This window comes from Ostrinia furnacalis, unplaced genomic scaffold, assembly GCF_004193835.3.
Source record: "Ostrinia furnacalis isolate ACB-3 unplaced genomic scaffold, ASM419383v2 OfSCF7556, whole genome shotgun sequence".
Taxonomy (NCBI): Eukaryota; Metazoa; Arthropoda; class Insecta; order Lepidoptera; family Crambidae; genus Ostrinia; species Ostrinia furnacalis.
This window is the reverse complement of record NW_021137795.1, coordinates 239,379-311,467: the sequence shown is the minus strand read 5'-3', so window position 1 is coordinate 311,467 and position 72,089 is coordinate 239,379. Positions and strand designations below refer to the sequence as shown.

General features: G+C 37.9%; 5 protein-coding genes across 7 annotated transcripts; 1 reads left to right on the top strand and 4 right to left on the bottom strand.

The window, feature by feature from the left end:
• Positions 1-29,411: 29,411 nt before the first annotated feature.
• On the bottom strand, positions 29,412-32,246 carry LOC114365146 (uncharacterized). 3 transcript variants are annotated; one of them, XM_028321637.1, is made up of 2 exons: positions 30,622-32,246; positions 29,412-30,508 (listed from the first exon to the last, which is right to left on the bottom strand). In XM_028321637.1, the coding sequence occupies exons 1-2, from the start codon at positions 31,202-31,204 to the stop codon at positions 30,225-30,227; spliced, it is 867 nt and encodes a 288-aa protein (XP_028177438.1). In that variant the 5' UTR covers positions 31,205-32,246; the 3' UTR covers positions 29,412-30,224. The 3 variants fall into 3 exon arrangements, with proteins under 3 accessions (XP_028177438.1, XP_028177437.1, XP_028177439.1); XM_028321636.1 differs by having other exon boundaries at positions 29,412-30,590; positions 30,647-32,246; XM_028321638.1 differs by having other exon boundaries at positions 29,412-30,396; positions 30,622-32,244.
• A 2,939-nt stretch (positions 32,247-35,185) lies between these two features.
• Positions 35,186-42,410, bottom strand: LOC114365161 (macrophage mannose receptor 1). The gene is made up of 6 exons (XM_028321657.1): positions 42,304-42,410; positions 38,959-39,078; positions 38,223-38,360; positions 37,223-37,414; positions 36,404-36,658; positions 35,186-35,394 (listed from the first exon to the last, which is right to left on the bottom strand). Exons 1-6 carry the CDS (start codon positions 42,356-42,358, stop codon positions 35,210-35,212), a joined length of 945 nt encoding a protein of 314 aa, XP_028177458.1. The 5' UTR covers positions 42,359-42,410; the 3' UTR covers positions 35,186-35,209.
• A 1,740-nt stretch (positions 42,411-44,150) lies between these two features.
• On the bottom strand, positions 44,151-47,687 carry LOC114365131 (cecropin-like). The gene is made up of 2 exons (XM_028321620.1): positions 47,499-47,687; positions 44,151-44,329 (listed from the first exon to the last, which is right to left on the bottom strand). Exons 1-2 carry the CDS (start codon positions 47,592-47,594, stop codon positions 44,240-44,242), a joined length of 186 nt encoding a protein of 61 aa, XP_028177421.1. The 5' UTR covers positions 47,595-47,687; the 3' UTR covers positions 44,151-44,239.
• Positions 47,688-64,324: 16,637 nt separating this feature from the next.
• On the bottom strand, positions 64,325-66,373 carry LOC114365134 (uncharacterized). Its single transcript, XM_028321624.1, has 2 exons — positions 65,045-66,373; positions 64,325-64,330 (listed from the first exon to the last, which is right to left on the bottom strand). Exons 1-2 carry the CDS (start codon positions 66,371-66,373, stop codon positions 64,325-64,327), a joined length of 1,335 nt encoding a protein of 444 aa, XP_028177425.1.
• A 202-nt stretch (positions 66,374-66,575) lies between these two features.
• On the top strand, positions 66,576-67,372 carry LOC114365130 (cecropin-like). Its single transcript, XM_028321619.1, has 2 exons — positions 66,576-66,765; positions 67,232-67,372. Exons 1-2 carry the CDS (start codon positions 66,670-66,672, stop codon positions 67,328-67,330), a joined length of 195 nt encoding a protein of 64 aa, XP_028177420.1. The 5' UTR covers positions 66,576-66,669; the 3' UTR covers positions 67,331-67,372.
• Positions 67,373-72,089: the final 4,717 nt, after the last annotated feature.

Below are 72,089 nucleotides of genomic sequence, written 5' to 3'. Positions count from 1 at the left end.
CGACTACCATACTCTAGGGGCCTCCACTTAAGCTCGGAGTGGGTGCCCGCTGCGTGCGCTCGCCCAACAATGCATAGTAATGCATGAAAGTCATGCCGCGGGCACCTGCTTGCGCTGTATACATAAACTCATTTTCGCGCGAGAGTTTTGGCGGAGGCCCTTGAGGTAGTGGGAGTAGTCTTGAGGAAAAGCTCCTTCTCCCACGGCCAGTGGCATGCTGGAAGCTTGGTGATTCTAGCACCCGTAGGAAAATATAAAAAAAAGTTTACCAATAATACTGCGGTAGGTGTAGTTTTCGATTTCGTTGTAAAAAAATAATACCACCGAGTAACTTTCACCGGATCAAAGGCCGAGCTGCATATTCATAAAATATAAGAAAAAAATATTTTCATGTTTATTTAACCTGATTTTTATATTTTAAAAGTATTCAAACATTTAGATAATAACGTTAAAACATTTAAAAATAATCGTATGAGAACGTTTTCGACTTCTCCACGGACGAAGTCGCGGGCAAAAGCTATTTGTAAAATAATTAGACTAAATTATTAAAAGTGCCTACCCAAAGTCATTATTCCACGCGGACGAAGTCGCGGGCACAGCTAGTAATATTATAAAGCTGAAGAGTTTGTTTGTTTGTTTGTTTGTTTGTTTGGTTGAACGCGCTAATCTCAGGAACTACTGGACCGATTTGAAAAATTCTTTTTGTGTTGGATAGCCCGTTAGTTCCTGAAGGCTTTAGGCTATTTATCATCACGCTAAGACCAATAGGAGCGGAGCACCAATCAAGAATATTTCAAATCAGTGAATTTTTTCCTTTTGAGAGCTGACGCTGCGTAAACGGTTAAAGTTTCGCAAAAATCATGTATGACAGGATTGTTCCCCTTTAAAAGTTCTTTAAAAAAGTCCGCGGTAGCATATGTCTATCTTTTAAGGTTGGCTCATAGTAACCATTTTTATGCAAAAAAAATCTGTTTTAAAATAATGCATTATTTGCGAAGGTGTTTTTATAAACATGATATTAATCCTTATCCAAATAAATAAATTATTCACCACAAGTATTTAATTTTAAACATTCTTGCCCTTTACACCATTCGATTTCAATAAATATCTTAGGAGATATCGCAGTTTTAAAATCACATCGCAGCAAAATAATGATCAAGTACTACGCGCGCTACTGATGGATCAATGCACAGCCTAAACCGCTGATCGTAAAGACCTGAAACTTGGACGGTGTGTTCTTTGTATGACGTAAGCATCTGATAAGAAAGGATTTTCCAAAATTCTACCCCTAAGGAGGTAAAAAGGAGGGGCAAAGTTTGTATGAAATAACGAGATTCCTTCGTCCAATCTACTTAAAATTTTGCATAAGCATTCTATAACAGAATTAATGGAAGACGTGTTTCGTATTTTAGTGAAATGCACCCCCTAACTATGTTAAAAAGGGGTAGAAAGTTATTTTAGTGGTGATTTGCTTCAAAGTTGATATTAATTACTCATTAGTGCATTTTTTTACAATCATGACGTCATGTTAACGACTACCATACTCTAGGGGCCTCCACTTAACCTCGGAGTGGGTGCCCGCTGCGTGCGCTCGCCCAACAATGCATAGTAATGCATGAAAGTCATGCCGCGGGCACCTGCTTGCGCTGTATACATAAACTCATTTTCGCGCGAGAGTTTTGGCGGAGGCCCTTGAGGTAGTGGGAGTAGTCTTGAGGAAAAGCTCCTTCTCCCACGGCCAGTGGCATGCTGGAAGCTTGGTGATTCTAGCACCCGTAGGAAAATATAAAAAAAGTTTACCAATAATACTGCGGTAGGTGTAGTTTTCGATTTCGTTGTAAAAAAATAATATCACCGAGTAACTTTCACCGGATCAAAGGCCGAGCTGCACTGACCTGATTTTTATATTTTAAAAGTATTTAAACATTTAGATAATAACGTTAAAACATTTCAAAATAATCGTATGAGAACGTTTTCGACTTCTCCACGGACGAAGTCGCGGGCAAAAGCTATTTGTAAAATAATTAGACTAAATTATTAAAAGTGCCTNTTTTAAAAGTATTCAAATATTTAGATAATAACGTTAAAACATTTAAAAATAATCGTATGAGAACGTTTTCGACTTCTCCACGGACGAAGTCGCGGGCAAAAGCTATTTGTAAAATAATTAGACTAAATTATTAAAAGTGCCTACCCAAAGTCATTATTCCACGCGGACGAAGTCACGGGCACAGCTAGTAATAATAATAATAATAGACTGCATCTCACTTAACACCAGGTGCGATTGCGGTCAAATACCTGCCTTGTCTAGCATAAAAAGAAAAAAAAATCATGACCAGTAGACCTAGGATGCGCGCCGCGATAAGCGTTTATCACGCCATTTTATCGATCTTACGCGATAAGCCCATACATTTGTCGTCTTAAATATTCGATAAGATTTTATCACGGCCTGCATCCTAGCCCGGCAGCTCAGCGAAATTGACTTAGAAACCAAAAAAAATTACGTCGAATTATGCTATTAGCTGACCCAGCTAGCGTTAATAAATAATTTTATATCCTACTAGCGGCCGCCCGCGACTTCGTACGCGTGAATCCCGTTTTTCCCGCTAATTCCCGTTCCCGTGGTAATTTCGGAAATTCCTTTCTTAGTGCACCTCTACGGTACCTAAGCTACGTCCCTTCCAAATTTCAAGTGCCTACGTTTAGCCGTTTAGGCTGTGCGTTGATCTGTCAGTCAGTCAGTCAGTTTCTCCTTTTATACATACAGTGTGAGTCACGTTAAAGTGTACATATGAAAATAGATAAAACTAGACCTTTTTTTATCGACAAAAAAGAGGTCAAAAATTTTTTGAGATTTTTTTTTAATTTTTTATAGAATTTTTTTTCTTCCAATTACTTATTGTAAAGAAAACGTAATAACTTTTAAACTAAGCGGTATATCCTGATAAAATAAAAACAGTAATAATGCTAAATAACAGGCGATACTGAAAAAATACATAAAAGACCCAGAAAATGCCAACAAATAATAAAAAATGAGACTTTTTGAAAAAAATCTGCTTAAAAATTCGTATTTTTTTGGTTATTTGATAAATTTCTCAAAAAAATGCCCTTATAACAGGTAGTTTTTATTACTTTGTATTATTCTCTATCATATTATCTTTGTAAAACCAAAAATTGCATGTCTCTATCCCTATCACAACATTTGCTATGATCGTTTGAACAAAGGCCTGCCACAACATTATTCTCCGCTACAGGTAGAGACAATTTTAATTTTTACTAAAATGCTTATTTTACTACGAAATCTTTTGTTTTTATTTGAAATCTAACTTTTCTTTATCAAAATTACAAATCTAGAGCCATTTTCAGTTTCGTTCTTAACGAAGCGTTGAATGGCGCGCCCGGAGAGGCTTAGTTCAAACAATCATTGCAAACGTTGTGATAGGGATAGAGACATGCGATTTTTGGTTTTACGAAGGTAATACGATAGAGAATAATACAAAGTAATAAAAACCACCGGTTATAGGGGCATTTTTTGGAAAAAAATATCAAATAACCAAAAAAACACGAATTTTTAAGCAGATTTTTTTCAAAAAGTATCATTTTTTATTATTTGTTGGCCTTTTTTGTGTATTTTATGTATTTTTTTAGTATCGCCTGTTATTTAGCATTATTACTGTTTTTATTTTATAAGGATATACCGCTTAGTTTAAAAGTTATTACGTTTTCTTTACAATAAGTAATTGGAAGAAAAAAAATTAAAAAAAAATGTCAAAAAAATTTTGACCTCTTTTTTGTCGATAAATATAGTTCTAGTTTCATCTATTTTCATATGTACACTTTAACGTGACTCACACTGTATGTTTAGATTTTCAGACCTACTGAATAAATAACTAAATACAACATTTCATAAGAATCGGTCAAGGCGTTTCGGATGAGTTTTCTTACAAACTCTGTCACACAAGAAAATACATAAAAAGTATCTACTCTACTACAAAAATACTAACTTTAATGACAATGGGTTGATAATTTGACACATTACCCTTGAGAGAAAAATCAACCACCTCTGAGGTTGTGATCCCAAAAACGTCGCTCCGTAAAGTGCTTACGAAATTAAAACTAACCCGAATATTAGCTTTGTCTAGGCCCCTTGAACAGAACTAAAAATTCTCAGTGTGATAAAATTGAAAGCTCTGCTTACGGGACTATTCCTACCTCTCATTCCCACCACTGCAACTCTTGTGTAGCCAGGATCTACAGCTTGACCGCCAATAAAAACCCAAGCAGTGAAGGTCAAGTTGGTCCCGGGGGAAAGTTGAGTGAAAGCCCTGCTTGCGAAAGACTTTTCATTCAAAATGGAACCAAGCGCGTTTGAACTTGATTGTAATAGCCTAAAACCCCAAGTTGACAACTAATCCTGAAAATCTGAGTCCAACAATGACGTCATTCAAAACGTTACACGACAGCCTGAATGCCTGTCAACATTAATAATTTCACACACTAAATGGAGGTTAAAGCCCGGTTTCCACCATGGCGGAGCGAGAAGAGCGAAGAAGTGTTTTGAATAACCAATCAGGGCCACGATAGCGTATATTTGTAATGTATCCAATTCATTCGCGTTTCATCTCTAGTCCACATCTCCTCTCCGCTCCGCTTCTGTGGAAATGGATCGCGCGGAGAAGACAGGAGTGTAAATTGGGTGGACTAATTTTTCTATCGTCGGTCCACCTAGTGGGAGGCCTGCCCACGCTACGTCTTCCAGCTCGTGGTCTTCACTCAAGAACTTTCCTGCCCCAGCGGCCATCAGTTCTTCGAGCTATGTGCCCCGCCCACTGCCACTTGATTTTAGCGATTCTGCGGGCTATGTCAGTCACTCTGGTTCTCCTACAGATCTCCTCATTTCTGATTCGATCACGCAGGGAAACTCCGAGCATAGCACGCTCCATCGCTCTTTGGGTGACCTTGAGCCTTCTTATGAGGCCCATAGTAAGCGATCACGTCTCAGAGCCATACACCATCACTGGCAACACACACTGGTCAAATACTTTTGACTTGAGACACTGCGGTATTTCGGATGTGAGAATTTCGCGAAGCTGGTCTGGTGAAGGTCGCGGGAAGTACCTGGATGCAGGCGGCGCAGGACCTGTCTTTGTGGAAATCCTTGGGGGAGGCCTTTGTCCAGCAGTGGACGTCTTTCGGCTGAAACGAACGAACGAATTTTTTTATAGAATTTGACAGCGTCGGCTGCACGGCGCGGTTTCATAGACAACAGACTGACAGGATTATCACGCTGAAGTGGCAATGGTCAGAGAATATACTTAGTACGCAGAACTGACGGCCGATAGGGCAGCAAGGTTCTGGAGTGGAGGCCACGTACCGGTAAACGCAACGTGGGACGTCCACCCATAAGGTAGACCGACGACCTGATAAAGGTAGCCGGAAGGCGCTGGATGCAGGCCGCTACCAACCGTGCGATGTGAAAGTCATTGGGGGAGACCTATGTTCAGCAGTGAATGTCCTGTGGCTGAAATGATGACGACGAGACTGACAGCTGACAGCTACGCACAGCTCGTCTCGTCTCCGCTCTTCTCCGCTTTATTGTAAATAGACTGCCAGCTTCGCCGCGCATCTCTCGTCTCCGCTCCGCTCCGCTTTAGTGGAAACCAGGCCTAAGACAGGCATTCTACGAAGGGCGGGGGTGTTCTGACATTAGCCGCTGACCCGTTTTAGTTATATTAATTACACGTCAATTCGGTTGAGTGGGTTCCGTTGCTTTCTTAGCGAAATGTGTTTAGGGTTCCTTTGAGTATTATTACTGGGTGTAGACGATGCATAATGTCCTAGTTTTTGCACGCGGCTTTGCCTGAGTGGATTTCGATAAATAAGTCTTCAAAAACAAAAATATCTTTATCTGTTTAGTAGACTAATTAAATTAGTTATTACAAAATTAATCTTCTTAAAAGGAGCCATACGCCCGTATTCACAAACGATGCTTGCTTAAGTGAAGCAGAAAATCGAACGCACAGCGTTGAATAGAACTCTGTGATTGGTTCATGTCACTCTGTGCGTTCACGCGCACTGTGAGACCTCATAGTAATGTTTTATTTGCATTACGAGCGCTGTGAGACAAACACTTGGCAAGTGCTGAGAAGAAGCAACGCTATGACACTTAGGGCCTCTTTCACGATCTTCACTTCCTCTTTCACTTTTCTCCGATTAAATTTCGAGTTAGTTAAATTCCTGATTTAGGTACACAAATAGCAAGAAAGAGTAAGAAGTAAAATTAAATATAGATCGTTTCAAGACCCACTAATTTTTGGTCGAGGGAAGCGCGAGGTGCGGGGAGTTTGATCCGAGCAATCCGAGCGTCATTATTGTAGTGTGATAACACTCAAACATTAGCGGAAGAATGGTGGGGCGCGTCTTCGTGGATGAAACGATCTATATTATTTTCAATTTCATAATATTAAATTGGATAATAAGAATAACTTTTGGAAAAGGTAATATTGATCAAAACCTACGAGGTGTATGTTTGAAATTAGTTCTGAAGTAATGGGACTAGCCCTTAGAACTCGTATGAGTAAACATTAAGTTTGTAACTTTGGTTTCAATAATGCAGAGATGACCGGCTTCCAAACCATATTACTTGTTGAAGGGCGAAATCTATTATTTATTACCAAGTACTCGTATCCCACATTATTACTATACAGGGTGGTGTGATTTAGAAACCAATAACGTTTATTTACCTATTAAAATCTTGTTCAATTTATTCGTTAATATACTCCTACATAGGAGGCTATTTATTTTTGAAGTACTTATTATAATTTAAATTACGATTATTGTAATTCCCATGTTTAAAAAATCCATGATTTTTTTTATCATTGAGGAAAAAATAACATAATAAAGATAACCTTACGACGTTTTGATAAAGGTGATATTAGATTAAGGCAGCAAAACGTGATGCGAGCTTATAAGATTTCGCTTTTTCCTTAAAGTTATTATGTAGGCAGGTACCATTGACATTATAAAGGACAAATTATGATGTTTTTATATATTTTTTTCATTGGCACAGAACTTTAATATTTTGACTTTTGGTCATAGGAATATACAACAAATACTCTGTAACGAGTGCGGTTTTAAGATCAAAATCTAACACAGATCATCTCGACAAGATGAATACCCGTTTAAGTATTGAACGTTTAATTTTCAACCGACTTCAAAAAAAGGAGGAGGTTCTCAATTCGACCCGTATGTTTTTTTTTCTATGTTTGTTACGCGATAACTCCGCCAATTATGAACCGATTTGAACAAATCTTTTTTCGGCGTATAGGTAATACCTAAAGGGTGGTCCCATTTAAATTTAATAATAAAAAAAATAACCCCCAAGGGTGGAAAATTGGGGATGAACTTTTTTATGCGCAATATCTCCGCCGATTATGAACCAATTTGAACGATTATTTTTTTGTTGAATAGGTATTATCAAAAGTTATTAGTTTTTTTTTTTGTGTTCACGCATTTGAAGTCGGTTTTTTTTTTAAAAGTTAATTATTATCTTTGTTTGATTTATTTCCCTTATTCAAGAATATTATTTTTGATAGAAAACTGTGTAGTTTGAAAAAATTTGGTACTATATCTATGTGGTTTTTATGGGTACAGTTTTTTGGTCATTTTAAATTATTGGTGTCACTGTGTTAATTCATAAATGCCACTTGTGGTCGAAACTGAATAAATATTTTTGGTTTTGATTATGATTTTGATTAAAAATGAAAATTATATCATTAGTTGCCTCACCCTGTATAACACTATACGGACCCTCACCGAAAAGCTAACTACAACGGTTATTGCGTGCCCGAAATATCGGTCGGCCATCTTTGATTTAAGATAAGCCGTTATTTTTTAAATTACATTACCGCCTCCTTCATATTTTACAGGCTAAATAGCGACAATTAAATTACTTTAACGCGAAGGTCATTTTCTAACTTTTTTATCGGTCAAAAGAATGGTTAGCTTAGACTTTTTATTATAATGTAGGCCCAATTTCTTAAAATTTATTACGTCTATGAAATTAAAGGTCCAGACACACTTTAGAAACTTACTTCTAAAATAAAGTTGAGCATTTTGAACTGGAGATATTTATGCCATGGTTAAGAGAAATAAAAAAATAACATTTAGATTTTGGAATTACTTTTTTCCTGAGAAAACTCTGCTAAAACTATTTTTAATATAGCTTGCCCTACTACCACTTTGGGACATATTATCCGACTATTTAATCACAAAATAGAAATGGATTCAACAAAGGACAAAGCAAATGACAAAGACCTTCCTAGAGATTTCAACAATTATCAGTCTTATGCTTCCCGGACTTCACTAGATCGTCGGTCCACCAAGAGGAAGGCCTACCCAGACTATGGTATGGTATAGCATCATCATTATCATTTCAATCACAGAACGTCCACTCCCTCAATGATGATGAAAAATAAAAAAAATGAAAAATGTAAAAAAATGAAAAAAAATGAAAAAAAGGACTCTTTCTTGTAAGTGCAATGGCACCTGTGCCAGAAGGAGTCGCTCTCCCTTAACAAATTAACATTAAGTAACATTTTTTTTTCATCATAACCAAAAAGTAACACCTGACCTTTATGATCTAATTTGTGACTACTATGGACTATCGTACGTACTATTATAATCACAGTAAATAAAATAATACGATAACACCCAGAGAAAAAGTCAGCACTTAACTGATTGAAGTCTAAAAAATAGATAAAAAACCAGTTCACTTTTGTTCCGATCTCAATAAACACAAAAACTTAGCCCGCTACATACGAAAGTGAATTTATTTGTTTTGTTCCACTTTCTTGTTTCAGCTATTCAATCAATGTTCAATGAAGAATGTTCTTTACAAAGAACTAAAATTATTATTTATGCGGTTGTCAATTATTTTTTGTTAATTAAACGCATGTTGACAATTATTTTAAACACAGATTATTGTGTGTCTACACTACAGTCCTGTAAACTGGATTGCCGTGTGAAGAGGCCCTAAAACAGGCCTTAATAATCCTTTAGTTATAATTTAAAAGAAACTAGCAAGAAAGACGTATCTATCGTGCCTAAGGGCACTCTCCGCCGATTTAAATCGCGTGCATGTACAGATTATGAAATGCCAAGTTCATTGCCAACAAATACCGGTAGTTACTGGCATACTATACTAGTGTAACACGCGACGTGTGAACCGACAATTTACTTCGAATTAGTCAATATTTCCTGCACAGTATCACGAACAAATTAGCACTAGGGATGTTGAGACAGAGGTTTAATATCGGAACCGAATCGAAAGCGGACTTTTGGTTTGTCAAAACCGGAATCGGGATCGGAGTTGGGGGCAGAAGAAAAATGTGTCAATCGATCGATTGTTCAGTTAACGTGAAAATCATTGTGTCTCACACAGATGTGCTCCACGGGCTCCACCGCATGCATGCGGGAGGATAATGGCACAAGAAAATAAAATTAAACACATTATTACAATTAAACAAATTTATTTTCATACAAACATAGAGCTGAGTTGCCGCATCTTACTTTAACCGTAACTTTAACAATAACCGGTGTATTTGTATGAAGTTTGACAGATTTTTGACGTTTGTCAAAGTTAAAGTAAAACGGTGCAACACAGCCTTAGTTTGGGCCTCGATGGTGCTGGTAAATGGCCAAGGATATGTTTATGTAAAAAAACTCACTGGCCGCCGCCAACGCGCCGCTATGCATCGATTTCCTATATAAATTCCGATTATCTTTTTTTTAAATTTAAATAACTTGAAAAAATCGAACTGCCTAAGGCATATTTAAAAAAAAAAAAAAATCGGAAGTCCCGAACTTTCTGAATCGGATCCGAATCGTAACATCTCTAATTAACACATACGACTTTCTCGCGTGCGCCCGAACTGGTCAGATCAACTTTCTCTCGTCCCAAACTGGAGGTCACACTCCCTTTTTGATTTTGGCGAAGTGGATTACTTTTACTTCTGTGTAGACTTCAATTTTTTAACCGGCTTCAAAAAGGAGGGGTTCTATGTTCAACTGTATACGTTTTTTGACTGACTTAAAAAAAGGAGGAGGTTTTCAATTCGCCCAATTGTGGACCGATTTCCAAAATATTTTTTTTATGCAAAACAAGGCAGGTATTTGACCACAATCGCACCTGACCTGATGTTAAGTGGGATGCAGTCTAGGATGGTACATTATCTGCCCTGTAAGTGTCTATTCATACTCGCTTTGAAAAGGCGATCTTATTTTTTGTTGTTGCAACTTTTAATGAGAAACTATGGGCTAGTAAATAGATAGGTAATAATAAAATTTTCTTACAAAAATCTCTCATGACGATCATTCTTCATGCAAAAGCTAAATTAGATTAAGGTATTAAGCGATTTGACTAAACCTCTTGGGGTATCAGTTGCCTAGATATTGGGAATTTAAGGTAATTCCTATATTGGGATAGGAATTACCTTAAATGTATTCGCGATTTGATTATCTTAGTGCCTTTTTTTTCTGTTATGCGGATTTCGGCACGCATGCGGATTTAAGGTCATAGCAGACTTATCAACTCGGAAAGGGTTCAATACCGCGCCTTTCGCGAGCTGTCATCGCATTTCGCGCGCTGTCAAGGCGCGAGGCGAGACATTTACGTTACGGTGCGGATAAGTGTGCGTTGCAGTATGGAGTTTCATTTAAAAATACTGACCGCCTCGAGTTGATATGGTTACGATCCCTTTCCGGGTTGATAAATGTGCGACGTCCTTTAATCCGCATACGGGCTGTCCGTCCGCATTATATTATTTCATACAAATGTTTTTCTTATTAGGCGGGTTGGCTGGGAATTGCACCCAATATGAAATCTTTGTCCTGCTTGCAACCAGCAGCGTGATTTTATCCATATGATTTTACCATAAAGTTAATATTCCTTTGGAATATTGCAACAACCACGAGCTGTCTAACGAAATCGATTTTAGATGACACTGGATGTCATTTGTGTGTCAGTGTAAGGATTATTTCCCTCTTATGTACAATAAATCAATCACTAAACCAGTCTCCACGTTTTTGAAGCGCTATTATTGAAAACTAGCGGCCGCCCGCGACTTCGTACGCGTGGATCCCGTTTTACCCCCTTCATCTATCTTACGCGGTTTAGATTTTTTCATACAAATGTTTTTTCCCGCTAACTCCCGTTCCCGTGGGAATTTTGCAATATCCTGTTGTAACTAAGCTTTACGTTCACTAAGGTACCTGCATGCCAAATTTCAAGCGTCTAACTTAAGCGGTTTAGATTTTTCATACAAAAGGATTTTCCCGCTAATTCCCGTTCCCGTGGGAATTCCTAAGTATCCTATAACCTGCCCAGGAGTATGAAGAATAATTGTACCAAGTTTCGTTGAAATCCGTCGAGTAGTTTTTGTTTCTATAAGGAACATACAGACAGACAGACAGACAGACAGACGGACAGACAGACAGACAGACAAAAATTTTACTGATTGCATTTTTGGCATCAGTATCGATCACTAATCTCCTCCTGATAGTTATTTTGAAAATATACTTCATGTACAGAATTGACCTCTCTACAGATTTATTATAATTATTGAAAATATCACCCGAATTCACAAACAATGTTTGCTTAAGTGAAGCAGCAAATCGAACGCACAGCGTTGAATAGAGCTCTGTGATTGGTTCGTGTGTCACCCTGTGCGTCCACGCGCACTGTGAGACCTCATAGTGCTGTTTGTGAATACGGGCGTCAGAGTTCAAATTTTCAGCGTGCCAATAAACTTCGGCCTGGTAACAAAGTTGTGTTTGCACGATTGCCAATTTCTTATAATATCTTCAGTGCGATGATCTCCATTTTCTTAAACTGTTTGGAATACTTAGAAAAACATACTTTCTTTGAAGTGTACGAACACAATCTTAAACAATGTTGTTATAGAAGATATTTTTGCAAAAAATATGTAGAGTGAAGTGCTGTTCACTGTATTGACTGGCATAGGTTATAAGTAACAATAAAACATTATGTGAACGACCTGCCACTTTTATAAACTTATCAAAATATCAGTAAATAGCTACTGCAGGCCTGTAATAAAATAAAGCGCCGTGTCACGATTTAATTCGCTATACAGGGTGTAAACAAAAATATTTCAGAAATCTAAATCAATTTACCGGTATTGCCGTTGATCTTTTGTCTTTTCCCGATGATGAAAACTGAACATTTTTATCTCTCTTTTGCATAATTATGTAATGTCCATCGTCCCAAATTGACGCACGCGTTTCTGTACAGTACCGTAGCGTACAATATTGTTGCCATCGTATTTTTTCAAATTGGAATATAGGTAAAATGTTTAGTAACGTAATAACTAAATACAAATCATAATGTGCTATTTCCAAGCTAATAATTCTAAACTGAGATTCATCATCATCGTCATCATTTTAGCCATAGTACGGCCACTGCTGAATAAAGGCCTCCAATGATTTTCATAATAATTGGTTGCATCCAGCGCCTTCCAGGTCGTAGGTTCACATTGGATATGATGCGCTTTCCGGTACGGTAAACTGGGATTAGAATCGTTAAAAATTGAGTGAGTTTAAGCATTTGGTTTTTGTAAGAAATATTATTCATAGTTTATTTAAGTAGTAGACCGAATTCGTGAATGATGTATAACAATATTCCAATATTTTATGTGCGTTCCCTTCGAGAGGCCACTGTGGAAAATNTGTTTTCGCCGAAGAGATTTAAGGTCCCTCCCAACCCGAAGATTTCTATATCTTCTTCCCTGGAGGTAAACGTCAATGTCATCTCTTCTCTAAATATAATGAGACCGCTCGGACACCGAGCCCACAGCGTGGTAGGGGTGGGGTTGCCCGCTCTTTTGTTTTTTAATACTACTACGCTGAATATTGTGTGCGGATTGGGTTGTCGTACAGGGGTACTACATGGTAAAATAATCTCTTCGGCGAAAACAGGATAATTTAGATCGAACTTCACTTGGTAAGTTCGTTTGATCATTCAAATAGTGGCTAATAGGAACGGAGGCGGGTATATCAATCATTCATATCATGTGAACGGATCTCCGCCTCTCAATGCCTCTGAATTTTGGCGCTAGTTTAAGAAAATGGCAATATGAATTTGAAGTAGAGTTTATTAGGTTTTCACTTGAAAGAGTAACGTAAGTAAGCAATATTCTACAGAATAAACACTGCGACTGTCTATGCATGAAAATAATATTACATTTTAGGACTAATAGAAAAAAACCCTAGATTTAAGTTAAGTATGAGACAGAGTAAATGAAAATGAGCTCAGTAGTTTTTTTATCCCACTAAAGGCACAGACATAATATTCGTTTCTACATAAAAATAAACATGCGATAATTTTTGATCGCCGCTAGTTCTAGTAAGTAAGCATTTTTTTAAATTCCTTTTGTGACCAATATGCAGACAGAAAATAGAGGAAAATGCTTAATAATCTTCTCAAATACTAAAACCAGTGGTGCTCTTGTTTTTTATAAATTGTAATTTAGTCATTCTCTCAAGTCCTCAATTTATTAAACAGATACCTACTGTCTTCTTTCCCCATTCACAAATCATGAAAGCCAACCAAAATGAGGTGTAATTTGGCGTTCCTCAAACTGCTCATTCTCATAAGTTTCCAGTAATCATAACAGGAGGCAATGCATAACATCATACTTTTCTTTACGATCTCGTACTATGAGCGATGTAATAAAAGCAAAAGAAAATTGTGTATCTACCCGGCATTCGCTCTGAGGAAAACTGTTTTTCACCAACAGCGATTACGTAGAGAAGAAATGTATCATCTCTTTTATGGAATTACAAAAAAGAGAGTATTGTGGAATCATATTAAATGTATTTTATAGCAATTATGCTGTGTAGCTATTTTCTATATTCAGCCACAATCGAAAGTATGACGTGTACCAATCGATAAGACATCCGATTTGTTGCAAAATAATATAGAACTTTTAACAACTGCTTAAAATGACACAGACCCAATTTACAGAGGCGTCTCCTGTACAATCCAGTACTCGTTATTTTCTTCAATCGAGGTCAGACAAATTTTATAAGCGTAGCTAGCATACATCTAAATACGTAGCAGGTTGGCTCTCATTCGTCATATCTAATGGCTAAACTAAAACGCAAAACGCTGGCCCATGATTCGACCCAATCCCTAAGCCTACGCAAAACAGTGGCTCATGATTGGATCCAATTGTCATCTACGAGTACATTTCACCATCGCCAAACCAAACCCCCGCAAAACGTTGGTTCATGATTCGACTCAAACACAAAATCAACGCATAACGTTGGCCCATGATTGGGCCAATCACCAAACATTGTCATCCTCATTTCACCGTCGCGAAATCATCCCGCGTTACATCGCAATCCGCCATGATCGTCGGTTCAACGACATCAGCCTTTATTAGTGTAATTACCGACCCGTTCGAGCAGTTCGTTCGCTGAACGAATGACGTGGAATGCAAGGAATGCGATGTGGTATACAAACATGCATATTATACTAACTTTTGCTCGTGGCTTTGCCTGAGTGAATATCGGTCTGCCACAGAAATATTTTATGACCGCACGACCCTTCAAAAATCGGGACAAAAACTATCCTATTTTTTCTCCTTAACAAAATATGTACACCTAAAGCCTTTCTAGTGAATTCAAACCTTGATGATTTTGGCTATAGAGATGTTGGACTTGGAAGAAGAACTTAATTTTTCAAGTTACGGGACTATTCCCACCTCTCGTTCCCACCACTGCAACTCCTGTGTAGCCAGGATCTACAGCTTGACCGCCACAAAAACCCAACCAATGAAGGTCAAGTTTGTCCCGGGGAAAAGTTAAACTGTCATTGGACCCGTAACGAAATTAATCAGAAGAACATAGGAGGAGTTCGAAATTAAGGTTCGAATTCCCTCCATTGCAAAGCGGATGACAGGTAACAAACAAAGGTTTAAAACCTTTAAGAAAAAGATTATGCACCACGGACAATAAATTAAATTAAGGGGGCCTATCTTATGAGCAATTAGCAACTACCTGCCAATATTTTTTTTTTAATTTTTCAAGTTAGGGATACATTAGAAAGTGACTTTCAGTTAAGCCATTATTGCATTGAAAAATTCAAGTAGATTATTCTGATGCAGGACAGTACCTTTCCTTGGGAACTGTGTAAGGCGTTCTAATAATTAGACTATCATAACATACACAGAAGATTTGTATACCTACTATCTACAAAGGTTTTCATATTTAGACCAAAAGATTAATAATAACTATCATTATAGAGCCCCATATCACAATAGGCTCTCCAACATGCCACGTTGACCTATAATTGTCGTGTCCACCCTTCCTCACTCCATGTTCCCACAATGGCTGATCGGTCCGATCATTCACTCCTGTCGTGACGGACATAGAGAACGTTTATTATCCTTTTAACTCCTACGTGGAATCAATAAAGTTATCCAATTGACGCCAGAGATTGTAAACACACCCTTATTTAAAAAGTTATTAATATACTTTAACTTTACCCCGGGACAAACTTGACCATCACTGGTAGGGTTTTTATAGGCGGTCAAGCTGTTGATCCTGGCTACACAGGAGTTGCAGCGGTGGGAACGAGAGGTGGGAATAGTCCCGTAATTTAAATCCCTAGTTTAGCCGCTTGCGGCGCCACTGTATTCTCGATTCTGTTTCGACCTTGTGGACAATAAACCGCGATCAAAATTTTAAACTATTTTATTAGTATATTTCCAATAGAGACGATCAAAATTAATGATTAAANGTAGCATTATGGCTATTTCTGCTAAAATTAAAACTTTACCAAAGAAACTTAGTCTTAAGTTCCAATTTGTAGCATTAAAGTAAGATTTGTGCACTGGAGAACTGAGGGCCCATTGTCTAATTGGATTTTCTTTATTTGCAGTAACTATCCAGAGCTCTTATTTTCGTATGTAGCCCTACGATTTACCTCCTAAATATTACCATTCATCAAACTCATCTTATTTGGTCAGATTCAGTAATTTGGCATTTGACATAGTTCATCTGAGGGACCACATTCGGCAGGTTGTAGCGTCCAACTTACAACACCTACAAATTTATCATTCTGGCTACATTTGTTTTAGAGGTCCTGCTAAATCTTTATGTATACGAAACCTTCGTTTTCCACAGTGGCCTCTCGAAGGGAACGCACATAATATTTTTCCCAATTAAGATCCCCAGCCCAGATAAATCGTGTGTTTATGTCAACCTTCACCCTGTATGACAAAAATGGCCGAATCTTAGTGCGTGCGACACTATAATTTATAACAACAATTTATTGCCTATTTTTCGTCTCTACTGATAGCACGATTGTGGGTTTACGACTAAGTAATAACAATATGAAGGTTGCTTTTAATTTGAGATTCTATTGATAAAGCAATAAGGTCTTGGTTTGTTTATGTTTTCGCGACAAATTATAGAAAGTTAAAGATTGGTGTTTCCTGAACTGGAATTATTGTATCACGTCAATTTCAAGTTCTATGTTATTTTTATTGTACATTTTATTACTCCTTTTATTGCCTGAAAATAACAAATAAGTGAAGCGTTTGAGTTTTTTTTTTATTTCTTTATTGACATTAATACGTAATAAAAGTAAATAACTTTAAACATTCGCTAAAAGTTAATCATACCAGGCTACAAGCGCCTCTAAAGATTTAACACACCAATGTTCGTACTGTTAAAAAGTATTGTACATTTGTAATAAATATTGCGTTTGAGTAAAACTTAGACAACAGCTCATTTTTGTTGCAATATCGCGCCTATTACAACTACTTAGCCTAGGCGCAGACTTTTCATCATCATCATCATTTCAGCCACAGGACGTCCACTGCTGAACATAGGCCTCCCCCAATGACTTCCACATCGCACGGTAGGTAGCGGCCTGCATCCAGCGCTTTCCAGCACCGACTTTTAGTTGACCGATAGTTGGGTCGGGCTGTTAATCACTATGGAGATGTATGATAGTGCGCACATTTAACCGATTTAGTATTGGCCGATTCTTTCTTTATAAATTCAACACTGTACGTTCGATTTGCTGCTTCACTTAAGCAAGCTTATCGTTTGTGAATACCCGCGTGTAAGTCAACTGGAGAGTACAGTAGATATAAAAGGCGACTATGGGAAAAATAAACGAACATCAGGCCTCCCTAGCCCGTCTAGCCAGCGTGTGGAGTGTAGGCCAAAACCAAATCTTCTATTTTGTATCGATACAAGCAAAATTGAGAGGGTCGTGATGATCCTGCAGTGACTAATACCCGTATTCACAAACGATGCTTGCTTGAGTGAAGCAGCAAATCGAACGCACAGCATTGAATAGAGCTCTGTGATTGGTTCGTGTGTTACCCTGTGCATCCACGCGCACTGTGAGACCTCATAGTAATGATTGTAAATATGGGCGTAAATGACCTGACGATGATGAAATAACAGGTAATTTGATAAAATATTTAGTAACCACCTCAGACTGAGTGAAAGTGTATTCCAGTAGCATAATAATATGATTTGCAGGTCACGCATCTGTTATTGTCACCCAAGTCCCAAATAGATGGAGAAAAAGTGAAAGCATCTGTCACAGCTAATTTGTACACTAACAACGTAATAAGTTACGATACAGTGAAAACTGTCACTTATCCATTATTGTGGGTAATGATACACTGCGATGAGTAATTTTTGGTTTTATTTTTCGAAATCTGTCGGATTCACGAACTTTTTTGTCTATGATCGTTATTCGATTGAGCTGTCATAATTTGGTGACTGTCAAATGTTTTTGTTCAATTTGGAAGTTATAGCACAGAATAATAATAAGTACCTACTACGCACAGAAGTTTTACTTCGCGAAAGTATTTAAAAAAATGTATGCTCAATGTCATTAACAATATGGTGTAATTTAGGCTGTCTCAAGAGTCAAGCACCATTTTGTTGACAAACGTCAGTGATCGGCACTGCGCCGAAGCTATAGGGCTGACTTCGGTAAAATGAGATGTGACGTGAGGTGCCAAACTGCGGAAAATGGCGGAGGAAATACATGATTTAGCATGATTTATCATGAATAATATTAACTACTTATTTACCTCTCAGTGTCTTGAGGCAAATTAAAAAAGTACATTCTGTGTTTTTATTATTATTTAGGCAGTTAAATACTGCACAGTATTTAGTACACCATTTTCTTTATTTTCTTCCATCATACACAAGAATACGCGTGCGTGAGTCAATGCTCGCTCGTATGTGAGTCCTTTTCGAATAGTATCCTGTAGGTGGGCTATCGTGCGTGTTTTGTTTTCGATGTAAACTCGCGGAGATGAACAGGCCTGGTTATATATCTATGCTTAACTTAGTCAGTACATGAGGTATGGGAGCGACACGGGAGGGAGTTTTTGAAACGTCAACGAGACTTCAGTTTCACCTTTCAGATTTGTATGCTCTGTAACGTCATACACGTAATTTTACATGAAAATGTTTTAGTGTGGTAATATTAAGTAATGTAATTTTTTTTAAAGTAAACATAAGAGAGCAGTGGGCGGGGCACATAGCTCGTAGAGCTGATGGCCGCTGGGGCAGGAAAGTTCTTGAGTGGCGACCACGAGCCGGAAGACGTAGCGTTGGCAGGCCTCCCACTAGGTGGACCGACGATCTGGTAAAGGTCGAGAGAAGAGCCTGGATGCGGGCAGCGCAGGACCGTGCATTGAGGAAAATCTTGGAAAAGGCCTTTGTCCAGCAGTGTACGTCATTTGGCTGAAACAAACAAACCAATGAACGAACGAACACATAGGTAATTTTACATGGAAATGTTTTTAGTGTGGTAATGCATCTCGAAAATTTAAAAATACCTAATCATAATAATATTAATAATTATCGTTTAATAAATTGCATAGATTTTAGAGAACCGTCTACGAAATAAAAAAGCAAAACAGACTCCCGGAGAAATGGTCATGATAGCAAAGGTTAATTGGATCTTTGTAAAACGGAGTAACTTGTACATTTCTCGGACTTAAGACAAGAGTATAAGGTCTAAAATACGATGACTTATTAAGCGCTACCCTACGAAGCTTAAGAAGAATGTAAAACAAGATAACGTGATAAGCCTAATTCACTTTTACAGAGAGAACCTTGTTTTAATCGATTACAGTTCCCTCAGAATCTTCACATGCAAACGAAACTAAGAACAGGATATTACAATTCCAACATTTAATTCTTACTTATTTAAGGCTGAGTTGCACCACCTAACTTAAAAGTTTGGACAGATTTTTTACGTTTGTTAGAGCCAAAGTATGGTGCAACCCAGCCTTAGTTTTAAATTGTCTCTAGACTATATTTTAAAGACATTAGTTATACAGTGTGTCCGGGCATGTAGTGATCAAACTTTAAGGGCGTAATCTATGGACAATTTTATCGATGAAAATACTTCAAATTTGGGGCCTGACCCATTTCTCGAAAAATTACATCGATTTAAGTTTTTAATTTTTAGTTTACACCTCTTCTTTAAAAAACAAGTGAAAGCGTGGGTAGCTTAACATTAATAGGCAAATATTTTATATCATTCGATAGCCAATAAAATTATCTATTAGTAGAAGAAGAAAGCAGACACAAGTTTCATACATTTTATGGGAGTAAGAATGGATTTAATTAGAAAAATACATTACTTTTTTCACTTCTTTTTCAGTTATTTTCCAACACAAGAAAAACCAGGTCGTTAAGGTATGTTTTATTTGAATTGTATTTTTAGTATTTGAGCTATTCTACAAAACGAATGTAAAGTTATTAGTCTACGTCTATCAGTTTCGACGTAATTGTTGAACAAAGATACCCCTTCCCAGCGGTTTCCATAGTAATCGGAATAGGTTGTGGGATTCTTTCAGGCAGTGCATTTTCGCATGTCGCGTGCGCTATGGAAACCGCTGGGAAGGGGTATCTTTGTTCAACAATTACGTCGAAACTAATAGACGTAGACTAATAAATTTACATTCGTTTTGTAGAATAGCTCAAATACTAATAATACAATGCAAATAAAACATACCTTAACGACCTGGTTTTTCTTGTGTTGGAAAATAACTGGAAAAAAAGTGAAAAAAGTCATGTATTTTTCTAATTAAATCCATTCTTACTCCCATAAAATGTATGAAACTTGTGTCTGTTTTCTTCTTCTACTAATAGATAATTTTATTGGCTATCGAATGATATAAAATATTTGCCTATTAATGTTAAGCTACCCACGCTTTCACTTGTTTTTTAAAGAAGAGTTGTAAACTAAAAATTAAAAACTTAAATCCATGTAATTTTTTGAGAAATGGGTCAGACCCCAAATTTGAAGTATTTTCATCGATAAAATTGTCCATAGATTACGCCTTTAAAGTTTGATCACTACATGCCCGGACACACTGTATATCGATAGCTAAAATGGAAATCGTATGTTATCACCACATCAGATTTACGTTTTTGACCAATCTGAAATTTGTTAGGGAAGGCGAAGCTGGACTAAGGCCTCACCCAAGTATTTCTACTGCCCCCATCCAGTAGCTTCCCGCAACCTTCACCAGATCGTCGGTCCACCAAGTGGGAGGCCTGCCCACACTACGTCTTCCAGCTCGTGGTCGCCACTCGAGAGCTTTCTGTCCCAGCGGCCATCAGCTCTGCGAGCTATGTGCCCCGCCCACAAGGTAGGTATTTGACTGCAATTGCACCTGGTGTTGAATGAAATCTTAACCAGATCGTTATAAATAAAAAAAAGAATTAAATAAATAAAAAAATATACGCAGTTGGGTTTTTTTTTCAATAATAATTAAATTTTAATCTTTTTAGTTAAATAACATAAAATTTTGAAGCTATAGCATAAAAAGCTCTTTATTTTGATACCCCACTCGATAGGTTTTGAGAAATTTTTTCAAGACATTATGGCGCCTAAAATCTGCCATTTTGATTTTTTTCAATTTTAATATAACCAGTGTCACTCTCACGATTAAGACGAATCTAACGACAGTTCTCACGCTAAAATCGGTCAAGCCGTTTAGGCTGTAGGCCGTGCCAAAGAAATATACATACATACATACATACACTCGAAAAACATAACCCTCCTTTTGGCGCAGTCGGGTAATAATTAGAATTACGAGATCAAATAATTTATGTTCTTCAAATATAGAGTTTCATCTTCAGCCATCTTTCGAATAATAAAGCTATGTATTACGCCTTCATATAATTTTATGGTTCTACAAACGCCGGCGCACGTGATAGGAATATTACGAGGGGGCCGTAATGGGATTTATTGTAAGTGGTTTGGGGTTGGGATGGACGGATTTGAAGATGGTTCTGGAGTTTAATTAATTATCCACTCCTTTACAATATGGGTTAAATTTGTAAAGGGAAGTTGCTTGGCTTTGGAAGACAGGATTTGTTAATGAAGTAAATTGGCAAAACTGTAACCTCTAACTTTTGTAAGCAGAGTTTCTATTCTAAGCGATAAATGTTCTGATGTAGGTACCTAATATTTTTAGATCACAAATACTGGATCTCTAAATCTCATGTTTAGCTCTATTTAATTTAGAATTCAATGTAACTATGTATGTAATTGGAATGTATGTGAATATATGAATGTATTGTAATTGGAAATGAGGAGATCCGTAGGAGAACCAAAGTAACCGACATAGCTCGCAGAATTGCTAAAATCAAGTGGCAGTGGGCGGGGCACATAGCTCGTAGAGACGATGGCCGTTGGGGCAGGAAAGTTCTCGAGTGGCGACCACGGGCTGGAAAACGTAGCGTGGGCAGGCCTCCTACTAGGTGGACCGACGATCTGGTAAAGGTCGCGGGAAGAGCCTGGATACGGGCAGCGCAGGACCGTTAATTGTGGAAAACCTTGGGGGAGGCCTTTGTCCAGCAGTGGACGTCATTTGGCTGAAACGAATGTATGTAATTAATTACCTACAACGTGACGCAATGAAATTAATTATGAATTTCGTTCGTTCGTTCGTTTCAGCCAAATGACGTCCACTGCTGGACAAAGGCCTCCTCCAAGGTTTTCCACAATGCACGGTCCTGCGCTGCCCGCATCCATATGAATTTACCTACTATATTTTATCATTGGGGGAGGCCTATAATGTTCAGTAGTGGACATCCTAAAATGATGATGGTGATGATGATGTTACCTGCGGGATTCGAACCCACGTCCGCAGAACTGACTTTCGATAAGGAAAATATTACTGCACTTTATATTTGTTTCTCAATTACCTACATAATTTTATACCCCTTGGTTACATAGAGGTGGAAACTATAGGCTTTGACCAACTACATTGTATCTATGCAATTTATATATTTGTAAGCTGTTTGTTTTCTGAATAAAACAAAATGAAATAAAATAAAATAAAATAATTATCTTATCTCTTATCAGATACTATGATAAAGATCACTTTTGCGCTTTTTGATAACATTTCCTAAATTGCTTCCTCCCAAGCCTTAAATACCCGTTTTCACCATTAATCCCTTATTTTTGAGTGACCCCTATGAAAACAAAATTTCTGTAATGTGTTACCATAGGGGTCACTTAAAAATTTGGGATTGATGGTGAAAACGGGCATAAGTTTCTTTAAATTTCTAATCCCCTTTCCTACTTTAAGCTCTTTGCCTTTTTTTTATCCACAACGAGGAAGCTGTTGGCTATCTCACCTGATATTTATGTCGCATAATAATAATTATTTTTTTATGTGACAGGAGGCAAACCAGCAGACGGTACACCTGATGGTAAGTGATTACCGTCGCCCATAGACAACCCAGGGGCGTTACAGGTGCGTTGCCGGCCTTTAAGGTGAAGATACGCTCAATAAAGATATAATTAAAGACCTACCTCATTACATATCCCTAACAAAACTTGTTGATATTAACCGGATTCTTCATGAATAAGTACTCGTACACATCTCATTAACTTTGTCCCTAGCAAGGTTCGAAGTTCGAACCGCAACCGCGGTCGCTGTAGTCAAAGGGAAGCATGTTTTATTCAAAAGGTTTAATTCAGAGAATTTGCCTTCGGAAAGTGAAGTGTTATGTATGAACAGAAGCACATTAAGCTAAACACCTTAAGTGGTAGTAATTAAGAGTGATTTTGTGTTTTTTATATCGGCCGTTTGGTGTAGTGGTTCGAAACGGACTACTATTCCTGAGGTTGCGGGTTCGATTCCCGCACAGTACAAACATTTGTGTGCATGAACATATTTGTTTGTATTGGACTGGGTGTTTTCTATGTATAATATGTATGTACTAGCGGCCACCCGCGACTTCGTACGCGTGGATCCCGTTTTACCCCCTTCATCTATCTTACGCGGTTTAGATTTTTTCAAACAAATGTTTTTTCCCGCTAACTCCCGTTCCCGTGGGAATTTCGGGAATTCCTTGTTGTAACTAAGCTTTAAGTTTACTAAGGTACCTACATGCCAAATTTCAAGCGTCTAACTTAAGCGGTTTAGATTTTTCATACAAAAGGATTTTCCCCGCTAATGACTGTTCCCGTGGGAATTCCTAAGTATACTATAACCTGCCCAGGAGTATGAAGAATAATTGTACCAAGTTTCGTTAAAATCCATCTAGTAGTTTTTGTTTCTATAAGGAACATACAGACAGACAGACAGACAGAATATACTTCTTGATTTGTAAGCCTACTAATTTATGTTCTATACGAATAAAGATAATTATTTTGTTTTTTTTTTTTACTTTTGATTTTCTTCTACCTAGCCTTATCCGGTTACGCGGAGTCTGTTTTTCCCAACTATGCGATGCTATTTGATCTTAGGCAGAACAGACGGTGAAACGCAACTGCAACGAAACTGCAACTTTCTGATGATTCTATGTGCTTACCATGAGTTTACGTTAAGTGAGCTTGCTAGCGAATACGTCAAAAAATTCTATAAGAAGATTTTATTTCTTGAAAGTAGCCGCTAGGGGCGCTGCACAATATGTCATACATTTAAATGTCATTTTTTTACACAGTCGCTAGCGAGCACACCTAACGTAAACTCATGGTAAGCACACTGATGAATGAAACTGAAACTGAAAGTTTCAAACTGGTCGCGTCATGTGTGGTCTCTCAACGAACGCTATGGCACAAACTTAGATGCAACTCAAAAGTAACTAGCAGTTGCAGTTGCGTTTCACCGTCTGTTCTGGGCTTTAAACGTCTTGTTCGTGAAGTAAAAATAAACTAGCTATGAAAATATAGCATTTGGATAAATCTAGACAAATCTACGTCGTGACCGGCTTACAGGCTTATATTTCTCTGCCACTGGTTTCGCTACAAAGTACCTAATTAGGGCGCGCGTTCTTTGCCAAAAATTCAGCTGTTTTTTTAAATTTGGGTCACGTTTTTTAGCATCTGAGCCTTTATAAGTACCTACATTCAGTTGCCTACTAAAATACTATGGTCTTAATTTAGTTGTAATAAGGGCGATATTGCAACGAAAATGTAGAGTAAATGCTGTTGTCTGTATTGGTAACATACCTAATGTTAAAACTATCAAACTTAAACGCCAGTGGTGTGTTGACATGACTCAATAAGGGTTTTTGCGAATGAAAAATCCGCCAGATGACAATACGTAGACGCGAGGTCCAAATGCTGCATGATTGGTTATTATTGACATGACATTGACAGATATGTCAAAATCCACCAATCACGCAGCAGTCAGACCCCACATCCACGTCCCGCCATCTAGCGGATCTTTCATTCTCGAAAACCCTCATTAAAATGGACTAAGATAACTTCAGGTTAGGAATTATTTCTCTTTGAGATAATTATTAGTTTGATTCAACCATTCTGCATCTTGAGAATCGAGCAAAAAAACTGGGGCAAAAATGTTCAACTCCTAACCACAATGCCAAGGTTACATTGCCTGACAGCTTAAAACGACGTTCAAAATAAACATCTTTGTTTTGTCCTGTTTTCAAGAACACCTTTTATATTAGTATCGAGTGTATATCCACGAATCTAACAGCTACAAAACTGCAGACGAAAACCATCCTTTTGCCAACCACAATACGAACGAGGCCACATATCTTGCTGTGAAAACAAATGTGCGGTGCATTCTCGGTCTCTTAACAAATAGTGTTTGGGAAGAACTGGAAATAACCGTGTATAGTCTGTCCCTCACTATTTGTCCCCCACTGGCATCGGACATCGGGAAAAAACGTTAGTCCAACTAAACATTTTTCCAATATTCGTCCCAAAGAGAAGAAAGAGCTGAAAGTGCTCGTGAAGCCAGTTTTTCGATATCTTGTATAGTTTAGAAATAATAGAAAGAAAGATTGAAACATTTATTACGGCACAAAGCTCTCGAGTGGCGACCATGAGCTGGAAGACGTAGCGTGGGCAGGCCTCCTACTAGGTGGACCGACGATCTGGTAAAGGTCGCGGGAAGAGCCTGGATGCGGGCAGCGCAGGACCGTTCATTATGGAAAACCTTGGGAAAGGCCTTTGTCCAGCAGTGGACGTCATTCGGCTGAAACGAACGAACGAACGATTTATCACGCTGAATATCACTTAGTTAAGGACAAGAACTGAAAATAATAGAGTATCGTCTGTCCCTCACTATTTGTCCCCCACTGGCATCGGACATTGGAAAAAAAGTTAGTCCAACTAAACATTTTTCCAATATTCGTCCCAAAGAGAGGAAAGAGGTGAAAGAGCTCGTGGAGCCAGTTTTTCGATATGTTGTATAGTTTAGAAATAATAGAAAGAAACATTTATTACGGCAGAAAGCTCTCGAGTGGCGACCATGAGCTGGAAGACGTAGCGTGGGCAGGCCTCCTACTAGGTGGACCGACGATCTGGTAAAGGTCGCGGGAAGAGCCTGGATGCGGGCAGCGCAGGACCGTTCATTATGGAAAACCTTGGGAAAGGCCTTTGTCCAGCAGTGGACGTCATTCGGCTGAAACGAACGAACGAACGATTTATCACGATGAACATCGCTTAGTTAAGGACAAGAACTGAAAATAATAGAGTATCGTCTGTCCCTCACTATTTGTCCCCCACTGGCATCGGACATGGGGAAAAAAATGTAGTCCAACTAAACATTTTTCCAATATTCGTCCCAAAGAGAGGAAAGAGGTGAAAGAGCTCATGGAGCCAGTTTTTCGATATGTTGTATAGTTTAGAAATAATAGAAAGAAAGATTGAAACATTTATTACGGCAGAAAGCTCTCGAGTGGCGACCACGAGCTGGAAGACGTAGCGTGGGCAGGCCTCTTACTAGCTGGACCGACGATCTGGTAAAGGTTGCGGGAAGAGCCTGGATACGGGCAGCGCAGGACCGTTCATTATGGAAAACCTTGGGAGAGGCCTTTGTCCAGCAGTGGACGTCAATTGGCTGAAACGAACAAGCGAACGATTTATTACAATGAACATCACTTAGTTAAGGACAGAGAACGTATCTCGTTAAATAAATAATGTGTGAGTGAGATCACTTATCATTCCCACCCTGTATAGCTTACCTTACCACTATTTCGGGACAACATTTTTAGGGGCTGGTGCTGAGAAGAAGTGGTGGAAGAAACTTAGCTTTTCTTTTTCAATTAGATACAGAAAATACATTAAACAAGATTAGAGTCATCTAAAATACCTTCATATCGCACCCTTAGAATGAAAGTGACTTAACTCGAAATTCCTGTTACCTGACCTTATAAAGCATGCTCTATATCCCAGTATAGATAAAGTGACAATAATTTGTTAGGAGTGAGTTCACCACAAGAGCATATCGGTTGACGGGGATCGATCAATAGCATTCCTTGAATCTCGAAGTCCAATACCGATCCGTCGGTCTATTGTCGCGAAAATCATATTATTCTTCCTGAATACTAAAGCCAATTCCCGAGTTCCCAATGAGGTTTTATCTTATCAATATACAAAGCGCCTGCTGGATTAATAACAGTATTTCAGTCATTCTTAATCTAGACACGTAGTATCTCGCCAAAATCTAGGCTCTAAGAAAATTATTTGTTATTTTTCCTGAACAGATTCTTCTCTCTGGTCAGTCGCCCTAAAATCTTGTGCCAATAAATATTTAATGCGGTTTTCCGCTTAACGAAACGCTTGTTCAATAATCAACGCTGTTTTGGAAAATAGCACTTCGCTGAAAAACCTTTGCTGTTTTGTAAGAAACCATTTCTATTGGTAGAGTTTTGTAACTTATATTTGGTTCCATGCTCAACACTGTAGTTCAGTAGTTCACCTTCAAAACTACACCTCCAGTAGTTTTGATGACATTTTCCAAAAAAAAAACGAAAAAACTTCAAACACCGTGCTTTTTTCCAATTTTCAAATTAATTTTGTAACACGGCGCGCCCTTTTATTTACTTCGAGCGACAAGCGCCGAGCCTGCCACTACGTCATAGCGAGGACTACGCGCGCGCGCAGCCGGTTTACCCTGCCCCGAGACCCCGCACGCCGCCGCGTACGTCACACGCGCTCACCGGCTGGCTATAAAAGGCGTGCGAGCCGGCCTAGAAGTCAGTTCGTCCGCGACGCTCCGCGCTTCCGTACCACGGAACACGACACGATGCGCCCGCCGGATTGAACTCGCACACACCGCGATGGTAAGGTCTGCTTCCGTAACACGGAACTGACTGGACATCGCGTTGTATCGTCCCATGCACGCTTCCCGTGCCTACTAGATAGTTAATAGAAATAGTAACTGTTGTCTTGTAGTAGCTAAGTTAATTACGCTAATTAGAATTTGCTCATTGTTTACATTCATGCTTAGCTCAAATGCTAAATCCAATCCTGGTTTTATGACTTAGATAATTATTCACGCTTCTTGCTATAAATTTATTAAGTAAATGCTATTGTACTAAATATGGCCCTAATGCATACGCCGATCCTAGTTTTATGCTTTCCACATGCTTTTGTTATGAACTTTATTAATTAGACGTAATTGTTTAGTTTTCAATTAAGTTTAGATCATATGCATAAACCGATCCTTGTTTTGTGTTCTAATTGAATTACTCACGCTTTTGTAATAAAGTTTATCAAGTAAATACAATTGTATCTGAATATGATGAGGTAACGGACCTTTCCCCTGAGCTAACCCTCCTTTTCGAACCCAAGAATCACAGCCCGTCAACTGATGCGTCATGTGAGAAAGAACAATAACATCGCAAAAAACCCAATGGTAAGCCTACTACCAAAAGTTGGTAAGATATTAATCATAAACCTATTGTTCCCCTATGGCAGCCGCGCATGAATCCAAAAGTCACCTCAACCTTCCATGATGAGTTCGGAAGTTGCAAGCGGGCTTAGAGTGGTGCCACTATTAGGGATGAAGGTTAACAACAAAATAACCTTAAATTCAGATACATGTAGCCATGTCCAGCCTAGGTTGGACACAGGGGGAGGGAGGAAACTCTTCGGGACTACTACGAATTTATACACACCAACTAAACATGGTCCTACTTAGATGACTCTCGGGAGAGGTCTGAGAACGCCTGACGATGTTAATTAGGACCAACTGGGTATTATCATAAATAAAGCTTCATCAGTAACTTCCCATGTTTTAGCAGCTTTCGTAAGGGGTTCGACGCATTGTCAGCACCAAGGCACGACGAACCCCATTTGTTGTTTCGAAATCATGGACATACTTCTTTGAAATTGCAGACCCCATTGCTCCTGACCATTGCCTGGGCCTGTACCACTCGTCAGCGCTCCGCCTGTCCCAAAGCGCTGAGACAGCGCTCATGCCCCGTGCCATCTCCGCAGTGCCATGCGTAAGCGTGGTCAACCAGAGGCCGTGCCATGCGTGAGCGTGGTCGGCTGAAGAAGATGACCTCCCGAGCCACCCCGGCGTGCCATGCGCGAGCATGGTCAGCCAGCCTACGGTGATGCTTCAAGCCACCTCCGCCGTGCCATGCGTGAGCGTGGGCGGCCGAAGAAGATGACCTTCCAGCCGTCATCCACACCAGTCCTGGCTCTCTCGTCGGGACGTCTTCGGAGCCAGAGGGGGAGTCTGTAACACGACGCGCCCCTTTGTTTACTTCGAGCGACCAGCGCCGAGCCTGCCACTACGTCACAGCAAGGTCTACGCGCGCGCGCAGCCGGTTTACTGCCCTGCCCCGAGACCCCGCTCGCCGCAACGGGTATACAGGGTGTAAAAAAACCTATCACGAAGACTGAAACTACGCCTTCTGTACACCCAACCAAGTAATATTACAAAATATTATTGGTGGGAAATATTTTTTTATTTTTATGATTAAAAAAAATACAATATTCCGCAGCCCGCAATGTACAGCGCGCCACGCAACGCAATGACCGTGCCTATGTGTGTGTGAGTGTATTGGAGCGTACGCGCTTTCCCGCCACTACCACNGCGCCCTCTACAAACTGGCGTCCCAACGTGTGGGGCCCTCTAATAAACTGGGTCCCATCGAGGCACGAACCTAAACTTATCATTTAAGACCAAAACCGCACAGACAACCTGCTCTCTTAGTCTCACGAGTTAGGTATTAGTCGAGATAGGGTTAGGCTAATTAAGATAGGCTAGACTCGTAACACGAGTACCTACTTTGGCAGATTCGTCATGCGTGGTAGGTACTACCACAGGCCGCCAAAGATTTGGAAGACCCTTCTATTGTCCACGAGTAACAGGAGGAGTCCATCCAAGATATAATTTGAAAAGATGAAGGAGGAATTTGCCCTTCTGCGAAATGTTTTCCTCTATGGCAACCACACTTGAATTTCAAGTCACCTCAACCTTCCATGAGTTCGGAAGTTGCAAGCGGGCTTATAGTGGTGCCGTCAGGGATGAAGGTTAATAGCAGCGAAAAGCTGAAGGAGGAATTTGCCCTTCCGCGAATTGTTTCCCCTATGGTAACCACACCTGGATTTCCAAAGTCACCTCAACCTTCCATGATGAGTTCGGAAGTTGCAAGCGGGCTTACAATGGTACCAGTATTAGGGATGAAGGTTAACAGCACCGAAAAACTCAAACTCTGATACATGTAGCCATGTCATCAGCCCTGTTTGGATACAGGGGGAGGGAAGAAGCTCTTCGGTCACATCAGCCCTGTTTGGATACAGGGGGAGGGAGGAAATTATTCCTTACGGGAGAAGTTTGAGAACGCCTGAGGGTTTTCGTGGCAACTGTACTCAGGGCTCAGCACCAAGGCCCTATATGATGTTTCGAAGTCATGGACTAGCTCTTTGAAATTGCAGACACCAATGTTCCTGACCAGCGCCTGGGCCTGTACCACTCGTCAGCGCTCCGCCTGTTCCAGAGCGCTGAGACAGCGCCCCACCTGCTCCAGAGCGCTGAGACGGCGCCTGTGCCCAGTCCAGCCAGCCTACGGTGGTGCCTCCCGAGCCACCTCCGCCTTGCCATGCGTGAGCGTGGTCGGCTGAAGAAGATGACTTCCCAAGCCACCTCCGCGCAGCCATGCGTGAGCGTGGTCAGCAGAAGAAGATGACTTCCCGAGCCACCTCCGCAGTGCCATGCGTGAGCGTGGCCAGACAGCCTATGGTGGTGTCCCGAGCCACATCCGCCGAGCCATGCGTGAGCGTGGTCGGCTGAAGAAGATGACCTCCCGAGCCACCTCCGCCGAGCCATGCGTGAGCGTGGTCGGCTGAAGAAGATGACCTCCCGAGCCACCTCCGCCGTGCCATGCGTGAGCGTGGTCGGCTGAAGAAGATGACCTCCCGAGCCACCTCCGCCGTGCCATGCGTGAGCGTGGTCGGCTGAAGAAGATGACCTCCCGAGCCACCTCCGCCGTGCCATGCGTGAGCGTGGTCGGCTGAAGAAGATGACCTCCCGAGCCACCTCCGCCGTGCCATGCGTGAGCGTGGTCGGCTGAAGAAGATGACCTCCCGAGCCACCTCCGCCGTGCCATGCGTGAGCGTGGTCGGCTGAAGAAGATGACCTCCCGAGCCACCTCCGCCGTGCCATGCGTGAGCGTGGTCGGCTGAAGAAGATGACCTCCCGAGCCACCTCCGCCGTGCCATGCGTGAGCGTGGTCGGCTGAAGAAGATGACCTCCCGAGCCACCTCCGCCGTGCCATGCGTGAGCGTGGTCGGCTGAAGAAGATGACCTCCCGAGCCACCTCCGCCGTGCCATGCGTGAGCGTGGTCGGCTGAAGAAGATGACTTCCCGAGCCACATCGTGTGATGGAACGCCGTCATCCACACCAGTCCTGGCTTCCTCGTCGGGACGACTTCGGAGCCAGAGGGGGAGTCTGTAACACGGCGCGCCCTTTTATTTACTTCGAGCGACAAGCGCCGAGCCTGCCACTACGTCACAGCGAGGTCTACGCGCGCGCGCAGCCGGTTTACCCTGCCCCGAGACCCCGCACGCCGCCGCGTACGTCACACGCGCTCACCGGCTGGCTATAAAAGGCGTGCGAGCCGGCCTAGAAGTCAGTTCGTCCGCGACGCTCCGCGCTTCCGTACCACGGAACACGATGCGCCCGCCGGATTGAACTCGCACACACCGCGATGGTAAGGTCTGCTTCCGTAACACGGAACTGACTGGACATCGCGTTGTATCGTCCCATGCACGCTTCCCGTGCCTACTAGATAGTTAATAGAAATAGTAACTGTTGTCTTGTAGTAGCTAAGTTAATTACGCTAATTAGAATTTGCTCATTGTTTACATTCATGCTTAGCTCAAATGCTAAATCCAATCCTGGTTTTATGACTTAGATAATTATTCACGCTTCTTGCTATAAATTTATTAAGTAAATGCTATTGTACTAAATATGGCCCTAATGCATACGCCGATCCTAGTTTTATGCTTTGCACATGCTTTTGTTATGAACTTTATTAATTAGACGTAATTGTTTAGTTTTCAATTAAGTTTAGATCATATGCATAAACCGATCCTTGTTTTGTGTTCTAATTGAATTACTCACGCTTTTGTAATAAAGTTTATCAAGTAAATACAATTGTATGGTTTACCATTGGATCCGGCTCAAATGCATATACCGATCCTCATGTTTCGCTTTGAATATTTAATTAGTCAATGCAATTAGTATTGCTTTGTTCATATGTATATGCCGATCCTAACTTTACTGTGATAATTTGTTTGTACCGACTACTATTCCGTGACTTGAGAGGTTGTCTGCTTTGATTGTGTAATTTAGTCATAGGTTGATTAGCAATAAACACGAGATAAAGCCCTATACAATTGGTTTTGGTCATTTCTCTCTGTAGGTTAGGTTCCCCTCTACAAGTCTGGCGTCCCAACGTGGTGCCCCCTTATAAATTGGGCGTCCCAACGCGGCGCCCTCTTACAATTTAATAAATGAATCACATACAACAATAAAATGTCGAATAAAAAGTCTTCCTGTGACTAGATCAACTTTTAGCTTGGTCCACAGTCCAAGTCGCCGGATTGAATTTCAAGCAGGTTTATTCCAGTAGGTAATTGTTACATTTAAAGTGATTTTTCAAATTGTAGGTACTTTTTTACAAAGATGCCATGCATCCCGTCCCGTGTAAATTGGATAATAATACTTAGGCTGAGTTACACCACCAAGCTTTGACCGTAAATATAACGATAACCAGTGACTTTTGTATGGAGTTTGACAGATTTTTGACGTTTGTTACAGTCAAAGTAAGATGGTGCAACCCAGCCTTAGTAAATCTATTCTGTGCAATTTAAGCAGATCGTAAAATGAAAGCAGAATCCGTTGTTTATGATTTATTTTATTAAACGTTTGTTTGCCCATTCATAGCGATATTACAAATGTGACCCGCATGATAATTTGGCATAAATATTTCATATTCTGCTTTATTTCGACGAAAGTAATAGATCAACATATTAATATAAAAAACGTGTCCTTTTTTTAATGACAGATTTTGTGTGTTAGATCAAAATCTCGTATCCTAGAATCCCAGAATAATTATGGAGAGAAAGAATAAATTTTAATAAAGCTTCAGTCAAATTTGTTTGCAACAAGGCTATTCATTTGTTGTTAGACATTGAACTATGTATTTAGTTTATTGGGTACTAGCTTTCCGCCCGCGGCTTCGCCTGCGTGGAATTTTGTCTGTCACAGAAAAACTTTATCGCGCGCGTCCCTGTTTCAAAAACCGGGATAAAAACTATCCTATGTCCTTTCCCGGGACTCAAACTATCTCTATGCCAAATTTCATCAAAATCGGTTTAGTGTTTTAAGCGTGAAAGCGAGACAGACAGACAGACAGAGTTACTTTCGCATTTATAATATTACTATAGATATATTTTTATTGCCTTTGCTATTCTTGTTGGTAACTACATAAAATTGACTAACCTCATAATCTGTATTTGTTCTTTTGTCCTTCTAACGCTAGTTAAAAATGTCTTTGACGCATTGTGACTTTATGTCCTTCAAGATTTGAGATCAAATTGGTGTTTTAGGAACGTCAGCGAGACTTCTAATGTGCTTCAGTGGGTCTAGACAAAGTGCAAATTATAATCGCAAACCAGTCGATAAGTGGTCGAAAAGACCCTTTTTTGTATGGAGTTTTGACGGATTCGATTTTCGATTCGATCAAAAAGTGCGTTTTGTCTAGGGGGGCAGATTTAATTTTCTATGCTAGGTCACGTCATAATATACAGGGTGTCCTAAAACCTTGTAACATCGATAAACCTCACTATAATCTCTCTAATATAAAATTTTGACCAGGTAAAAATATCACGGTTTAGATTTTTAAGTTTTTTTTTGTATTTTAGGAAAATCGTGCCGCTTCCATACCTCAGGCACTGACTGAGTTGAGCGCTAAACCTATAGCTACAGATAAAAAATAGAGACATAATAACTTTGTCAAGGCTTGTTACTGTAAAACATTGAAACAACAAAACACCGTACATCATTTTTAAGCCCCGTCACGCTTTTTTAACCGATTGATGGGAGTTGTATTATGGTTTAGGTAAAATTATGGCCCCCATTATATGGTCCAGTGAAGCGGCTATACCTTATATTCCAAATGATATAGCAAAAACGTGATGACCAGCTCGTCAAGATATACAGGGTGTAAAAAGCCTATCGAATACCTTATATTTTAAGTTTTTAGAACCATACGTGGACAAAACTTTTTATTTACTACTTTATATATTTGACGAATAGTCTATGCAAATAAAAAAAATACTTTGAGTTTAGGATTTCCACAACCCACGGTCCTGCGCTGCCTGCATCCAGGTACTTCTCGCAACTTTCACCATATCGTCAGTTCACCTAGTGGGAGGCCTGGGCACTTGGGCAGATCACGCTACGTCTCCCGCCCGGCCCAGGGTCGCCACTTGAGAACTTTTCTGTCCCATCGACCATCAGCTGTACGAGCTGATGTTATTATATGCTTTTTCTATTTACTAAGATGCAAATCCAGGATTTGGCCACTAAACGGATGTTTTGCGATTGACCAAACGCTCCACGCTGAATCGACGGCCATATTATTTCTGTTAACATTTTTTTAACTCTGTTGGATAAGCGGGATAGATAGTTTCAAGATGTATAGTGCCGTTTTCACACCCTGTATAGATACAGTTGTATATGATGCCTTTCTAATAGTTTTGATTTCTATATTATTTCCGCATGATGATATTGTTAGAGGAGAAAACGATATTCTTCTAAGGACGATTGTTTATTTGGACCCGCAACGAATTTAATCAGAAAAACGTAGGAAGAGTTCGAAGATTTAAGATCGACTTCGGATATTTATGCTGTCGTTCGTACATCGTCTGCTGTTTTTTAAATAACATCTAATAACAATGTATCATTATGACGAAAATCACTTGGCTGGGAGCTGCAAAAAATATTTTTTTAATCGCGTCTACGAACAAAGATTAAAGATTGGGCACGGTTTACAAAATCCGTCTATTTTTGAATAAATTGAATTCGATGTATCGTTTTTAACTTTAATTGAAAACTAAAAACTAAACTAAACTAAATTATGACAAAACAATGCTGTTTGTTCCACGAAAACTATCCACAAATATTTTAGTGTTTGTGTCTAATTTAATTTTGAAAAACAGGTTTTTCCAATAATATTAATGCCATAGAGCTGGGTCGGATGATGGATTTCAAGTAACAAAACGATGCAACCCTATCGAGTTTGGACTCGTTTGTTTTGCCCTGACAATACTGGGGTCTTAGGTAGAAACAAAAGCTAGTGCTTAAAAAGGTTTTATTAATAATAACTTTCAAATCAATGCTCATCATCACACATCAAACTGTCTGGACTCTTCTCGCAGATGAAGGCGTATTGGTTCTCGCACCAGAGGTCGTCAAACATGGCGGATCGGTACACTGCACCGCAAAATTCACCGGTGGTCGCGTTGTTGGGCTCTCCAGGGGAGAACTTGTCGTAGCCTGCTTCCTTCAGGGTTTGACCTGGAAGTTAAGGATTGCGTCAGTCAGTCATCAGGTCATTCAATACCTATTTCGGAAGGCGATCCCCTTCAATTTACCAGAGTATAAGGATTTCGGCTTCACCCCCACGCTTGCCAGAAATGTTGTCAATATGGTACGAATTTGACAAAATCTCAACACCAGTCGATTTAATATCGTCCTAATTTCCCTAGCCTTATATTATTTAAGACAAGTTCACGTGCTTTAAAAAGGCCTAGAATAAGAAATCTTCCATAAATAAGATAGTCACTTAGTCTAATAATGTTCCAAGTACAACAAACATCAGGTTCAATGGATTTTAAATTATCTCCTGAACAGGCATTATCATAAGATTATCTTATTTCCAAATCAATTCAATTACAATTGACGTGTCAAATTCGCCTCTAATTTGGAACTAAGAAGCCTTTGTGCCAAATTCATATGCGGTCGTGACGTTTACCAATTACCGAACTGTTTGTAATTACAGGTTAACTGTCTTTGAAGATGTAATATAGGCACAGATCACATCAAGCTGAATACCGAGGCATCTTATGGAGTAGCAATAAGAGCTATTTTTCAACAAAAGGGAATAGTCTGACTATACGATAGGAGTTTTGAAGATTTGAAGTGGGATGATGAAGAAGGAGTGTGCTCACTAAGAGGTTTGAAATATGAAATCAACCATGCGTTAATGCGACTATTCCCACTTCTCGCTCCCACCGCTGCAATTCTACTGCAGCCAGGATCTACTGCTTGATCGTCAATAAAAACTCAACCATTGAAGGTCAACTTCGTCCCAGGGGAAAGTTACACTACACTGCCATTGAACCCGCAACAAAATTAATCAAAAAAACATAGAAGTTCGAAGTTAAGGTTCGTCTTTCCTTCATTGCAAAGCAGATGACAGGTAACAAAACAAAGGTTTAAGTAACTAATAAGAAAACATTTACACCTTAATTACAACTGTTAAAACAACAGTGGTCTAGGTACACCTTACTTATTTTTTACTTACCTTGAATAGTCCTCCAGTCCCCGTGCTCAGTCCAGTCATGGAAACCCATGAATGCTACATCCTTCCAGAAGCTTCCGAGCATGACACCTCCTGGGTTCTTCGCGAAGAGTTCCCTGATGACGGTGGCCTCAGTATCGGAGTTGATGATGGCGAGATGGCCACCTTCCGCCATACACGTCATATAGGCTCGGGACCATGTGCGTGGTACTCGATGGAACTTGTAGCACTTGTTGGTACGGGAGTCAAGATTGTATTCTGTGTGAAGAGAAATTGATACATTTTAGATTTTAAACTTTCGCGTTCCATTTTTACTAAAATAATAGACATGGGTCTTAACGCGATGCAGCCGTGGTCACAGCATCGCAGCCGAAACGTCAAGCCGTGAGTACATGATGTAACTCATTAATAAACGTCGCGTTAAGACCCGTGTCTTACTATTTTAGATACATTTTAGTGTTAAAAATTTAGTGTTTTGGTATTAAGTTTAACATAGACAGACAGTGAAGTAAATGTTCAAGGGCTTAAAGTTCTGGTACATCTTTTATGATATTAGATGTCTTTAAAAAATCTTCTCTCTTTAAATAATCGTAGATGCCTACATAATGAGTATGTAAGTGTGGGAAATTCAAAAGTTGTTAATCTTGTTTTATTAATGAAATACACTGGGTTTCTTGGTTCCGTTCAAAGTTAAGAATGGCATATACTAGAAAACCTTTTTCGTCATTTATTGAGAAAAAAGATCGGATTTATTTAGTAGCAGATCAAAAAGTTTTTTTTTCAATAGTCCAAGAAATAATTGTTTTTTCAAGAAAAACTTACCAGGATCAATAGTACCACAGGCAGTCATGACCAGTGTGGCTTTCTTCTTATAGCACATGTATGGGAACGTGTCTTTGCATCTTACATCTGCTAATACTCCTTCTGGCAGTTGGATGATGCAGTTTTCCTCATCCTTGAAGTTGTCTGGTTCATCTTTAGCCCAGGAGTGAGGGATTTTGGAGAGAGGGACACCTGTGGATGGAAAATTTAGGTAAAATTTTTCATTCTTCTTTTTGTGTCTACGGCTTTATCAAAACTATGTGACTCGAAACACTTTTGCCATAGTTGCAACCAATTCTTTTCTTGTGCAGGTGGTGGTAAGTTCAGGATTTTTAATTTCCAGCAGTTTTGCATACTTATTAGCAACAAATAATTTTACATAACGGTTGATTATGCAAGTGTTTTAAGGAACTACAATTGGATAAGCGTTGTGCCACAACTCGTATTACATTAAGCGGTAAAAATCATTAATACTTATTATCTTTGTCTGTTACATCCAACCACAAAATTAATTGTATTTTTGCAATATTTATGTATTCATAATTACGAAGTTTTAATGGGCATTGTTGGAAAGTAATCAGTAATGGTGATTAACGGATTTTGTGTTTAGTAATCACTTGATTCATAATTTACGAATATATTTGCGATTTATGAACGAAATGCATGGGCTACACCTACAGGAGCTTCATATAATTTACAATACATTTATTATAATAAAATGAAAACAAATAAAACAAAGCAAATAAAATAATTATAAATGAAAAAGTTCGTTTATCCTGTTCTTTGTTTTTCACAATTCAAATTCAAATTCAATATTGATAAAATGATTAATTTAAATATGAAAGGTGGCTGAGGCCCAATTTCTAAATTGAATTTTTGGATTGAGCGTGCCCGTCTTCTTATCTAGTATTAGCATTACTTTCCTATTAAATGAGTAGAAGGTGAGCACGCACAAGCTGGATTCTCAATTAATAAATGACCTGATGAAAATCTTGTTTACCTTCAATAGAAGCAAAATCTCCCCTCGAGAAGACAGCGTGGATACCCGTGAATATGCCACAGGTGTTGCCATTGTTTTTGGCCAAATTCGCCATTGCGTCTCTTAAAGCTGGTGTTAATGGGGACGCTAGAACAGCTCCTAAAATAAAAAGGATAACATATTAATAGTTTCAATTAAAAAACACTATTTTTCTTCTCGTCTTCTTCTTCGTCGCTACACTCTTGCCAGAGTGGTCGTGGTCGTCACACCAAGTCAGGTGGCAAGCCTCACATCCGTCGCCATTCCTCCCGCACTGCAGCCTTTCTTGTGCACTCGTGGAGTGGACCATTGAGTGCGGTTTTAACCTGTCAGTCCAGCGCATGGGCAACCTGCCGCGCGCTCTTGTGCCCTCAACCTTCCCCTGCACGACAAGTCGTTCAACAGAAGCGACGTCTGCACGTGTAATATGGCCAAAGAAAGTGTGAGTACGACTTTGGACGATGGAAGACGACGTTTCTTCTCGTAGATGTTGTAAAAGACGACTAAGGGTTGGTCCTTAGTTGGTCTATTATGTAACTCATCTGGTCAGCATGGGGAGTGTAGAATGAATCCTCCATTTGTCTCTGGTAAATTAGAGAAGATAGTTCTCCCAATGGATACTAAATGACCTGATGATGATACTTGGAGATCCATAGATATGAAAATCAGCGAAAATTTCTTGAAAAAAATTTTGTCGACAGTGTCCTGACGTTCGTACCTTCCATATGACACCTGAGTCGAGCCTCGTTAAAATTGGAGGGCATCTCGTTGAACTTCAACCATCCTCCAGCTTCTGGTATGTATTTATAGTCACATCTGAACTGACGGCTACTGCCAACTGAAAAATAAAGGTGAAACATTGACAAAGTGTTGTTTACTAAGTTAGCTTTATCTTGTACTAGCTTTCCGCCCGCGGCTTCGCCCGCGTGGAATTTTGTCTGTCACAGAAAGACTTTATCGCGCGCGTCCCTGTTTCAAAAACCGGGATAAAAACTATCCTATGTGGGTGAATATCCCAAACACGTTTTTTACGCGGCGGAGCNTAATTGTACTACTTTCATCTAGCTCATTGTCGCTAGGTTTGCATAGTTTTCCGTTAAATTACCCTGTCACAAATATGTAATGTGTTAGTTCAGTAGCTGGTATAGATCTAGAAATATCTTCATACTTAATCTCCAGTTCGCATGGTCTTTAGCGAATAATTAGTTGCGTAATTCTGAGTATAGGATAGGTATGATACCATCATGAAAACTTGGCTAGCCTGGACCAATATTTTTACTTATGGAAGATAAACCTAACACCAACCTGGGGCAGTTGGTCGCCCTCCCGGGACTAGAGTTGGTTTCTGGGTTTGAGGGTCATGTATGATGTCTTTGTGATGACTCTAGAATAACGGGGCTGTTGGCGGCTAGAGCCAGAAAGTTTTGGATTTGTTCTCTATGGAGGGATTTTGCCGTTATCACCATGCTTAGCAGGCTGGTTGGTAGTTCCAGTATGGTAGTATAATACCCGGAAAGATGCTGCAGCCCACCCTCCAGTATTTTGATTCCTTAGTCGGCTATTACGACTCACGTGGGAAGATTTGATGCTTTTTTAGGGTCACAACACAGGCCTGAATATTGTTTTTAATTATAAACATCTTTACTGGATAATAATACTTAATTGATTACAAATAAATAAGTAATTTGAGACAATCATCCGTAACATTCCGAAGTCCGCTGTATAAATAAATTTCGGTGGATTGGTTCTTAATTTCGGTGGCTCAAATACAATTTCGGTGGCTCTTGATAATTTCAAATTGACATATCTCGAGAAGTATTAATAATATTTTGATCTCTACCATATCATTGAATAATACAAGTTATTTACTATTATTTCTGCCACAAAAAAGTTTTGGAAAGTGGAAATTAAAAATCGCCACCGGAATTAGGCAAAAAACGAGTTTGTTGATATTCACCCATGTCCTTTCCCGGGACTCAATTTCATCAAAATCGGTTCAGTGGTTTAGGCGTTTTCACTTTCTGTCTGTCTGTCTGTCTTGCTTTCGCAAGACAGACAGACAGACAGAGTTACTTTCGCATTTATAATATTAGTATAGAAGTATAGATTTAGAAAAAAAAAACATTAAAAATATAAACATTGTGGTATACGTGTTTTGTAACTTATAACTTAGGCTGGGTTGCACCATCAAGTCCGTCTATACCAGTGTTTTTCAACCTGTGGGTCGCGACCCCCTGGGACGAAGCCTTTGCAGGGTGGTCGCGAGAGGTCGTAAAAACTACCTCAGTAAAAAAAACAATAAAGTTATAAAATAGATTTTTATCCGAAATCGAAATAGGTGTAAACCGTATAGCTATTGCCCACTTAAAGATTTCAAACACTTTGACATGCAAAATTAAAGAAAGTATTTTAATTGTCGACCATTTATAACTTTTTTCTTATAACCCAATAAACTGTTAAACAGAATATTAACAGTTTTTAGTTAAAACTTACATAACTTAGAAAATATTGAAATAAATTTAAAATCCTCCAAAAAGTACAGTCATTGCCCACTACTTACACTAATTGCCCACATCAAAGCACAGTAATTGCCCATTATCTTAAAACAAAATAATCAATTTTAAAAGGACAAAATAGGCTTTAAATAAACAAAACAAAACATTAAACTTAAATTCTAGTAGTACAGTCTTCAAAATTTCAAAATAAATTACCTTTTGCTTTATTAACTATATTATCAAGTATTTCTTGAGCTGATGTTGATGAGTCAGAATCAGTAGAGACAGAATCATTTACTTCAAAATAAAGATGACACAAAAATGAAAATTTTATATGTATTTATTTTTTTATCTTCTTTGATATCACAGTTCAAGTGTTTGCTCAGAATGTTCAATTAGCTGTTGGTTATTCTTCCCTAAAGTTGTAACTAATTCCTTACAATTAACATTTTCACTAGTAGATTTAACGTAGGATTTTCATTTTTTGTATTTGCGTTTGAATTTTTATCAATTTTTTCAAGCCAAACCATATTTTTCCTCAATTTATCTTGTAAATAAATTGTTGAATACATTTGTACAGCTTCGATCGCTTTTTGGAAATTTTCTTTGCTATATTGAACTTTTGGTGTCTTTGGCATACTGGAAATGAAACATTAAATGCCATTTCAATACTTATGCCTGTAAATTGCAAAACAAGTCTAGCAATGAGCAATTTAAACACTGCTACTGCATGGTGGCAACACTCTAATAATAATTGCCCTGGGCAATAACTATACATTAACATATGGCAATAACTGAAATGATGGTGGGCAATAACTAAAAATATGCAGATTTACGTACAGTGATTACCCACCGTTAAAATGACCGTTAGAAATCAAATTTTATCAGATATTTTCATTGATAATGGAGAAAACACTTATAATTTCATCATGACTATACACCATTAGTTGAATATTAAATAACTTACAAAAAAAAATTTACCTCTAAGCAAGTAATTCCTTAATAAAATTGTTAAAGTCTTAACCTGTTTGAGTAACATTTTCACCCGTCTTGACAAAATCTGCCATAACTGTTTTTTTTTAGTGTTTCCTATTGTAAATTTTGAAATCTACTGTACATTGATCTCGGAGCCATCTACTTAGTAAATTCAAATCTAACTAGAGTGATTCAAAGTCAGCACCTGACATTATTATTCTTAAAGCGGGCAATCACTACCAGTGGGCAATCACTCTCTGGTTTACCCTATGCAAAAAAAAATGTAGTAGGTATGGATTGAAGTATTCGGTCCCCACAACATCTTCGTAACATTATAAAATGCATGAAAAAAAGAACGGTCGGGGGGTCGCAAAATATTTTTTCATACTTGAGGGGTCGTGTCATGAAAAAGGTTGAAAAACACTGGTCTATACAAAAATACCGGTTATGGCCGCTCAACCTTACAATTGAGCAGTCATATCAAATTTTCATTGAGGAGTTAGTGTTGAAGATACATTGATTGCATATTAAAAGAAAGAAGAGAACACGGCCACCTTTATCATTTATGGGCAATTTAAAATGAAATAACTTACCTATTACTGCTATACAAAAACAGGCAAAAAGAAAGATTCTTACAACGGTCTGCATCGTTGCAGTTTGACCAGAGAACTGAAGATTAAACTGAATCTATCAATTAGGTAATTAATAATAACGGACTTATCTCTAAGTGGTTATCTCATTATTAATATGAGAAAGACCTAATGACGTATCCTACTCTTGTGGTTAAGGGACATAATTATACTGCTTTCGTTCAAAAGGTTTTCGAATTTTTGTAATTAAATAACAAATCAAGCATCAAAAGATTTCCGATGAAAACCGGATAACCGAAAAGTAATGATAACTGTATTAATAAAGTGTTTTCTATTTCTGACTTTGTCCCTAAAACAAGCACCTATTCCTATTTTGTGCCTGTATCAGAGATATACCTACACTATGCAGAGGCTGCATGAAGGCATATGAAACTCCATAGCATGCAGCACATGTCATGCTCATTGAAGATTAACGGGCTCAATTAATTATCCAACATTTAGCATCATTGCTGGAAGCGTGCAGCAGAATGGATTATGGATAGCTTGTTATTGGAATGGAAAGGATGCTTTCTTTTGAAGGTGATCTTGATTGGTTGGATTATTAAGAGAACCACAATCGCCCAATCAGAAGGCTAAGTACTTACAAAGCCCACCCAAATAAAAATACTAGTAGTTTAAGAGATTTTTTTGACTCTGAGGTAGACGTGAAAATTTGGACCTACACCAGAAGGTTACGCGGGCAAAGCGGCAGCCATTAAAATATTTTATAACATATTCCTCCACTTAACTTTGGGGAAATACTATTTATTTGCATATTCTCATAATATTAATACATATTACTCGAGATAAATAGGTCATCTGATACGTGACCCTTGGGAGTCATGATTGTGTAGTAAATGGCGTTGCAATTTGAGTATTGTAATGTCTAGTTGCTTACGATTAATTAAAGTATTGGATTGTAAGTATCTAAGCGGAGAAGTAAAATACAGTTTATCTACATATTAGAGGTATAGGCTATAGAGCTCAGCTTGTAGTGAAAGTGGCTGATAATGCTTCTAACCATGAAAATTGTACCGTAATGTGTGTACCTACTTTCTATTAGGTCAGTTTTGTGATTATGTATGTAATATACAAAGTCACTCAATTTACAAACAGGCACGCACTAAAATATATCATTAGCTAGAATATTACTGGAAATATACTAACACTCAAAGGCAGCCGAGCATGGAGGCTGACCTGCTATAACAAACCATGTGTTAGCGTAATGAAGGTGCCAAATGCAGCAACCTTGAAATAGTTGATTTATGCGGTGCCCACTAGAGCGCGCCGGCGCCGATGGTACCGTGCTGTAGACGGAGTAAGTGTAAGACTTGTACTATTAGGGTTTGTTCATATTATGAAGACACAGGACACCGTTTTTGCAGGACTGTTTTTTCATCATCATTTCAGTCATAGGACGTCCACTGTTGAACATAGGCCTCCCCCAATAGATTTCCATGTTGATCCATTGGTAGCGGCCTGCGACTAGCGCTTTCCTGCTACCTTTATGATGTCGTCGGTTCACTGGGGTGGACGTCCCATGATGCGTTTTCTGGGACGCGGTCTCCACTCCAGAACCTTGCTGCCCCATCGGCCGTCAGTACTGCTTACTAAGTGCCCTGCCCATTACCACTTCAGCTTGCTAATCCGTCGTTTGCAAGATCCGATTTAGTAGTAAAGTCCGCGTCAAATTGTTCGTGATACCCAAAGTGACAACTTTCTTCTTGTAAGAAAGACGATGATTCACTTTGGGTGTAACGAACTGCTTGACGCTGAGGAGAAATTAAATGCTGCATGTTTATTTTGATGCTTTATTATTTACAAACATTAAAATAATTTACAGGAATCTCACTGGTCATAACAAACAATGGCACGAGGAATTTAAATTAAGTAACTTAAATCATCCGGCAATCGCCGAGGCTGAGCCGACTACTGCAACGGCTGGACCGGCCTTGATGATGCCATCGCGAATGTGCTGGCCCACTCTTTCCTGTAACAAAGTATTGATTAAGAGAGAGTTGAGAGACTTCGTGACTCAGGACGTCCACCTACTAAGACGACCGCATAAAGGAAGGTGCTGGATGCAGGCCGCTACCAACCGGCCAGTTTGAAAATCATTGGGGAGGCCTACGTGAAGCAATGGATTCTTTCTCAATACCTACAAGAACACTACTTTGTTTTGGACATTTTACACTGCGCCTCTAATAATAATAAATATTGAAAGTACAAGCACACAATTATGGCATTTTTATTTACAAGGAACAATGTTTTTTTGAGTTTCATTTTTTCAAACTAGGCTCGTTTCAGTTGTTTATGTGTGAAAAGGTAACAGAGAGAGACAGAGCTACATTAACATCTATGACGTATTTAAGGATGTATAAGAATCCGAAGTGTGTCTAAAACATCTTCCAAACTTACGGCAATTCCAAAATCAACAAGATAAAAAGTTTCTCCAGAATTTGGCAATTTCTAACGAACATATTTGTATAATGTATTCCAAATATTGAGACTCACAGCGAGGAGCGTCATAAAAAGTGCCTGAACAAAGTTTACGTACAAATAAGGTTGTTTTTCGGTCCTCCTAGAAATTTGCATTGGCACGGTTTCTCAACATTTCTATGGAGAATGTGGAGATATCCCGTTTTTTATAGGAACTGTTTTCTCGCAGGATCTCGTTCATAGCTGTACTGTAGCGTTTAAATAAGACAGTGCTTGAGGTATAGGAGCGGCACGGGAGGGTGATTTTGAGACGTCAAATGTCAGCAAGACTCCAGATTTGTATTCTCTGTCACGACATAATACTTAGGCTGAGTTGCGCCACCAACTTGACCGTAAATATAACGATAACCGGATTTTTTGTATGGAGTTTGACAGATTTTTGACGTTTGTCAAAGATAAAGTAGGTATAATGGTGTAATCCAGCCTTAGTTATAAAAATCCCACGAGAAGAAAGGCTATTTCCAATTGAGAGGGAAGTTAAACTGTCATTGAACCCGCAACGAAATTATCAGAAGACAGGAGGAGTTCAAAATTAAGGATCTACTTTCTCATGAGAAGTATTGAGTAGGTCTTCTTTCTTGACGTCTTTCTTTTAATATAAGATATCAATAATTTAATTAAATGGTAGCAGGAAGGAGCTGGATGCAGGCCGCTACCAACCAGTCAATCTGGATATCACTGAAATGATGATGATGATCAACAATTATCAAATAGAGCCAATGGGCAGACTGCAAATTCATTAAAAAGATGACAAGAGTGTGGATTAACAGAAGTTACTTTTATTGGGTAAGGCTTATCCAAAAAATGTTTAAAAACATTTTAATGTGATAACCTCTAGAGAAACTGTAATCTATATTAATAAAGCAAATATGAATCAAACGTTATCATGTTTATTGAATGGTTAAACGACTTTTCCCATCTAGATTCAGATTGTTAAACTAAATACTATGTAAAAAGGCTTTATTGGATGCGCCAGATTATTACAAGTTAGTTTCACTTATAGCTCACAGATGGCGTGAATTGAATCAGGCGTTTGCGCATAGCTAGAGCTGGTAAAGTCACCTCAAACAGATTATTGTACGATAAACTAATAAAAATATTTAATCAAAAAGCTAAAAAGAGAATTTGTTACTTTCTGACAAATGCCGACTTCGGTAAAATGAACAGAAACTAGTAAAAAAATTAGTACATTTAAGTGTTAAAAAAAGTAAATTGTTATTATAAAAGTTTTAATTTATTATGTTTAAGTTGTGTTGAATTTTACTTTAACTTTAATAAACGTCAAAAATTTGTCAAACCCCATACAGAAAACACCGGTTATCGTTAAAGTTAGGTGGTGCTACTTAGCCTTAGTTATTGTTGCAAAACTATTCCCATAAAGAAAACATGCTAGTAAAAATTTACATTTTATATCATGAAAACATTCCAACAAAAACAAATTTAATTGCCCTCACTCGGCATGGGGCACACTGAAAACCAGCGCCGTGGCCTTCGACACCGTGGTCCACGGCATATTATGCTGAGTGGGGTCCCGTTGCAGTGGGCATCTTGTTGGTGAATGGGTGGCACTGCTCAGTTTACTCTTGTTTTTATTTTTTCTTCTTTTATTATTATGTGCCACTGTCATGTCTATGTAATTGCCTGTATTTGTGTGATGTCCATTGTAATTAATGTATCTTTCTTTCTTTCTTTCTAATTAACATTAGGTAAGTAAGTATTTAGGTACTCGCAGCTATTGGATAGCAAAAAAAAAAACAAATTATTTTCTAAGATACTTTATGAAGCAGTGCCTTGTTGTATTGTTGTTAATATTAACTTGGGGAATGATTTTTACAGGCCATGATCAGAATAATAATTGCGTCTGGTCAAGCGTGTGTTTTATTACCAACCTTTGAAAGTTTGTTTGGTGTTCTTTAAATTCTACAGAGTTTTTTTTGACATAATAGCTCCAAGACATAAAAAAGTAGGTATTACTCATGCAATGCAGAGAAAACCCCTCTCATTTTTAATTTAGTAAAATTATAATAGATCATCAATTCAGCCACAGAACTTCCACTGCAATGCTGAACATAGTCCTCCTCCAATGATTACCAAATTGACCAGTTGGTAGCGGCCTGCATCCAGTGCACTACCTTTATCAGTTCGTCGGTCAACCTTATGAGCGGACGTCCTACGCTACGATTCCCGTAATACATTACAAGTACCTAATTGTACATACTCATCATCATCATTATCATCATCTCAGCCATAAGACGTCCACTGCTGAACATAGGCCTCCCCCAATGATTTCCATGTTGCCCGGTTGGTAGCGTCCTGCGACCAGCGCTTTCCTGCTACGTTTAAGATGTCGTCGGTCCATCTTGTGGGTGGACGTCCCACGCTGCGTTTTCCGGTACGCGGCCTCCACTCCAGAACCTTGCTGCCCCATCGGTCGTCAGTTCTGCGTACTATGTGCCCTGCTCATTGCCACTTCAGCTTGCTAATCCGTCGGGCTATGTCAGCGACTTTAGTTCGTTTACGTATCTCCTCATTTCTGATTCGATCTCGTAAAGATACACCGAGCATACCCCTCTCCATAGCACGCTGTGCAACTTTGAGCTTCTGTATAAGGCCTATAGTGATATTGTACATACTATAAGAGTATTTTCAGTCAGACTTACAATTTTCTTCCATCCTTTCCAGCGAGGCGCTGCGTTCACCGTCGACAAAGCGACGAGACAAGCGAAGAAAAACAAGAAAAACTTGGCGAAATTCATTTCGATATTAGTTTTAGACTAACTGTAGACACTATAAGAAGGAAAAGTTAATTGTACAGACTTATCACCTGTAATGATAACGTTCGCTCGCTTTCCTTCTTTTTATACTATTTCTATTTGCTATGCTAACAGCACAGTGAAGGTTAATGCAGTAGTCTCAATGCTTGCAATTTCGAACCCCCGCTGACGCTCGACGTCAAGTTCATAAAAATAATTAATTTCAGGGATGTAAAATAATAACCTTTATAATGTTCTCATGTTCTCAAATTTAATATTTTAAATGAATTTAAATTAATTTAGCAGTTAAAGCATGAAAAGTAAACAGACAGATTTTTTTTTATACATTTAAGGCTGAGTTGCACCACTTAAAGTAACTAAGCGTTACTATAACGATAACCCGTGTTTTTTGTATGGAGTTTGGCAGATTTTTGACGTTTGTTAAAGTAAGATAGTGCAACCTAGCCTAAGTATGTATAAATGGCGACATGACTGTCAAAACTTCTTACAGCGAACCCACTGACTTATGTCCCAATGCTGTTAACCCAACAGTGCAGTAATGTCCTGCAATTGTATTTATCTGCTTGGAGTGTTATGATATTTTTTCTAGGACAATCCTTTCCAGTCGAGTGCTTATTAGAGATGCTTGCATAAGGGGAACACCCTTGCAATACGCTGTAGATGGAGATAGCTAGCTTGATCTGTAGTCACACAATTTTAATTAGGCTTAATGAAGTCATAGTAACTCTGTAGGTATAGACATCGTGTTTCATTAATGATAAGAACTATAGAAATGCAGCCTGTGGTAATAGAATAAGAAAGGTTGGTTTTCCAAATAAAATAAATAAATAAGTAATCTTTTAAATAAGATAATAATGAGATATTTAACTTTTTTAACAGATATCTTTTCTAACAGGTAAGTACAGTTCTGGATTTGAACCCTGATCCCCAGGGACTTTTGCCCGTTTTCACCATCAATCCCTAATTTTTAAATGACCCCTATGGTAGCACAAAATTTTGTTTTTATAGGGGTCACTTAAAAATAAGGGATCGATGTGGAAATTACCTCTTTCCAAGGGCCCCTAATCTAGATAGCACCGGGTGAATGAACTCATTATAATTATTTATTTCTCTACTATACCTACTAACCTTAAATAAGTTTATGGTTTTACTGACGATGTAGAAACAGATTCCCGAAACAAATTATTTGAATTTGACAAAAACTGGGAACTAACTGTTAAAATTAAAGAATAATAATCTGAACTGTCGTAGATTACAACAATATTTGAGTTGTCAGATGTATAAAATAAGTAAATAGTAAAAAATATTAATTAAAAATAACAAGATTAAAAATAGTACTAGGCAAATATTTTTCTTTATAAATGACTAAAGTTAGAAAGAACAAAACGATAAGTCGAAATCCCAAAGGGCAAGTAATAAGGAAAAAAAGTAAGTATACAGTCAAAGCCGTAAAATTGGTGTAAAAATCATGGCGACTCAGCATAGAGTCCGATGCTGAATAATACACTTTTGTTTTCAGAAAGAAAGGTCTAGTCTAGTAGTTCTGAAACTTATAGTCATGCACCCTATTAAATTTTCTAGTCGACTGAGTACTGAGAAAGTTTAATAAAAAGTCTATACTGGTTGTACATTTTGAATCGCAATTTATAGCCAAATTAAAACAATGTAGTTGTAAAATCGCTCTTCAATACTCAATCGTTAAAAATTGCAGCTATACTATATTTTGTTTGATGTGTTTTTGTTTTTTCTTATGATTGACAGCCCGCCTGGAGCATTTGTTTTTTCCCAGTTGTTCAACACCTACCTACCTAAATGTTTTCATCTACTTAGGCTGAGTTGCACCAGATTATTTTAACTGCAACTTTAGCAATAACCGGTGTTTTTTGTATGGACTTTGACAGATTTTTGACGTTTGTCAAAGTTAAATTAAGATGGTGCCATAATGTACCTAATAATAACCCAACTTAACAACGATTGAATCTCTTGAACATAATTTATAGAGGATTCATGATCATTTGTTGTAATTATTTTATTATGGGGAGGTTTAACAAGGCATTAAAAACACAAGCATAATAATTTTAGCTTAGTTCGAGGGGTTAACATTTCCTAATATATTCTTCAAAAACATTGTAAAAACGAGTACATTTTTTTAAGCGAAATATGGTAATTTATGCAAGTGTGATTTCGCAACGCAAACGTTACGTTGATAGATTTGCTTTTCAGCTGTAATTACAGCGTATTAATCTTGTGGGATTGACACATTTTCCTTGTTTTCACAGGCTTATCTCAAACGTTGCGATTAAGCATAATATTGTTGTTGACATAATTTCAAAGTATGCCAGTGACGGATATACTTTACTATACGCTAAGTATTGCACTCACCTTCTTACTATTATTATACACTAGCGGCCGCCCGCGACTTCGAACGCGTGGATCCCGTTTTACCCCCTTCATGTATCTTACGCGGTTTAGATTTTTTCATACAAATGTTTTTTCCCGCTAACTCCCGTGCCCGTAGGAATTTTGCAATATCCTGTTGTAACTAAGCTTTAAGTTTACTAAGGTACCTGCATGCCAAATTTCAAGCGTCTAACTTAAGCGGTTTAGATTTTTCATACAAAAGGATTTTCCCGTAATTCCCGTTCCCGTGGGAATTTCGGGAATTCCTTTCTTAGTGCACCTCTACGGTACCTAAGCTACGTCCCTTTCAAATTTCAAGTACCTACGTTTAGCCGTTTAGGCTGTGCGTTGATATGTCAGTCAGTCAGTCAGTTTCTCCTTTTATATATTTAGATTTCATTAATTTAATTAGCTACCAGAAGTGGCAATGACACGCAGAACTGACGGCCGATAGTAGTACGATTTCCGCCTACACCTATGTGCTAGGCACATAGGGTGTGTAGGGACCCAGCCAGTTTAGGAACCCTCAGTGGCGAAACCTTAACAAATTATTTTGTTTATTGTAATAAAGTCGATTAAAATGTATGTGATATTTATTAGTGTATTCTATTTCCTATTTACAAAATAGAATTGTTTCGAGATGGAGAAGGGGGCCCTAAATGCCAGCCAAGTGCCTTGGTCCTGGGTCCCTAAATCCAGCAATGGACAAGCGCAGTGTAGTATGTACAGCAATATTAAAATTAAAGTTTCCTAGCATTGTTTCACTGTTTTAAAGTAGCATACACCACAATTGTTGCTTATTCAAAACTGTCAGGCGTCGTTATTCATATTTTAGGTGCTGTTTTTGACTCTACTTTATACTATTATATCTATTCTCTTACTACACATATTCAACCTTGATCAATATTTTTAATAATACTCATATTTTATGGTTGTATGCTTACTGGCATTAATTAGTTTAAACTAACACATAGTATGAAGCAAATGTAATAATTTAACCTTAACCAAACCGTTTCCAAACGCAACATTTCCAACATGGGATAGCTACGTGCATCCAGAATTCCAGACTATGTCGGTTCTCCAACACACTACAAATCTTGAACTAACACCTCCCATAATGGTTTCCCATGGAGTATGGTACAAGTTATAAGCTTATAGTTGTTTAATTTTGCCTTTAAATTATTATAGACTTGACTACGGTCGGTTCGATCACCGCAAAATATCCAAACTTTGCTTAGTTTTTGAGCTAAAAAAACTTTTCCTTTCCTTTTCCGAAAAAAAAAAAAACTTTTAGTCCGTCAATTACATTATCAAAAAATACTGGACGCGTATATTTTTATTTGTCAATCAAACAAGTAATAACGAAGTTATGATGCGTTGCAGTTCCGCGTAACGTCACAAAGTGCTACACGTTTAAGCACGCCTTGACGTCACGGCCCTCAAGATAAAGGATGCGTGATAAAGGTGCGTGTAACGAGCTTCTCCACTGTTTGAGAATCAACATCATCATCTCAGCCATAGGACGTCCACTACTGAACAAAGGCCTCCCCCAATGCTTTCCATGTTGCCCGGTTGGTAGCGGCCTGCGTCCAGCGCTTTCCTGCTACCTTTATGATGTCGTCGGTCCACCTTGGTGGGTGGACGTCCCACGCTGCGTTTACCGGTACGCGGCCTCCACTCCAGAACCTTGCTGCCCCATCGGCCGTCAGTTCTGCGTAGTTCTGCAGCCCATTGCCACTTCAGCTTGCTAATCTGTCGGGCTATGTCAGGGACTTTAGTTCGTTTACGGATCTCCTCATTTCTGATTCGATCTGTTTGAGAATATCTATAAATAAAACTTATTTCTGTTGAAAATCGCTACTGCTTCTGACAGACTTCCTAGGCCTATGTTGTCGGTAGGTAATAGAATACTATATTCCGAAAGGGGCTGGCAAAGTTACTATCTACCGAAATGCGGTATTGCAGTAAAGTCACACATGATGGAGTTACGATGTTTTCCTACATATCATTCGGACCGTGATGTGAATCACCGTGGTCCCTGTCCATGGAGCGTCAATTTCCTGTTCAGTTGTATATTTATAGGCTTTATATTTTTAAACTATAGGAAAATGGGTAAACATCAGGCCTCTTCAATGCGTCTTGTCTCAAATTGTTAGGTCTCCGAGGACTGTCTGACATGGAACGTTTTTAGGTTGACAAGGAGAGCTCTATCGGTCGACAGTCGATTACGAAAATCGACTAATTAACTAAAATCATTTATAAAATATGTACTTTACAATATCCAAGTCATTTTGTGCGTGCTAATTCTACCGGTACTCTACGCTAGACAAAAGACACTTTTACAGTTTCCAAAAAGGTTTTAGGGCACGCAAGGTCTTTAGTCACTGAAACCTCCCAAACTTTTTTATAAGACTTAAAAGATATATTTAAAGCTGAGTTGCACCAACTTACTTTAACGGTAACTATAGCAGAAACCAGTTTTTAATTGGAGTTTGGCAGCTTATAAAAATTTTTCAAGTGGACTAGAGGGACAAATTTTAAAAATTTATTAGGTACTTATTGTCTTTATCATAATATGATATCATGATATGATAAAGACAATACCTTCTTTTTACATAATTACCTTTGATTCACACAAAAGGTAATTACATAAAAAAATCTTGCTGATGCAATTGGGTAAATAAAGTTACCGTATTTCGTCCCCTTTGCGTATACTAAGCTCCTGTATAAGCCGGGGAAAGAACAGAAAAAGGCCATTTGTACAGTAAGTCAAGCCTGTCACAATAAAAAAGGGGCGAGCAAGCCCACTAAAATGTGACACCTTTATTTTTGTCCACGTTTTGGAAGTAAGAAACAAATTGGGTAAGATTGAGTATTAATCGTTATCATTTAAAATAGTACGACACGGGTCTTAACGCGACGTTTCTTAACGTCAAGCCGTGAGTACATAATGTAACTCATTAATAAACGTCGCGTTAAGACCCGTGTCTTACTATTTTAATTGAAATGGAACGCGAAAGTTTAAAATCTTAAAATCGTTATCATTTTCAACCTAAAATCGTGCGTTCGTTCGTTTCAGCCAAATATTTTATAATATTTTATTGCAAAATCACTCCTACTATCTAATTGTTCATTGAAGCCAAGGCAAGACGCGATGTCTTTTTCAAGAATCAAGTAAAAAAAAAGAACTATAAAAGTTCTTTTTCTTTTCTTTTTTTAGGAAAGAAAATGCAAGGATACATAGACCTCATAGGCCATTTAGGCCCTACATTTCTGTAAGGGTGATTTACTAAGACGTTATTTGAAGTTCACATACTAATTTTAGCAAAGCCTTCTGTACCATCTTCCTTCATGTTATTTTACAGTCGAAAAGCCCCTGAAGGATCAGGCCCCTTTTGTTCTAAGGAGACTTTTGCAGTTTCTTCATATGGAACTTTTAAAAGTCTAATGAGCTTTCATTTCTGAAGCTCGCTATAATGGAAAGGGTTGTGTCTTGTTTTTGCGAGGCTTTAAAAATGAAGGTAGCATGATAAAGTCTATACAGCTTAGCTGCTTTACTTTACTTTAACGGTATCTGTAACCATAACCAGTGTTTTTGTAAGGAGTTTGACAGATTTTTGACGTTTTTTATAGTTAAAGTAAGTTGGTGTTACCCACCCTGTAATATGTCGCAGTTATCTGGTCAGATTAACCAGTTCTTTGGACATCTCCCATTAATGTTCATGGCAATAATAACCTATGACGTCACTATGTGGCAAACCTGATTCACTAATCTTGGTAATTCAAATTAATACAGCCAATTGATAAATTTTTCAGGCCAAGAATATGCTTGTGTAATTACTGCAAGTACTGTAATTTTTTTGGTAAAGATATTTTGAAGAACCGATGAAAAGCTTTGTATGTAATGTTAGACCCCTTACTAGGCCAGTAGAATTAAACACAAAAATTGATTAAATCGGAAATAATTCCTACAAAAGATTTTTTTGCTTTAATGGCTTCATTGGTTGCCGATTAAGACTCTCCTAAGTTTTCGACTTCGACGGAGTTGTGCTTAAGTGGTGGGGGCCCCCGAAAGGGGCGTTTTTTCGGTTTTCCGGTTATACCGCGTAAAGGACTTACCCTATCGAAAAGTGGTCTTCATGACGGTTAAAGGGCACTTAATCCTGCATTGAATAAGACCAAATTCATATGTTTTGGACAAACCGTTCTCGCGCTAAAGTTCGGCAAAGTAGAAAATATACGTATAATTAATGACCCTCTCCACGTCCAATGGCTTGTTACCCACATGCTTCCAAGCCTTGTAAAGGGTCGCCTTAACCAGTGTAACCCTAACAAGGCTCACGAGTTTGATTCGCTTATCCTTGTTCGTCCCAGCCGTTCCTTAACTGCGGTTGCTGCACCTCTTCCTGGCACTCTCCTGAACGACTCTGTGTTACCTAATGTGGCTGCCCCTCTTCCTTGTACCCTCCTGTACGATTTCATTGCTTAGCCATATGCCTGGTCCAAGGTTCGACGCCACAAAATCAACTTCGTACGAGTGAAAATAGTTTAAATACTATTTCCCGTGCTTGCAACATTTTTCTTTACTGCTTCGCCTCTATTAGTCGTAGAGTGATTGTATATATCCTATAGCCTTCCTCAATGTATGAGCTATTCAACACAAAAATAATGATTTCAATCAAACTAGTAATTCTTAAGATTAGCGCGTTCAAACAAACAAACAAAAAACTCTTCAGCGTTTTAATATGAACTTGTTGTTGTTGATTTTTGGCGTCGAACCTTAGACCAGGCATACGGCTAGGCAACGTAGTCATGCAGGAGGATACAAGGAAGAGGGGCAGCCACAGTAGGTAACACAGAGTCGTTCAGGTGAGTGCCAGGAAGAGGTGCAGCAACCGCAGTTAAGGAACGGCTGGGACGAACAAGGATAGGCGCATCAAGCTCGTAAGCCTTGATAGGGTTACACTGGTTGAGGTGGCCCTTTTCAAGACTTGGAAGCCTGTGGGTAACAAACCATTGGACGTGGAGAGGGTCATTAATTATACGTATATTTTCTACTTTGCCGAACTTTAGCGCGAGAACGGTTTGTCCAAAACATATGAATTTGGTCTTATTCAATGCAGGATTAAGGGCCCTTCAACCGTCATGAAGACCACTTTTTGATAGGGTAAGTCCTTTACGCGGTATAACCGGAAAACCGAAAAAATGCCTCTTTCGGGGGCCCCTACCACTTAAGCACAACTCCGTCGAAGTCGAAAACTTAGGAGAGTCTTAATGGGCAACCAATGAAGCCATTAAAACAATAAAATCTTTTGTAGGAATTATTTCCGATTTAAAAGCTAATTCTACTGGACTATACGGGCGGCGCAGCGTGAGACGATCCTGTCCAATGGACTGATGACTAATGGAAATAGCTGATGCAACTATGTTCTATTTGTATTTTAATGCATTTCAAGGTGCTTATTCAGTCTGTGTTAAAAGCAGTTGTTAATTATTGTAGTTTTATAGATGGTCAAGTCTAATTTGATTTTCTTGTGTTGTTTCCTTCAACATAACTAACTTATCTCAATTAATTATTTTGCCATCCTTCCGTGACTATGAATCTTCATTTGTTTTCAAATTCTTTTTTCTTATGAAAAGAAACAGAATTCAAATTTATTTTATCTACTTACATGCAAAGTCTGTGTGATTATAGATATTAACAAAAAGTAAAAACTAACCACACACTGTCTAAATTCAATATTGATTGATTGTCTCGATCAGAACCAAACCTGCGTTCACTGAGTTCAAGTTCAAGGCACTGACCTACAAATTACCATGTACAGTTAACACAGCACATTATCTATCTATTTTTGTAGCAAAATAGCACCTGTTACAACGATATAACATGCCATAGGGTTCGGCTCGATGCGTTTTCATACGTCAATCAACGTCAAATACGTACCTAGTTCGTGACAGCCAAAGTTTCAAAATATTTGACAACACAACCTTTCAATTGAGTCTTCCAGCTACTTGGTCCACGGGACAAGTCTTCGGATTGAATTTTGAAATATTTTTCTTTTGGCAACTGGGCCCACCTTCAATGTTTTATCAATAAATGTAATCTACTCTACTATTTTAGAGTTAAAAACTTAATTAAAAATTCAATCCGACGACTTGACCCGTGGACCAAGTTAAAAGTGGGCCAAGTCGCTGGAAGACTCTTCCAAATGTAACAAAGACGTTTTGCAAACATTGGCTACTTTGGGTGTCACGAACAATTCGACGCTGACTGTACGTACAGCAGACATTTTTTGTTTGTATAGGGGACTGAACCTGTATATGAGTCATACCGCATACTGTATGTTGCTTCGATCGGTTATGAGTAATGTATTATTGATACAGTTCTTACCCTGTTTCATAGAAGTTATTATTGCGTTTAGAGATAAATCTGGTTAACTGTGTTTTGGGGAATTGGGATTTTTAGGGTAAAATGTTTTTGAAGTTCCAATAATTTATTAGTTTTAGCAAAAACAATCATGCACCGTCTAATTTAATTTCTGTTTAGCCTAAAGTTGACTGGGAGTGAATGCCAACTTTAAGGTACTAATTTTTGGCCGCGGTTTTGCCCGCGATATTGCCCGCGTGAAATTTTGTCTGTCACAAAAAAACTACCCTTGTATCCATTTTCGGAATTCAAACTATCTCTATAGCAATGGTCCAATGACAGTTTAACTTTCCCCCGGGACAAACTTGACCTTCATTGGTTGGGTTTTTGTGGCGGTCAAGCTGTAGATCCTGGCTACACAGGAGTTTCAGTGGTGGGAACGAGAGGTGGGAAAAGTCCCGTTATCTCTATAGCAAATTTTATCAAAATCGGTTCATTTGTTGAGGTGTTAGGCGTGAAAGCGTAACAGACGGAGTTATTTTCGCATTTATAATATTAATAGGGATAGTAAAGTAGAGAATAAGTTACACCGGGATCTAATTAATAAATGAGAGAAAAAAAACTTTATTATTTTGCTCTACATAGAACATCAAATCTTAGCACATAATACAAATGAAAGAATAACACTTTTAAGTATTTAATCTATACTAAAAAGTAACTCACTCTGTCTCGCTTTCACGCCTAAATCACAGAACCGATTTTGATGAAATTTGGCATAGAGATAGTTTGAGTCCCGGGAGAGGACATAGGATAGTTTTTATCCCGGTTTTTGAAACAGGCACGCGCGCGATTATGTTTTTTGTGACAGACAAAATTCCACGCGTTCGAAGCCGCGGGCGGAAAGCTACTTTTAAATAATATGGCAACCCTAGCAAGGTCGTATAACCTGTCAAGTGTCTAGTGCCTACAATGATTAAAATCACACAGATGCACGTCAGCCTTTACATTTTTATTGCAATATCGCTCGTATTAAAACTGTATAAGATGCTACAGTGTTCAATTTGATATGCTTTTGGTATTATTCTCTACAGTGTAACAGTCTTTCTGTTATTCAGGTATTGGAGATTGGACTGTGCTGATGTGACTCAAATGATTTGGTGTTTAATTGATTTTTTGATAATGAAAAGTGGCAAGCGAAACTTAATACAATCCCAACTGTATATTTTATGATATAAAACAAAAAAATATCTTAATTAAATCGGCGAAATAACTTACTAAAAGCCTAAATTAAGATATATTTATTATTTAAAGATTTTTTTTCTTAATTGTCAATTTTGGTGAAAACCTTGAGGAATAAATTCATTAACTTTTTTGGTATTTTAATAGTGAAAATAACTTCTAGTGATTCTTATAATATAGGTTTTCATTATTTTATTAGTAAAAATATCATTTATAATTTGTTTTTCGCATGAAAGATTTTTTCACCATCGATTGTAAATAATTGTTGTTAGGTGTGTGAATAAGGTTTATTTTCTATAAATGAAAGATAAGAGGTAAGCACCTTATATTTTCTGAGAAAACATTCTTCATTATTTCATGTATTAAATATTAATATTTTATAATAATTTTTGAAAATCCGAGACAGCTACCCAGATATTTTGTTTAACGACCTGAAAATTACTGAAAAAAGTAATTTATCACACGAAACATTTTGAATTATTTTACTTTGTAGGCACTAGCTTTGTACATTATGTTATTACTTTTTAAATGATTAATGACTAAAAGGCCTTAAAATATACGGGGTGTTAGGTAAATGGGTATATGAGCCGATACTAGCCCATGTTAACATGGGCATATAAATGGTATGGTGAAGTCAGAAATTTGATATCATCATTATTTTTATTTTTTTAAATTTTCATACAAAATAAATTTTATAAAATCCGTTTTATATGAAAATTAAAATAATTAAAATGAAGATATCAGTTTTCTGACTTCACCATANTATCATCATTATTTTTATTTTTTTAAATTTTCATACAAAATAAATTTTATAAAATCCGTTTTATATGAAAATTAAAATAATTAAAATGAAGATATCAGTTTTCTGACTTCACCATACCATTTATATGCCCATGTTAACATGGGCTAGTGTCGGCTCATATACCCATTTACCTAACACCCTGTCAGTGCCGGATTAAGCCAGCGCGGGGCCTGTAGCAAATTTCTATCAAGGGGCCCTTGGTTTGCTTTAGGTTCTCAAGTTTAGGGTATTAAATGAAACAAAACTGTTACAAATGAACTTTTCTTGATTTAGAGATAACACTTTCAATATCAACTTCTTCTTCTTCTTCAATCATGCTCTATATTCAACAAAGTAAGATGATTATGATGTTCTTGTGCCATCGTGTTCCTTAATTCATTTTTAATACGTTTTAATGTTGAAAAAGAACGTTCGCCACTGCAGTTAGTGATCATGAGAGACATGTAAATGCGCAAGGAAATTTCTAAGTTTGGAATACACGATTCTAAAGAATTATTTATTAAAAGTTTATAAATGATTAGTTTTTCAAACGTTGTTTGTAAAATGATTTTTTGTCATACGTTTTTTGTTAAATAATAGTAAACCTCATTTTTTAATTATCCGACTTTTTACTTGAGTGAGACTCTAAAACACCTTGCTCTTAATCTACCGTCACTAGCTTTCAATAATCTCGAAACATGATCGATATGATAATCGATTAAAAAGGTTAGCTATATTCACTCATAAAATGAATCTATATTTTATAATAAATCAACCAATATAGTAGATTGGATCGTGACTGAATTAATAAAATTTAAATAGTTCGCCTGTTTTCTCGAAATATTGATAATCGATATTATATTAAAATCGATTAAAAAAGTATAATCTCGGCTACCTACGTAAACTCATAAAATAAATGTAGGTATAACCTATACAAAAAAAATAAAAATCTGGCCGCTTGAAGGGTAGAAATGTGGTATCTACAGGATGTTAGGTAAATGGGTATATGAGCCGACACTAGCCCATGTTAACGAGGTCATATAAATGGTATGGTGAAGTCAGAAAATTGATATCTTCATTTTAATTATTTTATTTTTCATACAAATTGGATTTTATAAAATTAATTTTGTATGAAAATAAAAAAAAATAAAATGATGATATCAAATTTCTGACTTCACCATACCATTATATGACCATGTTATCATGGGCTAGTGTCGGCTCATATACCCATTTACCTAACACCCTGTATAGATGCTAGTCTAAATATATCGATTATTATAATTAAACATTATAGGCCAGTAGAATTACATTTTAAATCGGAAATAATTCCTACAAAAGATTTTATCGCTTGAATGGCTTCATTGGTTTGGTTGCCCATTAAGACTCTCCTAGGTTTTCGACTTCGACGGAGTTGTGCTTAAGTGGTGGGGGCCCCCGAAAGGGGCGCTTTTTAGGTTTTCCGGTTATATCGCGTAAAGGACTTACCCTATCGAAAAGTAGTCTGCCTGACGGTTGAAGGGCATTTGATCCTGCATTAAATAAGACCAAATTCATACGTTTTGGACAAACCGTTCTCATGCAAATGTTCGGCAAAGTGGGAAAAATCGTAACTCGTAAGCCTTGATAGGGTTACACTGGTTGAGGCGCTCCTTTTCAAGACTTGGAAGCCCGCGGGTAGCGAGCCATTGGACGTGGAGAGGGTTATACACATATTTTCTACTTTGCCGAACATTTGCACGAGAACGGTTTGTTCAAAACATATATATTTGGTCTTATTTAATGCAGGATTAAATGACCTTCAACCGTCAGGAAGACCACTTTTCGATAGGGTAAGTCCTTTACGCGGTATAACCGGAAAACCGAAAAAGCGCCCCTTTCGGGGGCCCCCACCACATAAGCACAACTCCGTCGAAGTCGAAAACCTAGGAGAGTCTTTATGGGCAACTAATGAAGCCATTAAAGCACTAAAATCTTTAGTAGGAATTGTTTCAGATTTAATTCATTTTTGTGTTTAATTCTACTGGCCTATTATAGAACATTCACGTTAAAAAGTTCGTAAAATACCTAACTACTTATTTTAATGATTTAACGTGATGAAATCGAGTTTTAGATTTTCAAGTGAAAGTAAAGAATAACCTAATGCGGTGTCGCAGTATAGTAACTTCGCAGAAAGGTTTTCGAATAAACAAAATTCGATGTAACGTTTGTCGCACTCACGTAGGTAACCCTAATGCGAGATATTTTACGCTCCTATCTAAACTAATCTTTTTTTATTTCGGTCAGACAGGCTTTGGAGCGCGGGGCCCCCAAATTCGCGGGGCCCGTAGCATTTGCTACTCTTGCTACGTGGCTAATCCGGCACTGCACCCTGTATAGCTTAATTAGAGTTAAAACCTAAATCCAAATACCGAGTCATATAGTTACATACTACATTATTTCAACAATAACAATTAGATAAAACATTTCTTTAAAAAAGTTCGTCTAATAGATAGTCATAAAATATACGGCATAGTTATCTTATCAGCAATGTTATGTCAACAATCTGCAGTGTAAACATTGTAAAACTGCGCCAAATTACTCTCAGTAGGGGAATAACTCGCTTCGGAGGCACGGGAGATCCCAAACGAACTTTTTTTTTTTAAATCTTTTTATTTGATAAAGGACTTTTATCTTACAAAGACATGCCAGTCCTATTGTACCTATCTACATTGTTATTCTGTGTTTTTAATATTATTACAATGTTAATGTTAGGGTCTACGACTGATTACCATACCACACAACATACTAGCCGACTCGGAAGTAGGTTCGCTCAGTATACTCTGAAAGATACCAACCCCAAGCCGGTCCAGCTGCAACGCTGACATAAGTATTCGCCGCTTACTCTCATTCCGGACACATTCCGTCAACAAATGTTGGACGTCATCAATTGTGCCATGTCCACAAAAGTCACAATTTGGTGAGCTAACTTTTTTCATGAGGTACCCAAATTTGTTCGAAGGATAGTGCCCGGATCTTAATCTATGTAATGTAACAATATCACCTCTATTTAATTTGGTGTTGCAACACCACGGGATTTGAAGAGGCTGACTTTGGATGGTCTTGTACCAGATACCTATACTTTTAGATCGTTCGTCAAAGTGCTTTATCCATTCAGTACGGCATAGTCTCCGGCAAGACTGAAGAACCTCCGTATAAAATAAGGAAATTTCGTATTCATTTCCGTTCGTCACAGCTAGTTTTGCCAATCTGTCGGCCTCTTCATTTCCATTTAAACCAATGTGTGATGGAACCCACTGAAGTCTAAGGCCAATGTCAGTATTATTGCAGTCATGAAGCTTTGCCAGTATTTGATAAGCTATCGGTACCCCTCTGAAACCAGAGGCGGTCCGAGCTATGTGTTGCAAAGCGCTTTTGCTATCGGTGAGAATTACATTCTGACTACTCTTAATCTTAATTGCATACAGAATCGCCTCATAAATGGCAACTAGTTCCAATGTCATTATAGACACATTTGCTGTAAATCTAAAAGACATCCTATGCTGTTGATTGGGACAAAAATAAGCAGCTCCCTTTCCCTCTTTTGAAATTGATCCATCTGTGTATATTTTCAGCCATGATCCATATTTATGATTTATTTCTCTGATAACCTCATATTTAATCGTACCTTTGTGTAGAGATTCCTTACAAACTTTAATGCATTCTAAATCAATTATTATAGTGTTTTGAATATTAATATTTGTTACCCAAATATCAAGTTGAAACATTTGAAGGGGATATGTTGAAAAAATATTGCTTTCTTTTGTATTATTAAAAGCAGTGATAAGTAAAGGTTTCTTTTTGTTAGCCCAGTAACTATCAAGACATAGTTCACTCAGTTCAGTTAATTGTTGTATGGATACACTGTTAGCCCAAGCACGAGCTTTGAGGCAGAATTTTAAGGAAAGGAAATGTCGTCTTATGCTCAGGGGTGGAATACATAATTCACTTTCCATTACATGGATGGGTGTACTTTTTATAAAACCGCCAATGATTCTTAGAGACTGGTTTTGAAGTTTGTCCAATTTTGCAATATTAGTCTTGGCACTGTTATCGTATAGAAAACATCCATAATCAAGTCTACTTCTAATTAGTGTGATATATAATGTTCTCAAATGTTTAGGATGAACTCCCCATCCAGATCCTGCCAAAACTTTTAAAATATTTAAAAACCTCTGTGCTTTTTCGTATGTTTCATTGATATGTTTTCTCCATTGTAAAGATCTATCCAGCCATATCCCTAAGTATTTCATACAATCCACTGATAAAATACGATGTTCCAAAATTCTTAAATTTAGTACCTGTTTTCTGTGTCCCCTGCTAAACAGACAATATTTTGTTTTACTTCGTGATATCTCTAAACCCAAATCCGCTAAAAGGGCTATCATAGAGTTTATACTGATTTGAATATTTGTTTCGCATTGAGTAATATTTTTATGTCTTGTGTAAAAAACAAAATCGTCTGCATATTGGCTAACCATTACATTTTTTATTTCTTGACAGATTTTAGAGGTCACAATATTGAACAGTAAAGGTGAGATTGGGTCTCCTTGGGCTAAACCTTTGCTAGTGTACCTTACTAAGTCACCTTCATCACTACTATTTATTTTTAAGCGTCTATTAGTTAAAAAATTCCAAAAATATTTACAGATTAAAGATCCAACTTTCAATTCATCTAAAATTTTGACAGCTCTATGAACCAAAATATTATTATAGGCATTATCTATATCTAGAAAGCAGGCTAATGTAGGCAAATTTTGAGAAAAGCCAATTTGTATGTAAGTAATAAGGCGTATTAGGGGATCGACACAAGACTGAGCTTTTCTAAAGCCAGTAGAATGTACGGGGATGATTTTATTCCTTTCTGCGTACCACTCCAAGCGTCTCACAATCATGGTGTGAAATATCTTACACATACAAGAAATAAGGGATATAGGCCTAAGTTTAGGTTCAGACATTTGATTATTAGGTTTGGGGATTGGTACAATAGTGATGTTTTGCCATTGGTTTGGGATCATACTTGTGCGAAAAATATCATTATAAAGGTTTATTAATATACTATGTCCAACCTCTGGCAAATTCTCAATCATAGAGTACGTCACACCATCTTCACCTGGGGCTGAATCTTTTTTCTTTTTGATACAATGTAAGAGTTCTTGCAAAGTGAAGTTCGATTCTAATAACATATTAGTCGATTCGAAGGTAGGAGAGCTTTCTATGACCGTATCAGGTGCTAGGGTACATAACAATTCTTCCAATTTTTTATGTGAAGGACTATGTTTAGATTTACGATTTCCCTTTATCCAGCGCATCTTTTGCCACACCTCTGTTATAGAGCTACTTCCATCTATTGAGGAACAAAACTTTTGCCATGATTCTGATTTAGCTTTTTTAATTAAATGTTTAGCTTCCGCTGTCTTGTTTTCTAAAATATTAAGATTTTGCGGGGTAGGGTTACGCCGAAAAAGCTTTAGAGCTAACCTACGCTGTGCTACTATATGTGATAGTTCCGGAGTCCAATAATTTTTAGGTTTAAATTTTTTCTGTGCATTAGTGTTAACTTTATAAAGGGGAATATTTTTCTCAACTGATTTATAAATTTGAGTTTGAAAAAAGTCGTATCTACTTTGAATAGTGTCAAAATTATCACTAGAAAACTCTGTTAAAGTTGAGTGTATGTCATCCTTGTATCCCTGCCAGTTGGCTTTTTTAAAGTTTCTCTTTTGTATAAAATTAGAAAGAGTTTCATCATATTCTATCGATAGTTTAATGATGAGATGGTCACTACCTAGATTTTCATTATAAGTTCGCCAGTTAAATTTAGATGCTATGTCGGACGACGTAAAGCTTATGTCTGGTGAAGACTCTTGCAATACTTGATTCACCAATTTAATCCTAGTGGATTGACCGTCATTCAGTGATATAAAACCATTTTCCAACGAAGATTCAAACACTTGAAAACCCCTAGAATCGTTTTTGTATGACCAATTAGAGTGATGCGCATTAAAGTCGCCAGCTATTATTGTTTTCTTTTTGAATACAGAAAAAAGGCTGTCCCAATCAGATGTAGATGTGCGAACTGATGAAGGACAATATATAGATACAACATTTTCGATGTTTTGACAGTTCAGAATTTTGACAGAGATAACTTCTATTCCAGAGTTACAAATACTAATAGGACTTAGTCGTGTCCGAACCGATTTATGTGTTAAAATAGCCACTCCTCCATAGCCATCAGCTCTATCCCTTCTATGTATGTTGTATTCACTAATATTTAGAGGCACTTCCTCTTCTAACCAAGTCTCACTGATAAGCGCAATATGAATTTTTTCGGAAGTCAAAAACGCATCAAGACAGCTTATTTTTGGCCTAAGACTTTGTGAGTTCCACTGTACAATATTAAAATTATGGTTATCCATAGAGATATTGCAATAACGGTTTTATACAATCAGTACTTAATATTAAGTTTAAAACATATTGCTTAAGTTCCTCAAAAAGTACTTTAAATAGTGAAATAATTTTTTCATCCAGCTCTGAATCACACGTGACAATTTCTCTAATTTTTCTTAATAGTGTTTTCAGTTCGAACCTCCTCTTTTTTTTATTTACTTGTGTTTGTTCATCGTCATCGTTTTTCTCCTCAGGTATATCTTCACTTTCATATCTTTCTTCTTCCATTTGTGAATGTTGGTTATCATTTTCTTTTGATATTCTTTTCATAAATTTAGTTTTACTCGTCTGTTTCATAGTCGGTTTTCGCTTTTCTTCCCTTCTAAAGAGTGTGGTTTCACTTTGACTAGTCGGTGAACTTGTATTATTAGAGCTAAATTCCTTAACGCGACTGGCCCAGGTAGGGACTGATGTTGTTGGTAGAATAACAGATTGACTATCACCATTATCTAAAGAGACATTCTTCTGATTACCAATTTCTTTGTCACTTAATACAAATTCCAATGCTTTTTTATAAGGTAGGTTTTGTTCACTCATTATATTGCGAATTTTTTTTTCTTTAAGGAAGACTGGGCATGTCTTGTCTAGAACAATGTGGTTTCCCTTGCAGTTCAGGCATTTTATTTCTTTTTTCTCGCAATTGATGTGATTATCTCCACATTTTGGACATTTGATTTTTTTCAAAGGACAAAATTTCACTAAGTGGCCAAACTTCCAGCAGCCGGAACATTGAGTCACCGGGAACACGTATCGTTCAACTTTGAATCTACAACCATAAGCATGTATGTATTCTGGTAATATAGGGTTTTTAAAACCAATACGAATCGTCTCACTATTTACCCATTTCCCTTGTGTATCCAAGCGTTTCAAACGATTTAATGAGATTATCTCAACAGTGCTCTCAAAGGTTTCCATCAGCTCTTTCTCGTCCATCTCAAGATCGACACCTTTAACAACTCCATAAGATATATTCAATTCAGATATTATGTGACACCTGCAACCCAGCTCAAGAAGTTTGGGACATTTCATAAGAATTTCAGCTTGGTTTTTATTTTTTAGTTGAATAAGCACTTTGTATGGGTTTTTGTACTTAATTCTGAGGATATTATCGATTCTTTCCGCTTTTAATATCTTAGCTAGTGCCATCTGTTTTGGTAATATTTGTAATGATGTAATACACACCTGGAATTCATCCCCGGAACTAGTACTGCTCCCATTGAACGGCTGACTAGACGAATTACTTCTATGTAAACGTTTCGGTCTTCTTCTTGTTACCGTAGTAAAATCTTCATCGTCACTTTCTCCACTTTCTTCCCGATTTCTCTTTTCAACAATAGCATCTATTTGCCGCTGAGATCGGTGAGATTCCGTCTCTAGGTTACTCCATTCAAAAATATCTTGCATTTCCCTTTCGCATTCTTCAACGACAGCAGAGTCACTCAAGTTATCAGCATTTCCATCTTCTAATCCGTCACTTTTTTCATTCATGATTAATGAGGGTATCTGCACAATTTACTAGTAACGAAGCGCGTAGGTTCGTAGTGACTAATACGCGTGCGCTTTATTTGCGTACCCATTATTATCAATACTTTACGTCATAGCAAACGAGCACCCGTATCTCAAAGCATTAAAGTTCAAAATAAATGTATAGTTAACGATGAAACAACGGTTGAAGTTACTATAAAACGAGAAGCAAACGCTGTAGTGCATCATTCAAAACAAAACACAGCGTTCGACTGTTCGAAAGAATTCGAAGTTTGAATTTAAACTTTTTAATCGTAAACATGAACTTCGCAAAGGTTTTCTTCTTCGTCTTCGCTCTGTTCCTGGCCATGAGCACTGTTTCTGCAGCGCCCAAGTGGAAGATTTTCAAGAAGCTTGTAAGTTATTCCTTTGCCTATTTTTATGTAAAAAAAAAACAATTTTTTTCTGAATTTAAAATTTAATTTTTGCAGTTCGAATGTTCAATGACTGTCACAAAACTGCTTAAAAATATTTTAACTCTGGAATATTGTGACAGGTCCTAGGATTGTAAAGATTTTTTACTTTTACATAACAAAAGACAACCTCTTTGGCCAAAAAATACATTTTATTATTTCGTATTTTTTAAAATAGCATTTTAATCAAGGCCTAATCGAAACATGTTGAGAGATGTATAAAGTCTAAGGCTGAGTTACACCAACATACTTTAACAGTAACTATAACAATTACCGGTGTTTTTGTATGGAGTTTGACGTTAAAGTAAGATGGTGCAACTCAAGCTTATCTATTCTTACACTCTACTAGATACAAGAACTTCTCTTGGTTATTTATCATTGGTTTTAACACTATTTCTTTTGTCTACAGGAGAAAGTCGGCAGAAACGTCAGGGATGGCATCATCAAGGCAGCACCAGCTGTCCAAACGATCGGACAAGCGGCCACCATCTACAGGGGCGGGAAATAAACTAAATTACAAACCTCCTTTCTCAATTACGTTGCAAAAAAATCTGAAATGACACTGGCAAGCAATAGTCATAAAACCTACGGACGCCATAACGAAAAAAAAATTGTTTTCGATTTGACAATAGAAAACAAAACACTGCGAAAACTATTCGAATGTTAACAACGTTTTAAAGGAGTTAGGTTCATAGTGTAATACTCAATAGTTAAATTAATTTATTGTAACTCATTAAGCTGCCATACAAAGAATCTGTACATAGTATTAATTATTAATAGGTTAAATAAATAAATGACTTAAGTATTAAAGTTAATTCTTTTATTTCCCTTACTTTTCTATATCTATGGTTTTACTTAAAGAAATTATAAAAACTTCGATAAAACTTCTTAAAAGATTTAGGGTTCAATTCTTGGATGGGACACATTTTTTTTAAATATTACGAGTAGTAATTATTCAATGTTATTAAAAACAACGTAAATAAACGTTATATGAAAAGACAGTAAGTACTTCAGAGGAAACGCGAGCCATAGGGTAATTCCAGGATACATGCCCCAGTGGGATAGGTGCCGCGATTTTAAGTACACTATGTTACAAGCAACTTAGCATAAAGTTATAGTATGTATAATAGAAAAGGACCTCCCCGTACCACTTTTCACCTCGCAAACCATCAAAGAGTGCGTTCGTTTAGCCAGTGAGAGCAAAAATCTTCCGCGGCCAAACTTTAGCGAGCGTCGAAATAAAATTGGTAAGTATCTTTTAATGGATAATTTTTTTGTCAGCTGTAAAATGAAGCAGATTTTTATATAATTTGATAGACTATCTTATAAATTAGACGGGATAGCTATGTTTAATTCGATTTTTAGTGTTATTATATTTTTTATTAAAAAAGGCACCTATCCTATGCTAAGAGGATAGTTGCCTAATTTTTTTTGGGTATAGATGCCCTTAGGGCCATGTCCTATGCTCCTAGGGGCATCTATCCTATCCTGCTNAGGCGCGGCGAATGCTCGCAGCGATCGCGAATCCATCACTGTGTCTCGCGAAACATCCGTACGCAGACACGTACCACTTTAACTGCAGATTTTTTAAATATAAGGTTTACGAACTCGTGAAGTTTTTACACCTCAGAATCTAATTAAGTCTGTGTGCGTCACCCCGATAACGGGGATCCAGTACCGGATTTCGATTGCTGCTCCCGGCTCACTCTCCATAATCAGGCTTACGGCGGAGGTGATTGCTGCATTTTTGTCATCGGACTACCCTACGATATCACAACTTCGTGACCCCAACTTCGTGTCATCGCTTCTCCACGGATAAAAGGGCAGTGGTTTTGATTGAGCTTAAGACTGGTGATTCTTCGCGTTGCAATTGTTTATCCACTCCCTGAAGAGTCGTAATTAAACCTTTTTGTTAAATTTAAAATTACTTTTTCATTTCTATAATTTTTATACCTCCCATCTAAAATGGCACGGTACAGCATCTATATTGTATCGAGTGTCGACGCGCTGCGTTTCTTTTCTAAATAAACCAGTCAGTCGCGGACCACCGTGTTCTGGGGGCACGGCAGTGCCCCCACCAAGTCGAGCAAAAAAACCATCCTTTTCTCGAAGCAATTCAGGCCATTTTCGACCCCCTGTAACTTCGTTGTGGATAAAACTAGAAGACTGAATTTTCAGTAACCATGCAGGCATTGTAAAGACACGGTATATTTAAAATTTCATTCAATTTTGTAGTGTACCTAAATGTGCACACTGGCTCACCGTCACACCAAGCATCTCACTGCGGCACGTCCGTACTCGCCGGCGTCTGCCGTACGACTGACTCGTCCCACTCGTAACGACGTCACGTGACTGCCTATCACTTGTGTACGTGAGACAGCGTATTGTATCTATCTAGTACGTAGATACAAACACTACATCACACACAATCAACTGAAACTAACGAGTACCGTACATACATAATATTGTCTTTGTATTTATAGGGTTTTTGTTTTTGTATTTTAATTACCCCTGTTTAATCTTACCCTCCTCCCCTTTTTACTGGTTGTTTCCCACCTTCCAACTAAGGGAAAAGGAGGAGGCTGAAAATCAGCGCGGAGTAGGGTATGCTTGACCTCGCATATGCTGAGCCTCATCCTTTTGCCTCTTATGTTTTTTAATGTAATTTTTTTGTTTATATTTCTATGTTTGTAAAGCATGTAAAAACGAGGCAATAAAGTATTATCTTATCTTATCTTATCTTACATCCTTTCCTTGTTAATAAATTTTAATGAAAGTTTTTGTCAAGTAAATGTAAGGTTAATTATTGTAATAGAAGTATGGAAAAGATCGCTATACAGCGATAACAACGACTGAATTGTACTCATACGTCTCACTCTCTTTTTTTTTTAATATCTATTATACATTACTTTAATAAACATCAAATTTCAGTTACGTTCAATTAATGCAAATAAGTTAATTTGAATTTAGTAAACAACAAGGCTACCTAACAGATCCGGGTTACATCCCATTTAAAGGATATCAGTTGCCTGAAAAAAAAAATTACATCCAATTTAGTGGATATCATGGGTACATCCAATTTAATGGACATCGTGGTACATCCAATTTAATGGATATGAGGATATCAGGGTACATCCAATTTAATGGATATCAGGGTACGTCCAATTTAATGGATATCAAGGGTACATCCAATTGAATGGATATCAGGGTACATCAAATTAAATGGATATCAGATATCAGGGTACGTCCAATTTAATGGATATCAGGGTACGTCCAATTTAATGGATATCAGGATACGTCCAATTTAATGGATATCAGGGTACGTCCAAATTAATGAATATCAGAGTGCATTTAATTAAATTGATATCAGGGGTACGTCTAGGGCATGCAATTCGGATATCCGGATATCCATATTATTCGGATATTCGCCACATTTATTATTCGAATAGCATCTATATAATTATTCGGTTTTTTCGAACAATACGAATACTTACGTCTTTCCTATTAAAAACTTGTAAAAATATCTAACCGCAAACTACTTAAGCAATGTTAATAGCTGACATAATTTATTTATTGGACATTTTATTATTGTAAAACTGTAATTGATGTAGCAAAACATGTGGACTTATTTTATAGCTGTAACAACTGTACACCGTGTTTTATGCAAATAAACAATTATTCTATTCTATTCTATTCTAATAATATCAGTGTATCCGATTTTATTTATTTACGTGACATTGGCGAAATCATGGTTCCCAAAACCAAGTCGCTGCCAAAATAAAAGAAGAAGAAAACGTGTTTATGTGTGCGTGTGTCAGTCGTACGTCACTTCTTTACCGTTGTTTTCACTAGATATTAACATTTCATAAATAAGTTACAATAAAATTATAAGTGTCTCAATAATAGCAATAAGTGGTGTTTTTATTGTGTTTAAAGGACAAGAGACAAGGTTAGTTACAGGTTATGCTGGATCTTTTTTTTTTTTTGTTTTGCAATTGGCAACGACACGATTTGTACATGTTGACATATGTTTTGAACGTTTTAATTAAGTAAATGTAACATTTTATCGTTAAGCATGTAAATAACACAGGTTTTCGTTAAGTAATTGCTGTGCTACACTAATTTTTACGCACGTACGACGGACCGGTAAAGTATACCTATGCGTTAAGGGTCAGAGGCTATTTGTTTGTGTGTGCACTAAAACATTGGCATTTATCTCCAAAACGGTTTGACTGATTTGGATACTATTTCTGTGAAGGGTTGTAATTCGCCTGCGATGTTTCATAGATAGATGTTACGATGGTACAAAGAAATTGCATTCTGCTTTGCTTGGCTGGGTTGGCTTTAGTCATTGTTTTGTTCACAGATTAAAGATGAATGAAAAGAATAAACCGGAGTTTAAAGAATATATCCGCTGTGCTGCAGATAAGTCTTCGGTCTGGCAACATTTTTTACGAACAACAGATGGTCATCAAGCTCAGTGCAAGATGTGCAAAAAAATATTTAAAACCTCTGGAACAACTTCGAGTCTGCATAATCATCTAAGACTTGTTCATTCTGTTCAGTTAGTTAAAAAAACGTCTAATCAACCACTTCCGTCAACGTCTCAACTTCAAACTGCTTCCACTTCTTTAACATCCAACTCCGATGCTACAACAACGCCGGCAGCAAAAAGGGAAAAAACAATAAATGACTTTTTTCATGTGAAAGACGAAGATGACTTTGATACGATGCTCGCAAAAATGACGGCAGTAGATGATGTACCATTTAAAATATTTTGTTCATCGGAAACAATGAGAAAGCTTTTTGTAAAAGCTGGTTACAAAGATTTACCGAATTCACCAAATACAATTAAGAAAAGAGTTTTGAATAAGAGTAAACTACTACAAAAAGAAGTAATAAAAGAGCTTGACGACATAAAGACTGCAGGCAAGAAGTTAGCGGTAAGCTTAGATGAATGGACAAGTGCACGCAATCGCAGCTAAGTAAACGTTAATGTGCATTCACCAGAGCTCTCCGAAGGTTTTAGAAACTTAGGATTGACAAAAATAAGCGGCCGTGGAACATCTGATAACTGTTACAATATATTAAAGGAAAAATTGGCATATTACGGCTTAAGCATAGATAACGATATCTCTTGCATGGTTTCCGATGGTGCTAGTGTTATGTGCGCACTAGGGAGTTTCCATCTTATCATCAGTTGTGTTTGGCCCATGGCATCCAGTGTGCTGTCCTAGACGTGCTTTATAAAGCGGAAAATTCAGCTG

Excerpts from the sequence above, each read along its gene's own strand:
- LOC114365131 (XM_028321620.1), bottom strand. The coding sequence starts at position 47,594 with ATGAATTTCGCCAAGTTTTTCTTGTTTTTCTTCGCTTGTCTCGTCGCT. Across the intron at positions 44,330-47,498 it reads GGAAAGGATGGAAGAAAATT|GAAAGAGTGGGCCAGCACAT; the intron begins GTAAGTCTGACT and ends ACTTTGTTACAG.
- LOC114365130 (XM_028321619.1), top strand. The coding sequence starts at position 66,670 with ATGAACTTCGCAAAGGTTTTCTTCTTCGTCTTCGCTCTGTTCCTGGCC. Across the intron at positions 66,766-67,231 it reads GGAAGATTTTCAAGAAGCTT|GAGAAAGTCGGCAGAAACGT; the intron begins GTAAGTTATTCC and ends TTTTGTCTACAG.
- LOC114365161 (XM_028321657.1), bottom strand. The coding sequence starts at position 42,358 with ATGCAGACCGTTGTAAGAATCTTTCTTTTTGCCTGTTTTTGTATAGCA. Across the intron at positions 37,415-38,222 it reads AGATTTTGCTTCTATTGAAG|GTGTCCCTCTCTCCAAAATC; the intron begins GTAAACAAGATT and ends TTCCATCCACAG. Across the intron at positions 35,395-36,403 it reads GGACTGGAGGACTATTCAAG|GTCAAACCCTGAAGGAAGCA; the intron begins GTAAGTAAAAAA and ends CTTAACTTCCAG.
- LOC114365134 (XM_028321624.1), bottom strand. The coding sequence starts at position 66,373 with ATGAATGAAAAAAGTGACGGATTAGAAGATGGAAATGCTGATAACTTG.
- LOC114365146 (XM_028321636.1), bottom strand. The coding sequence starts at position 31,204 with ATGACGGCGTTCCATCACACGATGTGGCTCGGGAAGTCATCTTCTTCA. Across the intron at positions 30,591-30,646 it reads GGTCATCTTCTTCAGCCGAC|CACGCTCACGCATGGCTCGG; the intron begins CACGCTCACGCA and ends TCTTCAGCCGAC.